Source organism: Gorilla gorilla, chromosome 23 (genome assembly GCF_029281585.2).
Source record: "Gorilla gorilla gorilla isolate KB3781 chromosome 23, NHGRI_mGorGor1-v2.1_pri, whole genome shotgun sequence".
NCBI classification, from domain to species: Eukaryota; Metazoa; Chordata; class Mammalia; order Primates; family Hominidae; genus Gorilla; species Gorilla gorilla.
This window is the reverse complement of record NC_086018.1, coordinates 24,919,470-24,991,558: the sequence shown is the minus strand read 5'-3', so window position 1 is coordinate 24,991,558 and position 72,089 is coordinate 24,919,470. Positions and strand designations below refer to the sequence as shown.

At 45.0% G+C, this 72,089-nt stretch overlaps 1 long non-coding RNA gene across 1 annotated transcript; it reads right to left on the bottom strand.

Annotated features, from left to right (window-relative positions):
- Positions 1-54,281: 54,281 nt before the first annotated feature.
- LOC109024562 (uncharacterized) lies at positions 54,282-71,845 on the bottom strand. Its single transcript, XR_010133097.1, has 3 exons — positions 71,708-71,845; positions 68,412-68,601; positions 54,282-54,799 (listed from the first exon to the last, which is right to left on the bottom strand). It is a non-coding gene; the product is annotated as an uncharacterized lncRNA (long non-coding RNA).
- Between the last annotated feature and the right edge of the window lie 244 nt (positions 71,846-72,089).

Sequence of the window (72,089 nt, the reverse complement as noted above, 5' to 3'; positions counted from 1 at the left end):
ATGTCAATGGATGGAAGTAGAACCAAGCTTTTAATCCAGGTCTCCTGCCCATGCCCCCCAATTCTTCCCAGGCCTCCACCCTGTCTTCCACCTCAGAGAACTCTTCCCAGACATAAGACAGGCAAGCTTGCCCCATCTCCTCCAAAGCTCTGAGGGCTGATGGATAAAGGATTGACCTGTGATCCTCTGATGCATCTGCTTGTTCTCTGAGCTTCTACATAACAGCAGAAAAACAGCTCTATACTAAGTCAGGGCCAGAGAGGGCTGTGACATTATCCTTAAGGATACATCATCCATAAATATGTCCCCACCTCCACCCCCTGGCTATCCTCCTGTGGGGAGAAAGAATGCCAAGCCCTCTCTATCAGGCTGTCCCCAACTCCACTTTACTCTATCAGGCATTCACTGTGGGATTAACATTCCTAACCTCAGCTGTGGTCTTGCCAACCCCTGCTCAAAACTTCAGTCTTCTCTCGATTTCAGGAAGGAAGTCCAACTTCACAGCATGGCTTTAAGGAAGCCTCCATGATTGGTCCCCCAAAACTTCTGCAGCCTTCCCCACCTCCCAGATTTTTACACATCTCTGAGGGTCAGGTCACACCTATGTCCTCCAAGACCCTGACTTTCCCACCTTCCCACCCCTCCCTCCACTGGAAAAGACTGCTTTCTGCATTTAAACATCCTTGAGAAAATTCTATTCTGCTGTAAGAAAAAAGAGAGATAAAGTGTACTATATTAAAAGTGAGAATATCTATCCATCAAATGTCTTCATTAGGAGAATGAGAGAGAAACCCACAGAGCAGAGAAGATATTTGCAATAGGATCTTCAACCAAGGACTTGTATCCAGAATGTATAATCAATCACCCATAACCAATAAGAAAATGGTAGAGCACCCAATAGAATAAAAATAGGCAAAAGACTTGAACAGGTACTGCACCAAAAGAAAATTATCAAATGGCCAGTAACCATGAAAACATGTTCAGCTGCATTAGTCATCAAGGCAATGCAAATTAAAACTACAATGTAATACCATCTCACTCCCAAAAGAATAAAAATGAAGTAAAATGAAAATGACAGAAAATACCAAATGTTATTGAGGATACGCTGCTCAAATGCTCATACACTTCTGGTGGGAGTGTTAATTGGTAGAACCATTTTGGAAAATTGCTTGGCAGAGTCTACTAAAGCTCAGCATATGCACAGCGCATGACCCAGAAAGCTTACTCTTAGGTCATATCCAACAGAAATGTGTACATATGTTCCTCCAAAGACATGCACTAGAATGTCATAGCAGCACAACCCACCATGGCCAAAAACGGAAACAACTCAATTCTCCAGCAACAGCATAATGGGCAAATAAATTATGGTGTATCCACACACTGAGGTGCTGGATAGTAATGAGAATGCATGAGGTACAGCTACACACAACATGGATGGATCTCACGAACATAGTCTTAAGCAAGAGAAACCAGACATAAAAGGCAGGAAAAAATAATCTGTGGTGCTAGGAGTCGGGCTAGGGATTACCTGGGAGTCACTGGAAGGAGTCTTCAGGAACTTCTGGGGAGCCTGCCATACTCTGTTTCATGATGAGGATGCTGCGGGCATTCATCTTGTGAAATGTATCAAGCCGTGCACTTGTTTGGTGTATTTATACTACTAAGAGGAGCTTTAAAAAAAAAATCCACCTGCCTTTGAACTCCAGGGCAAGTTCTTCCTTGTCCAGACAAGCTCCCATTCCTATTTTATTTCACCTATTCTGTATCTGCCTGGGGTCCTCACAGAATGTCTACTGGATGTGTGCATCTCCCCTGTTACTTTGTGAAAAACACTGAGGGCAGGAATTGGGTCTGGCAGAATTCATTATCTTATCCAGCCTCTGATTCAGGCTGCCACATAGCACATGCTCAGAAAAGTACATGTTGAATTGAATACAGCGAGTGGGGGAAAAGGTGTTAACCGCAGATAGACCTGAGTTTCAGTCCCACCCCAAGACCTTTGTACTTGTTGTTCCCATTGCTGAAGCATCTCTACGTGGCTTACCCTATCCTCACTTGATCCAGGTTTCTGCTCAAAGTCACTTTATTAATTTTTTATGTTTATTGTTTTTTTTTTTTGAGACAGAGTCTTGCTCTGTTACCCAGGCTGGAGTGCAGTGGCATGATCTCAGCTCACTGCAACCTCTGCCTCCTGGGTTCAAGCGATTCTCCTGCCTCAGCTTCCCAAGTAGCTGGGATTACAGGCATATGCCACCATGCCCAGATAATTTTTTTGTGTGTGTTTTTTTTTTTTTAAGTAGAGATGAGGTTTCGCCATCTGGCCAGGCTGGTCTCAAATTCCTGACCTCAAGTGATCTGCCCACCTCGGCCTCCCAAACTACTGTGATTACAGGCCTGAGCCACTGCGCCCAGCCAAAATCACTTTATTAAGGAGTCCTTTGTGGCCATCTTCTGTGAAACAGCACCACCCCTTTATTTCTCAACCTCTTTTATGTTTGTTGTTCTTCTTTTCAGAACTTGAAGTTATCTGATACATTACTTATTTACTTATTTATTTATTTATTTACCTTTCCTCCCCCCACTACTAGAAACCAAACCCCAGGAGAGCAGTAACTTGATCAATTTTCTTTCTTGCTATAAATCTAGATGCTAGAATGGCATTTGTCACTTAGTAGGTTCTCAATAAGTATTTATTGAATGGATGTGTGAATTCATGAATGAGCAACTCTGGCAATTTTCTTGCTGTGTGACCTTTGACTAGAGATGGCATCTCTGAACCTAACTTTTTCTCATTCTCAGAGTGAGGCTAGTAGTAACACCTACCTTTGTGCTGTGAGAACTGACTATGATTATACATAAAAAGCACTTCTCTCAGCCCATGGTGAGATATGCTCAGGAAATAGTAGCTGCTCTTAATCACCATAGCTCATTTTCCTAAGATGCACATCTGGCAAGTCTCCACATCTCTGAAATCGGGTGCCTCTTACAGTTGGCGTGTCATCATTCACTTGGTAGTGACTATGTGTGTTTGGCTTTCCCCTGTAACCCTATGCCTGGCAGCGGACCTGGCATGTGGATGTCTGTGAAGGAGGGAAGTCAGTACGAGACCCAGAGTCAGGATGCCTGGACTTTGCCAACACCCCTCTGTGCGACTTTGGAAGACCTTGTTATCATTTCTAAGCCTCAGCCTTTTTAGGGATACCATGGGGAAATGGCTGAGTGATAGTTAGAGCCTTTTCTAGCTCAAACTCTGGTGCTAGCATCACCTTACCAAGCAGTGGGCTCTATCCCATTCATACACGCTATGTCACTTCTCCAAATCCTCCCCTGAAAGCCAACCGCCTCCCAGACCCATTGGGACTCACAGATACCTCAACCATCATATAAACAAAACTGAGTTCAGTTTTCCCAACCTGCTCCCCTGTCCCCTGCAGTCACCTCATTAGCCTGGGAGTCATTTCTGGTTCTTCCATCACTTCTTCCTCCAGACAGACACCAGATTTGCCCACTGAGTTCCCCAGTGTCTCTGGACTCCACTCACTTCTCTCCTCCTCATCAACTCTGCCCTAGTTCAGATCACTCCATCTTCCATCTGCCCCAATTCAACAGACTCAATAACTATTTGATGAATGCTTAAGTATAGAACTGAGCTGCCTCCACAACAGAGAACCGAACATCTACATCTAAAACTAGAGAAGTTTATTTTCCCTCATTTATCACTCTTGATGTAAATGGGCTGTTAAAGTAGGTAGGTGTCTCTGCTCCACAAAGCCATCCCGGGACCCAGGTTTCTACCACCTTGTAGCTCTGCCATCCCCTAAAACAGGATTGACAAACTCTCTGTAAAGCATCAAATAGTCAATATTTTATTTTTTGAGACAGGGTCTCACTCTGTCACCCGGGCGGGAATGCAGTGGCATAATCACAGCTCACTGCAGCCTCAACCTCCCAGGCTCAGGTGATCCTCCAACCTCAGCCTCCTGAGTAGCTGGGACTATAGGTGTATGCCACCATGCCTGGTTGAATTTTCATATGGACGAAGTTTTGCTATGTTGCCCAGGTTGGTCTCAAACTACTACAGTCAAGTGAGCCACCACCTTAACCTCCCAAAGTGCTGGGATTATAGGCATGAGCCACCACAGTGGGTCCAAATAGTCAATATTTTAGACTTAGAGAGCCATAAACATTTCTGTCACAACCATTCAACTCTGCCTCTGTAGCAAAAAGCAACCATGGACAATAGGTAAATGAATGCATGTGGCTGTGTTTCAATCAAACTTTATTTACAGAAACAAATGGCCAGGAGGTACAGGTTCACAAGCAAAGTTTGCCAATCCCTGCCCTAGAGAATGATCCTTATCTCCGTGGTTGAAACTATGCCCCATCATTCTGACTATATCCAAGACAGGAAAAAACGAGGGAAATGGGACAGGTAGCTCCCTTTCAAGGAGGAAGTGTGAAAGTTAAACACACACCTATCACATCCACTCACATTTCATTGGCTAGAACCTAGTCACATGGCCACACCTCGTTGCAAGGGAGGCTGGGAAATGCAGTCTCTAGCTAGGCAGTTCTGTGCCCTGTGCTTCAGGGGATTCTATCACCAAAAGGAAGACAAGGAGATTAAATAGTTGTGACCATTAATAGTCTTGCCTACAGTCTCCAAGCCTAGGGCCCTGGCCAGCTCCTCTCTTCCTCCTCCAAGTCATTTTCACCCATTGTCCATCCAGACGGATCTTTCAAGGGTTCAGACATGATTATGTTGCTCCTGTGCTCAAGATTCTTCAATGGCTCCCTATGACTTCTGAAATAATAAAGTCAGTCAACAAACACTCGTTGAGTCCTGTTTTGTGCCAGATCATATGCCAGGGAATGGGTTGTCACTGGCCAAAGAATAGAAAAGACATAGTCCCTGCCTTCAAGGAACCTTTCGATCTAGTGGGAGCTAAGTAGAAGCTTCTTAATCTAGCCACAAGGTTCTTAATGACCTGAGCCCTGCCTCACTCTAACCCCATCTCCACCCAGCCCAATCTTCACCCTCCACACAAACACACCATATTTTATCCTGCCTTTGGGCCTCTGCACATGTTGTTCACTCCTACACAGAATGCCATCCCTCACCCTATCCCCTATCCATCACCCAGCTAATACTCATGCCTTCTTTAAGGACCAAATCAAGGGCTAGAAGCAGTGGCTCACACCTGTAATCCCAGCACTTTGGGAGGCCAAGGGGGGCAGATCATGAGGTCAGGAGATCGAGACCATCCTGGCTAACACAGTGAAACCCCGTCTCTACTAAAAATACAAAAAAATTATCCAGGCGTGGTGGCAGCACCTGTAGTCCCAGCTACTTGGGAGGCTGAGGCAGGAAAATGGCATGAACCCAGGAGGCGGAGCTTGCAGTGAGCCGAGATGGCGCCACTGCACTCCAGCCTGGGCAACAGAGCAAGACTCTGTCTAAAAAAAAAGAGGAACCATTCAAGCATTGCTTTCTCTTAGAAGCTTCCCTGGCCATTCCCTGGCTGGATCAGCCATCCCTTTTGGGCTCCCACAACCTGTCTGCCTCCCCTATATCATCACTAATCACTCTGGGCTAGAATTGTGTTTTCTCCAAACAACCTGCAGGTCCCTCGTCAATATAGGATTCTGATTCATTCACTTTATATCCTTAGGGCTTTGCAGTATGGCTGGTAAAGAATAGGGGCTTAAATAAAATTTTGGAAAAGAGGAATGAAGAGAGGGAGAAAGAAGAGAGACAAAGGGAAGGAGGGAAGGAGAGAGAGAGGGAGGGAGGATTAGAAAACCCGCCTCCCAAAGCTTCTCACTTCCCATCCTGCCACAGTCCCTGAATTTTGACCATTAGGAAGAAGGAATTAATGAAGTCTCTACTGACATTCTTAATCTGAGAATGACAAGTTACCAACAAGGTTTACTTTTTTCCATTGTCTCTCCCTTGCCCCCTTTTCCACATTTCCTCTTCCAGTGCTTTATTTATATATGTCTATTTAATGATGATACAACTCACATTCTCCTTTTTTCCTGCCCTTAAACTTCTGAATTTTTAATTGAGCAATGTAAGCTTAATTTTTTTTGTCTATCAGATATGAAAGGTCTTAAGCCATGACAAGAAAATGAGTGATGAATTATGCAAGCAGCGAGCGCCAATCTGACTTCTGTGATGTGTTGGGTTATAATTGCACAAACTATTGCATCCCTGGATCCAGGAAATCTGGTTTTGCACTTTCTCAGACATCCTTACAAAAGGGTGACAGCAGATTTCACAAGTGGATAGAAACAAGAAAACTGGACTTTTTTTTGAAACAGCATGGACTAGAGTGCCCATCTCCTCCTGGCCCTTCCGGTTGTGGACTCAGCTTACCTCGCCCACATTTGGCAGGAGGTACTGGTGTCAGCTCCAGCTGAGAAATAAGATGTGGTGCCTTCCCACAATGATGGCTATTTATCAGGCATGACACTCGATGACTCAGGGGACTGGAAATGGGATGTGGCATCTCCTGAGATTGAGGGAGTCAGAATCTATCCACAACACAGGCATGCCCAAGTAACATGGGATAAAATTCATTTATTCAGTACTTTATTACACTAATATTTATTAAATGCTTATTTTTTTGCTGGTCACTTATTCAGGCATTGGGGATACCAGTCCCACTTTTGTGAGACACATGTTTTCATGCTGGAGACAGAGAAGAGAATAGAATATACTGACTAGGTAATTCCAGCTGGTTTGGTGAATGCTGAAAAAACAACAGAACAATGGGTTGGGAAAGAGTGGTGATAGGGGATGGAATGGGTAGCACTTCTTTAGATAGCGGTGGGTAAGAAGGCTTCTCTGTGGAGACGATGTCTGAGCTGACATCCTACTGAATCGAATGGGGAGCTTGTTCCAGGCAAGAAAACACCCAGAGCAAAGGCCTTGTGATGATACTGAAAATGAAATGTTTTCTGGATGGGAAGATGAGCCAGGTGACTAGAACATAGTGAGTAAGGGGCCTTTTCTTATCAATATTACCAACATTGAAGTCTGGCATTTGGACATCATGTCTCTTTTCCATTTTTTGAATAAAGCATTTTATGTTACTACTGGGTGCCATAGAATGTCAGAGCCAGAAGGATTTTAGAGGTGACTAATTTTAGCAGAGGAACTGACTACTCAAAAATGTCACTGGACTGTCAAAGGCATGGATATGTTGACTTATCAAGGCATTGGAATTGACAATATTGAAAGCATAGAGCTCTTTGTCTTAGAAATTATTCCCATACCTATGATCTCAGTAAAATCCTCTTAAAATGGCTCCTATTTTATGGATGAGAAAATTGAGTTTCAATGATATGCCCAAGTTCATATGGCTAGTAAGAGGCAATGCCAGAATTAGGATCCAAGTATCTTGCCTCTGTGTTATCTTCTGTTTTCAGATCCCCCAAATCTCCTGCGTTTTGTCCTGTAGTAAAAAAAGCTCCACGTTGGAAATCAGAAAAATAGGATTCCAGTCATCACCCTGGCCCTCTTGATCTGTGTGACCTTAGCCAGGTCTCTTCTCACTCTGAAGTTCTTCCTCGTCTGCAAAAATGTGACAGTGGTGACTGTCTTATTATATGCTTGACAGGATTAATTGAGATCATGGTCAAAGAAAGGCATTAGAGTTTCATGGTTGAGAGCAAAGTTAGACAAGTGTGAGTTTGGGTCTCAACTCTGCCCCTTATCTGCTGGATTGCTTTGAGCAAACACTTTGAGTCTTGTTTCTTTGTAACTGAAATGGAAAAATAAACACAGAGTTATTGTGATAATTATGTGATGATGATGCATATAAAATACCTGGTACATAACAAAATTCAAGAAATGGTATCATCATTATCATCATCACCATTGTCATCATCAGCCATCATCATCACCACCATCATCGTCATCATCACTATCATCATGATGTCATCATCATCATCATTACCATCATCACCATTATCACCATTATTGTCATCATCACCATCATCACCATTGCCATCAGCACCTTCATTGTCATCACCATTATTATCAACACTATCATCATCATCATTATTCTAACCATTATCATCCTAACTATTATCACCACCATTATCACCACCATCATCATCACCATCATTATCACCATCACCACTATTATTGTCATCATTGCTATTGTCACCAATACCATTGCCATCATTACCATCCTTATCATCACCATCATCACCATCGCCATCATCAAACATCACCATTATCTCCATCACCATCATCATTTTCATCATCAGCACACATTGGTATTGAGTGTTATCTAAACTATGAAACACAGCCCAAATACAAAGAATCATTATTATGACTGACTTTCCTTGCTAACTGCCAACCCCTCTCTTGAACTTAGTATAATGCCTGGGAGACACTGAACCATGAGCCCCTATATCCGCCCACTTCTTTATTCAACCAACATTTATTGAGAGCCTTCTGAGTACCAGGCACTGGGGAAGGCACTAGGGACCCAGCTGTGAATAAAAAATGGATGTAATTTTTGCCCTCATGGAGCTCACAGGCTAGAGGGGAGCCCAAGAGTACACAATTAAACCAACAACTCAATGCCCTAATTACAGGTTGCTGTGTTATTTAATTACAGAGGATGATTAATGGCTCCCAGACTTGGAGGAACTTTTCAGAACGTGTAGTGCTTTAAAGGTGACAGGCACACTGCATTCTTAAATTAACAAAGCATTGGCCTGTAGTCAAACAGCCTCTCTTAGGGGTAAGGAAGAGGCCAAATTGGAAGCTGGTGAACCCAGCTTTGGCTTTGGAGCCAAATATCCCACACTTAAGAAACACAAATTAGAAGTGCCCCAATAACCTTACTGCGGAGCTGTGGGGGAAGAAGGAAGGGAGAGAAAGAATAGGGTGCATCCTTGATCCTGGGCTTGTGCTGCTTCATTTAACTTTCATGAAGAAGTATTAATCCCATTTAACACAGAAGGAAACAGGTGCCAGGTGAAGAAGTCATCATGGTCACATAGCTAGGACAGGCAGAGGAGGGAGAATACCCATGTCTGCTGACTCAAATGTGTCTGATTGTGACCACCATGCAACTCAGCTTCCCTTTCCTAAGGATCATGAGTGTTTAAAGTCTGGTGATCAGCTGCCATGACTCCCTCCCCAACCCCAACACACACACACAAATGTGCATCCTCTGGGGCCGTCACTAACCACCTCCTCCAGCTGGGAAAGAAGGAAGCCCTTGGACCTCCATAGATAATGTAGTGGAAAAGAGCATGGATTCTGGCCTCACATCTGGGCTTCAATGCAGCTCTGAGTCTCAGTTTCTGCATCTGTACAGTGGAGCCAATAGTTGTACCTGCCTTATAGGGTGGCTGTCAGGATTCAAGGAATAAATACATTCAGGTTCTTAGCACATAGAAGTAATAGCATTTGGTAGTGATTATTGTCAATGCTACAGCCAAAAGAGATGCACCAATATCTAATCAGAGAATGTGACAGCTCATTTTTGATAAAGAAATTGTGCCTTCAATCCTCTCTTAAAAATTTTCCCTGAAGCAGGACTTTTCCCAAGAGGCTCTGATAGAGAAATCACTTACTTGAGAATTTCTAAAATAGATGTTCCCTCCCAACCTAGTTTTTTTTTTTTCCTTTTCTCATAGCAACCTATTATCATCCTTCCTTTTTCATACCACACTGTGGTATCTCACAGTTACAGTTGTGTTTACTTGTTTATTCATTTCTTTGCTCCTATTTGTCTAATATTTCTCTGTAACCTCAGCTTCTAGCATCCTACCTAAAGAATACTGATGGAGTACATAGACGACAGTAAGGCTGAGAAGAGGCCCCAATGAAGACACTGGATCATACTTTGTGAGTTAGTGTCTAGCTGAAAAGTCACCACTTCTCAGAAGTCTTCTAGGATTCCTTCCCTCTGCAGAGGGGTACTAAGGACCGTGGAAAGAGTACAAAACTAGATCTTTCAGATCTAGTTTGAACATGCTCTACCACTTTTCAGCCTGAGATCATCTCTGAGCCTCAGTTTATTTATCTAGAAAATTGAACCTCCCCCTGAGGAGGACTCCCACCTTTACCAAACATTAGTCAGTCTCTTCCGAGACCTCTTCCCAACTAGGCCTTTTCCTTGACCTGCCATCCTTGGCCTGTAAAACTCAGGTTTAGCAAAAAAAAATCCTGCTAAGCAAGTTTAACAAGAATATCCCCACTCTTATGTCTAATCAAGTTCCTTTTTGTCATTTTCCATCCACTTATTCTCTCATCCTGCCCATTGGCTATAAATCCCCAGATGCCCTTACTAGATTCAGAGTTGAGCTCAGTTATATGCTTAAGTCACTCTCCTCTATTGCAGTAGCTTGAATAAAATGTATCTTGCTGTTTTCACCAAATGTCCAGAGTAATTTCTCTTTGATATCTCTCAAGATTAAATAGGAAGTTAAGTAAACTACCAAGTCCAGAGCTGGACACTCAGCTTATGTTAATAAATGTTAGATGACTGAATGGATAGATGAATAGATGGGTGGATGGATGGATGGATAGATGGATTAATGGATAGATGGACAAATGGATGGATGGATGGATGGATGGATGGATGGATGGATGGATGGATGGATGGATAGATGGATAGATAGATTAGGGGATAGAAGGATGGGTGGATGGAGGGATGGATGGATGGATGGATGGACAGATGGATGAATGGATAGATAGATTAGGGGATAGATGGATGGATGGATGGATGGATAGATAGATTAGTGGATAGACGGGCAGATGGACTGATGGATGGATGAATGGATGGGTGGATGGATGGATTAACAAACAATGCCCTCTGTTAATACTTGCTCTGTGGGTTTGAGGGTCCACTGATGAACAAAATCACTTATGGTCCTGGTACACAGGAAGCTCGTAGTGTGGGTGGGAGTCAGATATCATTAGTGAAAGTACCAGATAGACAAATGTAAACTTTCAACCACAATAAGTGCATCGAAGGAGAGGCACATGGCCAGAGGGCTCAGAGACCACTTCCTGGAGGAGGCGAAAGTTGTGATGAACTCTGAAACACAAGAAGGAGCTTACTTAGGAGGGGAAGAGAGACTGCTCAAGCCAAGGAAAAGGCATGTGTGGGTTTTTTAACAACCTTGTGTAAATATCAGGCTGACATGAAGCTGCCATCTTTATAGGTTAAACATTGTCAAATATCATCAACTTCATACGGTTTAACTTTCTGGTCTCAGGACCCTCTTATCCTCTTAAGAATTGTTAAGCACTCCTCAAAGCATTTGTGTAGGTGGGGTATAGCTCTAGATATTTACCATATTAGAAATTAAAATTAAGAAATATTTAAAACATGAAAATATACAAGATATACAAGCCCATCTTCCATTAATTGTAAAAGCGATGACATCATTCCATGTCACATAGCCTCTAGAAAGTAATTGGCACATAGCAAATAATAGCATTTGTTGGAAAACTCTGTTGTGTACTCATAGGAGAATGAGAGACAGAACAAATGATATCTTAACATTATAATAAAAATAGTTTTTCACTACGGTATCTCCTGAAAGCATCTCAAGTTTACCCAGGAGTCTCATTTTAAGAAATGCTGGTTTAACCTAATAAATTCTGAGAACTTCTGCACGTGTCCAGTGTCAGAGTTAAAAGTGACCCATCCATACAGATAGTTGCTGGGCTTCTCCTACCCTCTGCCTTTCTGCAACAGCATATTAAAGCATAAGGGGGCCATTGGGCACTCTCCAAGTGCACCTGGAGAGAAGGATTCTAGTTGTAGTAGTTCTCAAGAAGAGGAGGGAAGACCTGGTGGGAAGGGAACATGAGGCAATGGTGGGGAACCTTCCAAAGTGCTCATGGGAAATTCTGAGCATGGTTATGTAAACAAGCTCAGTGCTGCTGTATGCCAGGATCACCATGTTGAATGTGGTAATGAGAAGGTCAAGAATAATGTTCCCTCAGGGATGGGTTTCAAAGATCAAAGACATTGACACAGAAATGGCCAAACAAGGGGGGCTTAAGCATTAAGTCTTATCGCTTCCATTGATATGTTCTTTTTCAATTCCCATAAAAACAAGCATCGTTGCCTTTTTAATGCGGAAAAAAAGAGAAATGGAAGAAATGTTCCTGTTTTCAACATGATACTGTAATGCAGACGCTACTCAACTCATGGGAAGTTCATTGTCTCCTTGATTCTATGGGTTCAGTGGCTAAGAGCTTTCTATTGACTGAAGCTAGGCTCAATTCCCTGCTGTGCCATTTTTCCAGATGGGTCAATTCACCTTCAGAGCCTCAGTTTTCTTTCTTCAAAAAATGGGAAAGATAAAGGTGCCTACCTCATAGATACGGTACAGAGTTGACCAAAGTGTGAGCCATAAACTGCCAAAGATATACAATCAAATTTTAAATAGGAAGACAATTAAACATTTTATGCTTAATTTAAGTCTTTAGTTTAAAAATTAGCTTGTACTTACAGAAAGTGATTTCACTTTGCTATTCACAGAGGAAAACTAATATTCCCATGAAAAGTAATTTTGTTTATTTAAAAAGTAACTGGATTGATTTGGAGAATTTTATTAAAAAGGTCATACGAACAGGTGGTAGGCGAGCACATTGGGACTGAAGGTATTGTGCTTATGACCAAGTTGGACAAACCTTGAGGTAAAGTATGTACAGTGCTCAGTTCTGTATCTGATATACCCTGAGCACTTGATACAGGATGGCTACTATTTTCTAAATGGTTTCATGGAGATTAAAATGAGTACTTGGGTGAAGAAGCAATACTAGACAGAGGGCAGGCATTGGTGCAAGGCACAAGTTCAAATCTTCATTCAGCTTCCCACCTGCTGTGGACACAGGAGCACTTCTCTACCTCTCTGAGCCCCTCTTGTGGTTCGGCTTCCACTAGAAGTGCACTTGGAGAGAAGGATTCTAGTTGTAGTAGTTGACATGAGTGATGATCCCAAGAAACACAGATATATGAGTAGGGAAGTGAGACAGGGAAGGGAAGAAAGTCAATGCAGAGTAGATGACCAAGCAAATAACCACAGTGGGCAACTGTAGCTCAATCCCACTGGAGGACTCTGGGAGACAGCATAGAGCATGTGGTTCAGTTTTCCTGCCTGGGAGACTGGGATATTAGTACACCAACTCCCACCTGTGATTGAGAACTGCCCCAAGGCCATTAACTCTCAAGCACTTCTGACATGTTTCATGAAGGGGCTAAGCATGGCCCTGTGGCCAGTAGAAAGCTCCCACGCTGAGAGTCAAAGGTGTTTGTGTCAACGAGAGTGTCAAAGGGGGAGGGGCAGATCCCTGGCAGCATCTATTACAGCCTCTGCTGCTACATCCCTGCCTTCCTCCTCTCAGAAATGAGGATAATACCTATCCCCAAAGAGTGCTTTGAAAAAAATAACTAATGTATGCATGTGTCTATATCGTCCCTGGTACCTGGTTCATTCATTTATTTAACAAATAATTATTGATCCCCTACTACATGATACATCTGACATCCCAACATGAGACTGCACCTCTCTCCAACCCTCTTGTTTTTGGTACATTTCAAATAGAATGTTTTGCAGAAACCTTCAGTATCATTGGGAATCGCAAGGGCAAAGAGAAGGGAAGAGAGTTCTTATAAGAGGTTTTCTCAGCCACCCCTTCAGGTAGACCTCACGCCTCATGTGATTGGAGATATTCCATTGCCCCCCCGACTCCATCCTTCCTGATGTCACTGACACCCCACGAGGTAAATGGCTGTCAGAAACCCAGAGTTTCCCTAGATAAGGATGCCATGAAGCTGTGTGTTTCCTCTGCAATTTAATCTGGGAATATTTTGCATGTCAGGGAAGGGAGATAAACAAAATAAAGCAAGTCTTCATCACAAAGACAGGTGGGTCAAGCTGCAGAGCATCTCTAATGATGCTCTACTGGCCCAGTGTGAGCATCCGTTGGACTATCCCACTAGCTGCCACTCCCCTGATGAGCACTTGATCATCACTGGTTGGAACTGGGTCTGAGGAACAATGACTATATCCACAGAAAGCCACTTTGTGGTTGCGGGATCTGTATGACCTCCCCCAGGGATGAATTACAACATGTCTGAAAATCTACAGGCACTTTAACTTAAAGTTCCAAAACCAAACTCTTAATGCTGAACTCATGGGTAGGGAAGGTTGCTTTGAGGTCTTTCTGTCTTCCTTATTCTCTGCTTACCACCGCTGAGACCTGGGGCATGCCATTTTAATTCTCAGAGTCTTTGTGTCCCCACCTGTAAACTGGGCATACATTAGTGCTGTCTCCCAGGGTTGTTGTGAGGATTCAATGAGAAAAGGAATACCAGAGAAGATGGATGAGGGTGAAAAGAAAAGAAAAAAAGAGAAAGAGGAGGAGAGAGAGGAGGAGGAGGAACAAGCAAAGAAGGAGAAGAAGGCAGCCCTTATCACAAGGAGCCTGGCACATGGTGGATTTAAAATAATTATTAGTTGTCCTCCCCTTTCCATAAGGTGTGACATAGTAGAGCAAGCACTGTGATAAGAGTCTTGGAAGTTTGAGCTCTAGTCATGCCTATGAAATGGCAATCCTCCCACTTGTTCTGATCACAGTTCAGCATTGTCTTGCCTTTGTCCTTTAGTTGACAATGGTCATTGCCCAGACCAGATACCTACCAGCCATTATCTTCTCCTCCAATCTCCCAAATCAGTGGTTTGTGATCTTTTGTATAATAGGGGCAGGTGTGCCTTGTATTGTTACTGTAAGGTGAGTCCATTGATGTAGTAAACAAATACCCAGGTTTCAGAAACCAGGGTTAACTCTCGGGTCTGTCACTTAGAAGCTGAGGGACACAGGGACCCACTATCCCTCTAGTTACTATAGCAATCCACCTATACAGATACCCTCTTCAGGGCTGGCACACGCACCCTGCTATCCTCAGCTGCTGAGAATTTTGGCTCCTGATGGCTTATAGCTGCATCCCTCACTGTGATGCCCTTGGTGGTGAGGAATTGCACCACCCAAGGTCATATCTCTTCCCAGGGACTAAGATGGATACACAAGGACTCAGCCCTCATCTCTCAACTTGAGATGACTCTGAAGTTCTATTCCCACTCCAGAGCTCTCTGTATGATCCAATAAGATCTCAGTAGCAACCGCATGGTGGATCAACCCTCTGCCCAATCCTTCCCTCCTTCCCTTCCTCCTTCTTTCTCTCCCTCCCTCCCTCTCTCCTTTTCTTCCTTCTTTCCTTCCTTGCCTCCTTTTTTCCAGGTATATCTCCAAGCGCACTCCCCAATAAACATTCCACACACAAATTTCCATCTCAGAATCTGTTTCCTGGGAACCCAATCTAAGTCACCCCCTGTGAGTTTCCATTCACTTATTTTAAAAATGCAGATGACGGGAACATGTCCTAATTATAACTGGCCCTCAGGAAACGTAACTTGAATGACAACACTGCGCTTGGATGCAAAGTGGCCATTCTTTTGGGGCTGAATGGGGTGGGATACATACATTTCAGTTTAACCCCAAATATTAAGCTCTGATACATACCAGGCTCAGGGCTGGGTGCTGGGATATGCAAGAGTACCAGGTCTCAGTCTAAAACCCTAGTCTGTTCTGCTGCAGAAACATTTCCTGTGGCTCACTGAGATCTCATCCAACTCAACATGACAAGCGTTTATTGAACACCTACTGTAGGTCTGACCCTGTGCTGGGGATCAGAAATATGAAGGTGAAAAAAAACACTCCTCCTTCACTTAAGCAACTCATGGCCCAGGAAAGGAGATGAACAAATGGCCTGACAATGACAGCACCATGTGGTACGTGCAGAACAAGAAAGACTGTGTCAGGTAGGAAGCACATATCTTCTAGTCTAAGGTTGCCTAAATTCAAATCCCACAATTGCTACATGCCAGCATCATGGCTTTAGGGCAAGTTACAAATATTCATTAAGCACCCACCATGGGTGAAGCCCTGTGCTAGTGCTGGATAGGTAACATAAGCAAAATAAACAATACAATGCGGATCTTGCCCTCATGGAGTCTGCCCTGTAAGCTGACGCTACCTTTTGTAATTTGCCCAGTGCCATTGCTATTAGCCTCAGAGCACCCAGGAGATGTGTGATTTCCTCATGGTGACCTGTTTGCCCACAGATGACTTCTAGCCAGTAGACCCTTCCTCTAAGACCCAGCTGTAGGAGTCTCCCTCCCCTAGGCCTGATCGCTGAACTCAGAGAGCAAGTGCAGTGGATTCCCCAGAACGCCAAGCTCTTCTCTCCGCCGCTATTGACCATGTAGCTCTTCAAATCACTGCTGACAGTGGTGGGGCTGCCATGCTAGCATGTTCATTAATTTCTAATTAGATCCTGCTCACCAATAGCAAACAGGGCACCATTTTAACAGAAATAAACACAGACATCCTTAATTTGTCAAAATATGTCTCAATGAGGAGCTACCAATGAGAAAATCCAGATACTGGGCGCTTGCAGATACCACATTGGAATTCAATAGAACCTTTACCTGGAGTGCAGGTGACCAGGCTGTTGGCAGAGGGTCCTGTGCATGGAAGTTGATGTTTTAAAACCAAGTTTGAGTAATTGCAGTCCCACCAGCGCACTGATCAGGAGGAGCTGCAGAAATGCCAGCTCCATTGCAGTGAGTGTGTAATTCACAGATGCGTAAAGCTGAAGCCTGGGTCCACACTTCCCTCCTGATTTTACAAACGGAAACACTGACTCCCCTTTGCCTATGTCACCCCTAGGCCTGATATGTGAATCAGGAATATGACAAAACAGCCTTCTGATATCCCTAATAAGAGTTTCTCTCCAGGTATTTGCACCCTGTTGGAAACTCAAGAGACAACTAAAATCATGGGATGTTGGAGCAGAAAGTAATCCGAAAATCATCTTGACCCAGTTCCATTTTACAGGTGGGAAGACTGAGGCCCAGAGAGGGGAAAGGAGATTCTCAAAGTCACACAGCAAACTCAGAAACAAAGTCCCGGTCTCCCGACTTCTAGTCCAGAGTTCCACAAACCACACCCCACCATCTGGTGTTAATTTTTAAACCCTAACTCTAGTGTGGTTTCTACAAATGGATTTGAGTAAAGCTTCACCCTTTAGCCAAAGGAGAGAAGTGAGTGCCTTGGATAATTCCATTGGAGAATGTACTGAGTGATGAATGGATAAATAAAATGTGCCATATCCATACAATGGAATATTATTGAAACACATAAAGGAATGAAGTTCTGATACACGCTACAACATTGATGAGCCTTAGAAAACATTATGCTAAGAAGCCAGACACAAAAGACTGTATATTGTACAATTCCATTGATATAAAATATTCAAAATGGGCAAATCTACAGAGACAGAAAGCAGCTTGGTGGTTGCCAGGCACTGGGGGAGAGACGTGGTGACTGATACTGCCGGGATTTCCTTTAGGGTTGATGAAAAAGTCAGAACTGGATAGAGATGATGGTTGCACAGCATTGTGAATGCACTAAATGCTACTGAATTGCAGACTGTAAATGGTTAATTTTATATTACATAAAATTTATCTCAGTAAACAAACACACATACCAGAATGCACCGAGCTCCTCCCAGGAGCCCCACATTTCATTTGCGTTATCTCAATAAACTCTCCCGGACTCTGGGGATATGGTATGATTATCCTATTTGACAGGCAAGCAAACTAAGTCATAGAGAATTTTAGTGACAGGCCAGGGAAGCTCAGCCACCAAGTGGTGGATCTGGGATTGGAACTTGTGTCTGACTGCCAGGCCATCTTCTCCCCCATAGCATCTGCCTTTAAGGAATGCAGAACCACAGACAAGCTCTGAGGAAAAGATGTCCATGACAGTTCTCCAACAGAGTCTCAAACTCATCTCTTCTGGGTACACAGGAGAGGTCATTAGTTCTTCCTTGAGGAACTGGGGCATCTGAAAAGTGTCTTTTCTTAAAACATAAACTTTTCATTGGCAAAGAAGGAAGAGTAGGGAAGGAACATTGTTAGATGAAGCTGATACTTCCCAAGTGAGTAAGTTCCATGCCACACTTAAAAAAGTTATTAAGTTCAGAAATCTTTGGATGAAACAAGATTCAATAGGTTTCATTACTGCGGGCCTTCTCAGGGCCTTTAATTACCCAGTGAGTTTGATTGTTCATGAGTTCCCTACATTGCACAGCATTCCTCAGTGTATTTGATCAGAGGCCCTTCTCTTCCCCTCCCATGACCACAGGTGCCTGGAGTTTACATTCAGTGTCACGTATTTGAGGAAAACCCTAAATTAATGGTTCCGGCGGAGGAAATAAAGCAGGACAGGCAGGCCATGGTGGGGACAGTTAGAGTGCACCTAGATCCCAGCTGGGCTCTCTGGGTTCTCATGGAATCATCTCTTTTCCTACCAGGTTCTCATGTCGAAGCTAGTCTGAAAGTCTGAATTCTCCTTCCAGGAAAGGAGGAGAAGCTGTGAGAAGGGAGGTGAAAGGAGGAAGAAGGGAAAGAGGCAGAGAGAAAGGCAGAGGAGAAGGGGAGAGACAGATAACCAGGGAGGGTGAGAGAGAGAAGAACCCAAGAGAGCCCCAATGTGACTGGATCCCCTCCAACCCAGCATCATCAGCTGCAGGAAAAAAAAAGAAAGAAAGAAAGAAAAAAGAAAAAAAAAGAAAAGGAAAAAAGAAACCCTGAAGGCTATGGCTGTTCTGGAAGAGGCAGGCAGGCAGCCGCGAAATTAACGAGGTATTACCCAAGATGAAGGAAACAATTAGGACATTTAGCAGCAGAGATAAAGCAAATACTCTTTCCATCAAAAAAATATTAAAGCTAATTCAATTGGAAAAGAAGAGATGGGGAGAGAGCCTTAGAAGCCCAGGAAGCAGGAAGAAGGGCTGGCTGAGCAGTCTGCAGAAGAGAGAGATTTATCCAAAGTCAAATATGTGCTGGGGGAGGGAGGGGCTCTGAAGGGCTCCCCAGCTGGGCTTGAATAAACAAGTCGATGTCGGCTTCTGTAAGTGAGAGGATGATGGGCAAACCACACTTCCCCTGGTTGGCAGACTTGAAATGAGTGATCGATAGGGCAATATCACCAAGCTAATTAAATGAGAACTCCATGGGGCTGATTCCTTCTTTATAGCCAGGGACCAGCCTCTGATAGGCAGGACCAGACTGCACTTGAAGGCCTGGTCTCATCTCTCACCCCAGCTAGTTAGGTGAAGCCCTCCTGCCACACCTGCCCCTTTCCATTTCTGCCCTTACCCACCCAAGGCAGCATATTCTGCTATTTGGAACACTAATAATAATAATAATAATATTAAACAGCCTAACACTGAGAAGCTCCAAGCATTGGACTTTGAATTCAGTTTTTTTTGTTGTTTTTTGTTTGTTTGTCTGTTTGTTTTTTGAGACGGAGTCCCCCTCTGTCACCCAGGCTGGAGTGCAATGGTGTAATATCGGCTCACTGCAACCTCCAGCTCCCAGGTTCAGGAGATTCTCCTGCCTCCACCTCCCAAGCAGCTGGGATTACAGGCACCTGCCACCACACCCGGCTAATTTTTGTATTTTTAGTAAAGACAGGGTTTCACCGTGTTGGCCAGGCTGATCTCGAACTCCTGACTTCAGGTGATCCGCCTGCCTCGGCCTCTCAAAGTGCTGGGATTACAGGCATGAGCCACCGCGCCCAGCCAAGTTCAGTCATTTTTTAATCTCATTTTGTCCTCAAGACAACACTCTGGTGGGTACACTGATTACCACCATTTTACAGAGGAAGACACCGAAGATCAGAGAGGTGAAGAAATTTCCCAGAGTCACACCTGCTGAGTGTTTGAGTCAGAATAAGAATCCAGGTCTCCTGGCATCCCAGTGAGAAGGTCTTGATCACTGATTCTGAGAAAGTCCAGCCAAATTGGCCATTTATTCATTCACTCTTGCCCATGCGTATAACTATGAGCCAACCACTGGGCATGGCAATGGGAACAAAATGGGAAACTTGTTCTCAAACTAGAGGGAAAAACACAAGGTAACCAAGCAGCAAGTGGACACTTAAAAGGTGTAGTAGGTGTTCCGCGGAGCAAAAGAGGACTGTGACCCAGAACAAAGGGATGATCCTACAGAGGACGTCAGGGAAGGATTCCTGGAAGAGGTGGCACTTACAGGGCGGCCCAAAGGATATGCAGAAGCCAGCCAGGTGGAAGGTGGAGGAGGCATTTGTGAAGACCCTAGGGTGGGAATGAGCTCAGAGTTTAGGGAATTAGCAGAATGGACCCCTGAGCAGAATGACAGGCAGTGGTAAGCAGGGTTGGATCCCAGACGTGCAGGAGCAACAAGGGGAGCCTCAGACTAGGCAAGTGATATTCTCAGAATAACAATGCAAATTCGTGACTGCAAGAGACCAGAGCCCAGGCCTCCTGATGCCCAGCCCAGAGCTCATGCCTCTGGCCATGCAGCCTCTCCTGCCAGGTGGTTAAGTGTCACAGGAATGGACACCTTGTCTTTTTTATTTGTTACTGTTTCCCAGCACTCAGTCCTAGATCTGGTACATACTAAGCACTCACTAACTGTTTGTTGAATTAATGAATGACACCGAAAGGATGTCATGAATGAATGAATGACTGGAGAAGGACTTAATACCTATTGAGTACCTAGTGTGTACACGGCACCATGATCACTACAAGGGGACCAGAGCAATGAAAGATCCTCCTTTTTTAAGGGATTCTTAGTTTTCTCCCCGTCACTTCCTAAACACACAGCCTCCATTCTAATGAAGCCAGCCTCTTCCTTGACTCTGTCACACACACAATTTTCCTCCAACTCTCTGCCTTTGCCCTTGTTGTGCCTCCCACCTGAGCTATCCTCCCTCAATCTTTTCGGCTGCCCAAATTAATTTGTTCAGTCCTCCAAGATCCTCCTCCTGAGTGATGCCCTCCCTTCACTATTTCTCTGGACTGTCTCTGCACACACTATTGATCTACATCTGGCCCCTCTCAGTAATATGTCATCTCCTCAAGAGTCCAAGCCACGGTTCCTGTTTTCCCTGCAGGACTGGACCTATGGGAACAGGTGAGTTAATCGTTGCCAAAGGGACTCCCAAGAGGCTTGGGCAAGTCACTTCCACTCTTTGAGAGTCTTGGCTGCATATCTGCAAGAGAAGGAGATGAAATTTTATCAAGGATGGCAAATTTGTGCATCCACGTCACTGTACCTTCTCCTTTAGTCAAAGCAGAGATTACTGATTGATCACTGATTTTTCCCCACCGTGACCAAATGTACCTTTCAAATCCTTTCCCTACGCAACATTCCAAGCAGCCTTTACAAAAAAATACAAAAAAAAAAAGAAAAAAAATGCAAAATTTGTGAGCAAGATGAAATCTACTTGCCACTCTTCAATGCAATAGACTCTAAGGGATTTTTCTCTGGTCTTTGGGGACCTATCGCAAGCCTGATGCAAAGAATATGAGATTAGAAGCCTGAAACCTAATTTACAGATTATGCAACCTTGGGTAATCCCAGCCTCCATAAGCCTGAATTCCCTTCTCTGTCAGGTGGCACGTATCTTCTGAGATGTGCTCTGTATAGATATCACTGCTTTTTACCTGTTGTGGAAAAAAAATGTAATCATCAGGCTTGTTATAATTGTGTGTAAATATAAAGTTATTAGGCCCGGAGTGAGGCAGCCTGAGGGTGAGTTCCAGCAGTGCAGGAACTGAATGTGCAGACTCGGAAGATCTTTTTTCAGCCTGCTTTCCTTCTGCTTGTTGGCCGTGCTGCACTTATACAGTCGTCCTATTAAACACTTCCAAGTGAGTGGGAACCTACTCAATTCGCTGTTCCCCCATCGTCCTCTCTCTGGACAACACTGTAAATTCCCAGGCATTCTCTATAATTGTGGATTGGCTCAGTTGTCTTGGCACAAATACAGCGGATAAGGGAATTCCATTCCTCAGTGTTCCCCAGCTCACCAGGCTTGAGGGCAGGGGCTCTGCCTCATTCACAGCTGTGTCCCCAGTAGCCAGCACTGGGCCAGGAGCTCCACAGACTCTCAATCAAGATTTGTTTAATGGATGGAGGGAGGAAGGAAAGGCACAGATACCATTTAATGCCCCATGCAGCGCATTCTGCATGCCAAACCCGTGCGCACAGCGCTGTAGCTTGCTCGGACACAATTATGTTAAAAGAGCAATTAGCAACCTTTTAAGCCTGATTTCCAGCTCCCCCATTAATCACTTGCAATTATAAACCCCAAATCTTCAAAACAATTGGTCCCAGACGCCCACTAGAGAGAAACGTTAATAACCTTCCTTTTTCATCGGAAATCTCTGCTCAGTTGGAGTCTCTGGGTCACAGAGGGGTGGAGCAGCCACAAAGGGCTGAACAGGCTGACATGGGAGTGGCAACCCTGGAGAAAGGGGTAAAAGAGTCACCCCGCAAGGGCCAAAGGACACTCTAGGAGACTGCCTCATCTCCCCTCTGCCAGCTTCTCCCCCATTACCACAGCCAGCCTGGGCCATATATCTCCCCATGCTTTCACCAAACCACTCTAATTCCACACTATGAAGACACTGTCTCTAATTACTGCGGCTAATTAGCTCCTCGCAGCCACCCCAGTTGAGGCACGTGAGAGACAGAGCTGCCCCCAAGGCCTTGGATGTGGCTGGCCGCCTCCGGCCGCCAGCCGCCACTTTCCCACCGCAAGGACACCCTGTGAGCTGACCCTCTTGTTTCAGGGGAAAGGGAGGAGGAGAATGAGGGATGGTAGAAGCCTGCTCGGTCAATCTGAACCCCCTCTCTTCGCCAGTCCCCTGCTGCGGGCAGCAGGCAATTCAGACCTGAGTGCAACAGCTAATTAAATCAATACGAGATAATGAACGGCAATTAGAGGTCCGGCTAGGCACATCTTCTCTTGTAAATACTGTTTCTCTCCCAACGGGGAGCTCTTTTTTAATAATCTGTTTGTGTTTCATTTCCAGGAGCCGTAATTCCCCCAAGAAGCACTTTGGGAAAGTGATTTGTTTGTCTGTATAATCGCCAAAGCATTCCGTTAGACTTGTTTGTTTTGCTGAGTGCCTGCTACTACTGGAGGGAAACAATTTTTCTTCTCTCTTTTATTTTTTTTTTTAAATGTCTGCTCCCTTCCTAAACATCCTAATGTTCGAACAGTCCAGGGCCATGCATCTCAGAGGTGTAATGAACTGCACTCTGCCCCTAGCTCCCTCGTTGCCATTCTGGGGGATGAACAAATCTAAAATCCTTAGGAGATCACAGAATGACAGGAGGAAGTCTAGTGGCTCCCATTCTACAGATGAGAAAACTGAGGTCCAGAGCAGCCATAAATGACTAACAACCTAAATTCTCCCATCCTCCATTCAGATAGCTCACAAATTTCATGTGGTGCCCAGGGGGACTCTTGGGGAGGGCATTATAAGGAGCCCTGTACCCTCAAGAAACTTGCAAATTTATCTGGTGAGACAGGCTAAGGCACATATCAATTAGAAAGCAATTAAGTGCCTAATTGTGTGGCACCAACAAGCTCAAAGAGTTCAGGAAAGGAAAAGATCCTTCAGGGAATAGAGTGGAAGGAGAGAACGTCAGAGCCATTTGCATCTTAGTTTTGTCTCTAACTCCCATCAAGACCGGTTTTCTGAGCTCTAAACTTTTATATCTTCATTGGGATGCCCCATGGCACCATAAAGTCAATTTGTCCAAAACGGAAAGCATCACACACACACCCAGCCATGTTTTCATTCTGCTCCTCCTTGTTCAATAAATGGCTGTGCAGACATCCAGTTTTCCCGCTAGAGAACTCAATTTCTTTTCTCACACTGTCTACAGCCAGTCAACAGGACCTTGTAAATGTCTCTCAATTGTACCCACTTTTCTCCTTCCCTACCATCACTGCCCTAGTACCAGCCACCACCTGGATGCACCCTAGCAGTCTGCTGAATCTAACCCTTCCTCCCCTCCAATCTAATACTGCAACCAGAGATGCTTTCTGCAATGTAATCTGACCAGATTATTCTCCTGATTAAACTCCTTAGTGCTTTCCTCCAGATAAAGGTAACTTTAATGTGACCTATGAGACCTCTGGTCCTTGCTTACATTTTTAGGCTAGCCTCTTGACATCTACACTCCCCTTTTTTTTATTTTATATTATTTTATTTTATTTTATTTTATTTTATTTTATTTTATTTTTGAGATGGAGTTTCGCTCTTGTTGCCCAGGCTGGAGTGCAATGGAGCAATCTCGGCTCACTGCAACCTCCGTCTCCCGAGCTCAAGAGATTCTCCTACCTCAGCCTCCCAACTAGCTGGGATTACAGGTGCCCACCACCTTATCCAGATAATTTTTTGTATTTTTAGTAGAGACGGGGTTTCACCATGTTGTCCAGGCTGGTCTCGAACTCCTGACCTCAGGTGATCCACCCGCCTCGGCCTCCCTAAGTGCCGGGATTACAGGCGTGAGCCACCGCACCCGGCTGTTACTCCCCCTTTTATACACACACAGCTCATGCTTCAGCTGTGGCCTCACAAATATTCAATACCCCTTAGATACCCAAGCCTCTTCAAGTGATTTTTTTTTCCACTGAAAACTCCTTACATTTCTCCCTAGATCTCTGTAGTAAGCAACTCTTACTCTTCTCTTAGGCATTATCTTAGAGAGCTCCTCCCCCAGGAAGCACCGCTGTTCTTCACCACCCCAGCTGGGTTACCTACCTCTCTTCTGAGCTGCAGTCACCACCTGTGCTGATACCAGTTATAGTCTTAGAACTTAACAAATCATGTGCCATGTTAATTATCTGATCATTGTCCTCCTTGCCTCACTGGAATAAGAGTATTTTGAGGCCAGGGTCTTGTTTTGTCCTTCATCAGAACTTCTACTACTTAGCACACAATAGTTGCTTGATAAGTACCCATTGAATGTGTATTAAATAAAAGACTGGAACTACCCTTAACACTTATTTAATACCACCTGTTGCCTTTTAGATGGCAAAAACTGACACCTCAGAAAGGAGCAGAGGGTTTCTCCGGGCCATGCAGAAAAATGACAGCAGAATCAGAGTAGATCCAAGTTGTCCTGACTGGTGATTCAGTGTTCGATCTGCCATATTTATTTGATTTTAATCAAATCCATATAATCCATAAATATATTTGACTAAATAAATATGGGGTGAATATGTACCTTGGGAACTTAGAAATGGCTAAGACAAAAATAGATATAGCGTGACCCCAGCAGAGGGATTTAGTGGGGATTAGAGGTGGCACTAAAGGCTTCCCAGAGGCCAGGTGCAGTGGCTCATGCCTATAATCCCAGTACTTTGGGAGGGTGAGGTGGGAGGATCACCTGAGGTTGGGAGTTCAAGGCCAGCCTGGCCAACATGGTGAAACCCCATCTCTACTAAAAATACAAAAATTAGCCAGGCATGGGGGCAGGTGCCTGTAATCCCAATGACTTGGGAGGCTGAGGCAGGAGAATTGCCTGAACCCAGGAGGTGAAGGGAGGTGGCATTTGCAGTGAGCTGAGATTGTGCCACTGCACTCCAGCTTGGGCAACAGAGCAAGACTCTGTCTCAAAGAAAAAAGGCTTCCCAGAAGGTGGTGGGCAGTGTGTTTGAAAAAAAGTGAACCTTTGATGGACCAGAGAGATTAAAAAAAAAATTGTTCAAGCCACATACCTGGTCAATGAAGCAGTCATGATTCAAACCAGGTCTTTCTACTACCCTGTGCCTTTCTTTTGTGATGAACACAGTTGTCTTTAAAGATGGTTTAAAATCTTCCCAATACATGTTGCTAGAGCATAGCTGGAATAAAAGTTGGGATCTAAGTCAGAGATTCAAGTTTTCCTTCTGTTTTCCAGCTAGAGTTTAACTACAGGAGTTGTTGGTCATTAAAAGAGACTAGAATAGAATCAGGGCTATTAGGTGCTTGAAGGTTATTTTTTTAACATATAGGATGTGTGTCAGAACTTGCAGATTGTATCATGCGGAAGTGAACTCAGAAGGATCTCTCAGAGTAGGGACCATGAACCAGAGCCAGAGATCGGTTCCCCTCCACAATGCCAACACAAAGGTTTCAGAACCACGGACAGCTCCTGGGTGGCAGGCTCCCTGGGGCCTGGCCTTCCTGGTGTGGCCTGCATTATTGCATGGCTTCCTGGTGTGCAGTAAATGGTCACTCAATTAATTTAAAAAAAAAAAAAACAAGAATTAAGGTCTTACTGTATACTTTTCTCCCCAGAGGATCATGATCTCTTTCTTCGGTGGAATGAGATATACAAAGGCCTGAACTTCCCATAAGCCACACCAAAACTCCCATAACTCCAACTCTTCCACAGAGCTCCACCTAAGGTAAGAGCTGCTCATGAAATGCTTGACCTGACCTCCTCTGAGGCATCCCCGTCCACATTTGAGGAAAGGTGAACCACAGAAAATCTGTCTTTCTGGGGATTCAGTCTTGCCAAGGTTCAGGCCAGGATTTTTCCAAGCCCAAGTTCGTGAAAGACAATGCAGACTTCAAGAACCAGATATGGAGAAAATACACCACCTCTGTCAGTTTTCCCATGGACAAAAGCAAGGTGCTGAGAGAGACATCGATTTAGCTTGCATTAGGAAATTGGGGAAAATTCTAAGTCGTGACTATATTAATGATAGTTCATATCTGCTATCAGGACTTTCTATACTTCCGGCACACTTATAAACATGATGTCATTTCATCTGCCCAACCACCTGTAAGAAAAGTACTATTAACCCTCTTTTATAGATGAGGAATCTAAAGCTCAGAGAAGGAAATTGACTAGGCCCAAGTCACAAGGCCAGGGGTTGGCAGATCCCCCCTTCAAGCCCAAAATGTCTGACTCGAAGTTTTTGATGTTTCTACCATGCTACATTGCCTTTGGTGTTCTTCCTTGATCTTTGAGCCAACAAGACTTGCAGCTTTTGACCTAGGAGCAGGACACTGATGACCTATCACACAGATAAGTTGAGCTATCTCCCCTAGTCCTTGAAGGCTCCTGCATGAGTCTTTTATGGGCCATGATTCTATTATGGGCCACGATGCCCATAAAGACCAGGCCAGATTTTACTGCTCCTTAAACCTCCCATCCTTCCTCCCATGCTCACCAGCTTAAAAACATGAAACAGAATTTTCTCAGGTCAGCAAAAATCCCTGAACAGGAACCTCTCACCCGCAATTCACTGTTGCCAAAATGCCAAATTCACTTCTCCTCCTCCCTTCTTGTTTGTGTAGTAAGGTCCAGGGCAAATCTGTAAATCTGGCCTTTTGATCACACTCTCTACAACACCAGACACACCTGCTGTCCACTTAACTCTCTCTCATCTTCAATTCTTCTTCTTCTCCTCTCCCTTCAAACTATCACAAGCCACTTATGACTTGATAAAACCCTGCCCAAGCTGCTGCAATGGAAGAAAATGGGCCTTGAAATCACACAGAGAAGAATTCAAATGCAAACTGTACTCTTTCGAGTTCTGTGACCTTGGACACATTTCTTAGCATCATTGATCTCATCTATAAATTGGAGATTGTGACTACCTTTGGCTGCTATAGGTCACAGATGCTATGACCTATATATACATCATTGCTAATTTCTATTACTGCTAATTATAGCAGTAATAATATTGACATTAATAATAAAAATAGTAATCACTAATTTATCAAGGGCTTACCTTGTACTAGGCACTGTTCTAAATGTTCTACAGATAGTAACTAATTATATATAAATTACTAATAACTAATATATGTAACAACGAACATGCAACTAATTATATGTGATAGGCACAAGATTACACAACTAGTAATGTTCAGGCTTGCACACAATAGGTGTTCAATAAATGAGAATTCCATATCTCACTCTCCTCCTTCAGTCTCCAGCGTGTGTCTCCTTTCTTCCACTGCTGATGATCCAACTTGTCACCTGAACCACTGTGAGCTCCATATTCCTCATCCATGAAATGGGTATCATGCCCTGATTTCTAGAAATGCACTGAGAACTCAATGATATAAATGTGAAGGTACTCCACTCATAAAATAGGCTTAATAAATATTTATCAGAAATTAATAGTGCTTACTATATTTTGCTCCACCTTCTTCAGCTTCTGGATATAGAGTTCTGATCCCATCACTCTTACCAAGATTACCCTCCAAATAATCATTAATCACAAAATTGCTAAATCTAAGACCTGATTCCAGCTCTCATACTTGACCTGTGGGTCAAGTATGAGACCTTGCCACTGCTGATCAATATCCCCAAGCCAATTTCCTTCTTGGATTCCAGAATTCTAGGCTTTCCTGTTTTCTGCTTACCCCTCAACTCTCTTCCTTATTTCACCTATTACATGTATCTGTACCTCCAAAGAATGATTCTGATTTCTCTACTTAGTCTATTGTCCAGTTCAGTGGAGAGAATTCCCATTTGAATTTCGGCTCCACCACAAGGAGAGATCCTCAGCCAAAGTTCTGAGGACAAGTAGTTTATTTGTGGTCCCAGGAAACACCAGAAAGGAGGATGCAGAAGTGAACAGGAAGGAAAGACAGCCAACCAAGGGTACATAATCAACTCAGAAACTCCCGTGGGCAGCTGGAGCCTAATCCTGCTGGAGAATGCTGGGAAGCAATGCAGAACATGCTTGTTGAAGTTATCCCACTCGAGGAGCCAGGGTTCTGAGCCATTTATTTACCAACTCCTGTCAATCCTTAGTTGAGGGTTGCTCCTGGAGGATGGTAATTCTCAGGCACTTCTAACTTGCATGCAGGTAAGCAGAATAGGCCACAGACAACAGCAAAGCCCTTAGACTATTGGAAGTCATCCCAGCAAGCCCTACGAAGGCAAGGCTGCAGGGATATGGGTGAGGACACCAACAGTCTCTGCGGCAACTCCCAGATCTGGATCTCCATCTACAGCTCTTCTCCTAAGTTCCAGCCAGACACAAATTTCAACTTAAGGTGATTTTCTCCCTTGGACCTTCCTAGGCTCCCCATATCAGCAGTCCTAGCCTGTCATGCTCATCATATGTCATCTATATGCCCAGAGTGGAATTCAGGGTTCCCTCCCCATTATCTAAGGTGGGGAATATGTTCCAAGACCCTCACTGGATGTCTGAAACGTGCAGATAGTAACTAACCCTATATACACTACATTTTCTCCTATACATAAATACCCATGATGAACTTTAAAGTTTATATAATATAAATTAAACATAATATTTATGTTTCTCCTATACATAAATACCTATAATAAAGTTTGTAAATTAGACACAGTAAGAAGAGATTAACAACAGAACAATACTTAATAACAAAATAGAACAATTATAACAATATACTGTAATAAAAATAAAATAAGGTGTTCTTTCAAAGCTAGCACTGTGATATCTCAACAGCCAATGTGGTAACCAAGACAGCCACTAGTGGGTAAGGGGCAAGTTGGGCAGACAGATTGGATACCTAGACAACGGGAAGATTCACATCCCAGGCGGGATGGAGCTGGACAGCGTGAGATTTGATCATGCTACTCAGAACAATATGCCATCTAAAACTTATGAATTGTTTATTTCTGAAATCTTCCATTTACCATTTTCAGACCATGGTTGACCATGGGTAACTGAAACCACAGAAATTGAAATTGTGGATAAGGGAGAACCACTGTCATTTTACCTATTGTATATCCTTGACCAATCACTCTCAGCATTACCCCAGAGACAAGATGTCACCAGGGCAAATACCAGTTCAGCTGTGGAGGTGCAAGAGTTTGAATGCTGGCTCTGCCACTTCCCAACTGTACCCACATAGGTGAATCACCTCACCCCTCACTTTCAGTTGCATCACCTGCAAAGGAGAATTTTAAAATCATATTTAGGGAGGGTGGGTAAGAATATGTATGGGAAGGTGCCGGTACCTAGTCCAGTTTATAACACATGGTGGGTATCTAGTGCTTTAGAGCTGTGACTATTCCTATCAGTGGTCAAGGTATACTTCTCTTTTAGTTTTGACAATTCAGTTGCATATCTCATACTAGCCTCTCTTGTTTATATTTTCTTGGCTATTTCAAGAGTTTGCAAGCTTGGCAAAATGCTGAATGCTCCAGTGAGTTGTTCCTAACCTTTCTACAGCCCCCAGTCTCTTTTCCCTGGAGTCCTCCTTGCACATCAATGCCAAACTCATCTCCTTGAAATACCACATTCCTATCAGGTATCACCAGTGGCTCACAGTTGTATTATGGTGATGTTTAACCTCCTTGTTCTGGCATTTAAGGCCCTTCACAATCTGACACCCTGATTATATTCTTTACTTTATCACTGCTTTTCTTTGGTAAAATGCCTCATGTTCTCTTCCTTATGTTGATTTATTCGTCAAATGCTTATTAAGCATCTCCATGTCCCAGGCTCTGTACTAAGCCCTGACGAGGTTTTTATAAACAAGAAAAGGATACATCCTTTTCTCTCCTGGAATCCTCCATGATAAAGCCTTTATCCATGATGTTCTCCAGTTGACCACCCCCACTCCAACACCATCAACTCCTGTCCAGAGAGGCATGTCATTGTATTGAGAGCAGGGAAAGGTCAAGGTTCAAACCCCAGGGTGACCATTTATGACCAGTGGTCACATTCCTCTCTGGGCCTCTGTTTCCAAATGATAAGAAGTCCTGCCTGCAAGTGTTGATGTGGTCTTCTGAATAATGGTCCCCCAAAGGTATGCATGTCCTAATCCCTGGAACCTGTGAATGTTACCTTACATGGCAAAAGGGACTGCTCAGACGTGACTAAGTTAAGGATCTTGAGATGGGGGGATTATCCTGCAATCACAAGCGTCCTTCTAAGAGGGAGGCAAGAAGAGCAGAGTTAGCAGGAGACGTGACTGTGGAGGCAGAGGTTGGAGTCATGAGCCAAGGGATGCAGGTGACCTCTAGGTGCTGAAAAAGGCAAGAAAACGAGGTCTCCTTTGCAGCCTCCAGAAGGAACCTAGCGCTGCCAACACCTTGATTTTGAATTTCTGACCTCCAAAACTTTAAGATGATAAACGTGGGTGTTGTTTTAACCGCTAAGTTAAAACAACAATAAGAAACTAATACAGTTGTTTCTTAGTTGAAACTAAGAAAATAATACAGTTGTCATGGAGAATACAGACTAATGTATGACCTTGGCCTCCCCAAGGTCACGTGCCATAAATGGCCAGACTGGAGTTTCACCTGGGACTGTTCCTGCTCACAGAGCATTGAGATGTTTTTCTGGGGAGGACTTGATGGAGTATGGAAAGTCTACCACATAGTGACAGGCCTTCAGATGGAATCTCAGGGAGGGTGAGGGGCAAGGGAGACCAGCTCAGGTTCCCTCTTCTCCTGGGAGACTTCACTAATCATTGTAGCATGTATTATCTGTAAAATACAGACAATGTTTCTATGAGGGATGTTTACATATAACAATATCTTCACGTAAGGTGACCTAGGCGTATTCTTGAATGTGATGTGCATAGCAGGTGAACATCATTTCATGGGCGAGACTACAGAGGCCCAAAGGGATTAAGTGATGCCCAAGATCATTCAAAAGAGCATAGCAGATCAGAGATGCAAACCAAGTTGTCCTGCCTACCAGTCCAGCACTGTGTGGGTTTCTAGCTGGGCTGTCTCTGCATTCATCTTGTCAGCATCCCCATCTACACACTGGCAGCCACCAGCCCCAGAGAAGTCAGCTCCCCAGCCAGAACACAGGAGTCCCATGGAGGGCCCATCCCCAGTCCCTCTCTCAAGAGAAATGACAAAGGGAGAATGCCAGCTGGGAAGAAATGATAATTTCCTGTAAGTCAATAACAGGATGAGAAATGGTCCCAGGATAAAATATGCCCCATCTCCTACTTGGCTTGGATGCATGCCCAGGAGATGCCGTGTGCTGGGACTGGATTGAGAGGCAAGGGGAGAGAAGGAAGGCCTAGTGGGAAGGGTGGAGAAAGTCCTCTATATCACCAGGACATTGGGAAGTGAGAGCCAGGACCCTTGCAATATGTTGAAGAGTCTTGGTGTCTGCTCTTAACTCTGGGGGGCCAGGGCTGAGCCTGTCTTAGCCACTGCAGGATCCCCAGGGACTACAACGGTGCCTCATGCAATATCTATGCTCAGTAAATGCTGGTTGTATGAATGGAAAACTTGGAATTAGGAAAACTCCCTACAATCCATAAGCTGGGAATCATAAATTCCACTTCCTGTCTCTGAGCCCTTGCTTCACCATCTGCAAATCTACTCACCAGGTAGTTTGCAAAAAAAAAAATTAAATCAAGTATGCATAAGTCAAGTTTATGCACCCAGACTCTGGAGTAAGACAGTTTCCTGCTCAAATTCCCTCTTCATCCCCTTTCACCATTTGCTTCACCTCTCCGAGTATCGTTTCCTCCTCTGAAAAACAGAGCTATATAAGAATGATTATCATGTTGATTATTAGTTGGCCGTATCAGTCATTTACACTTAGCCCTAAATAAAGGGCCTGTGTGCAGACTTTTGGCAGGAGCTAAAAGACACTGCTATTTTCTGTGTTTACTCTTTGCCATGTACTCTTTTAAGCACTTTGCATGTAAAAATGTATTTGATTTGCACCACAACCCTGTGAGGTTCAAAGCAGGGAAGGAAATCCCACACAGCCACATAGCTGGTAAGTCGCCACATCAGGATTGTCTCAAAGTCTGCCTAGTTCCAGACCCTGGACTCTTAATACTGTGTTACCTCTTCAGATCAAATTTGCCTATAGGCCATGAAAATTAGCTTAGAATGTATCCTCTAGTCCAGGGCTTTAAAAACTACTGTGAACAGGAATCAGATTCCAGATAAGCAGATCTGGAGTGAGGATCAGGAGTCTGCATTCCAACCCGCTCCCAAGAGTGGCTGAAGCTGCAGGTCCACTTTGAGTAGTAAGATTCCAGACAACAGGATTCCACAGATGGTATTTCAGCAGGACGTGATAGAGTCAGATCTGGCCTTTAGTAGCTTGTGGGGCTACCATAAAGAGCCTGGATTGGAGGAGGTGAAGCTGGAGGTGGGTGTTTATGCCTTGAGGCTCCTTCCAGCTGAAACACTTCATGGTTTGATTCTTAGAGGCGCTCTAAGCCTCTTTAGAAAACGGGTGGAAAGAAAGAATGTAGGAGTCATTCAGCTCCACCCCTTCTCCAGGCCTAAAAAGAATATCAGCTCTGAGACCGCTTCAGCTTAAAAACGACTGCTCTGAGCAGTCGCTCAGTATTCCAGGGACCACGCTGGATTCAATACATCAAAGGCTGAAGGATCATATAGCCCCATTAGCTGCAAAGTTTAATTTCCCTTCGGGGCTGGTGGTTACAATGAAACTACAGCAGCAATTACAACTTCCCCTTCACTGACAACCTGCTCAGATCAATAAAGGCTGCGTCACCAGGATCAGCCTCATTCGTCAGGAACTCTGGGCCACACAAGGCCCCATACTGCACACCACACACCCTTCTTGCCGGGTGGCAGGGGGGAAAGCGTGGGGACACACACGTTTTAGGAAGCTGTTTCCCTCTCTGAGTTTGTAGAGGGGAAGCCTGAGGCCAAGAGAGCCAGAAACCTCATTCATTCATTAATTCACCATATAGTTCATTCATTCATTGACCATATAGTTAATCAAGTGTCAACTCTTCTAGGTCTCAGGGATATGGCTTTTGAAGGAGGCAGATGACATACTTATCTTTGTGGGGAAACAGAGGTAAACTAAACAAACATGTCAGAAAACCTAGGAAGGCCACATGTGCCTCTTTAGTAGAGGGGCCGGGGATGGTGACTTAGTGACATTTGAGCAGGGCCTGAAGGAAGCAAAGGAGTGAACCATCTGAAGATCTGAGGAAGAGCCCTCCAAGAAGGGGAGACTGCAAGTGAAAAGGCTGTGAACTGGGAACAAACTTAAGAAAGAAACAGAAGGGAACTGGGCATCGTGCTTCCTGAGCGAGAGCAACAGGGGTCGAAAATGAGGTCATAAGGCTGCTAGAGACCAGGCCAGGGCTTTGGATTTCACTCTGAGTGCCCTAGGGGCCCAGGGAGAGTTTTCTGGGGGAAAATGGCTTCCCAAATATCACATATGAAATCAGGAGCCAATCTGAGTTAGAACTAATGTCCCCATAGACCCCATTTTGGGACTTTCTTCCCCAATACCAGGCTCTATTTCATAGGAGTGTTGGTTAAACCAAAGGGTCCTCTGCTTGCTGATTTATAGTCAGATGATTGGAATCAGTGGTTATCATTCCAGCATCCAGATGAGCAAATGGAGATCCAGAGCTCCCATGATGTCTGCAAGATCTGATCCCAAGTTGTTGGACTTCATGCTCCCTGTTTTTTTGTGTGTGTGGCCATTGTTTTTCAAGGATGTCCATTTTCTTGTCAGAACTTCACAGCAAGCCTTGCATGCCCACGTCTGGGGTTCGTGTTTTATTTTGAAAAGTGTAGACGCCAAAGGCTGGAGCAGCAGCAGAAGCAGCGCCACCCACCCTACGGCCAATCTTAAACAGTCCTCTTTCAACCTGCTTCTTCTTCTAGGTCCACACCCAGCTAAAGTCCTACCCACATCACACCTGCAGGCACTGATGGCAAAAGCTGGAGTCTTCTCTTTCTAGACTTCTACGAGACTGGAACCAGCTTCTTCCCTCTCCTCCCTCCCTCTGTGCCCCCACATTCATTCAATCTTCTTTTCATTCTTTTTTTCAATACTGTCATTCTTCCTTTGATTTATTAATGAAACCACGATTAAATCCTGCTCCAAACTAGATAGTGTGAAACCTATAAACAGAGCCACAGAAAAGATGAAGTGGGAAGAAGGAAAGTACAGGGGCCAGAGAAAGAAAGGCAGAGAGGCAAATTTCAAATCACATGATGTTCTGTTGGTGCCAAGTATTATTCCACCTGGGCTTAATTAGCTATGCTTTTCCTGTATCTATATCTTCAACCTAGATTGATGGTGGTCTTCTTGATGGCAAGCCACCTATCTCCACCTTTTTTGCAGTGTATAGCACAAATCAGTGGGTCACATGCAGCACAGCGTGAATGCTGAGAGCATGCACTCTGGGGCAGGATCACCTGGATATGACTCCCAGTTTCACCATGTGCCAGCGGCGTGACCTTGGACAAGTGGCTTCACTTCTCTGAGCATCAGTGTCTTCACCTGAAAAATGGGGATGAGCATGGTGTCTCTCTTGCAGGGTTTCTGTAAGATACAGTGACATGGTGTGATGAAGTCGCCTGCACAGAGGACTATCTGAATCGCGGTGAATGAATCACTTATTGTCTGGTTCCTGGGCTGCCCTGGGCAATCCATGTCAACTCCTCTAAGCTTCAGCTTCTGCTTTTGTATGTCCTCATGTTACAAAAGCCAGATGGGGTACAGTGGCAAGAAACAAGGGCGGATCCAGCCTCCCACAAGACTTGGGAGGAAGGTGAGAGATGCAGGAGATGTAAGGTGGTCCCTCTGCACAGCTGGTCCTCAACCAATAGAGCCCTCTGTTGTCAAGATGGGTGGGCTCTGAGAACCGCCCAGCAGAGGGTTTGGGGGGCAGTAGGGGGGCTGGGGAGAGGGACTAGTCAGGGCATGCACCACAGGACAAGCACAGATGGTTATGATAAGACAGGAGAGAGCCATTCTCTGGTCATGAAATATGCCCTCCAGCCGATATAAACGCCTTGGAAGAATTAATGCACAGAACTTTGTTTTTTGGTTTTTTGTTTTTTCTTTTGAGACAGAGTCTCACTCTTTCACCCAGGCTGGAATACAGTGGCTCGATCTCGGCTCACTGCAACCCCCACCACCCCTCCCCAGGTTCAAGTGATTCTCCTGCCTCAGCCTCTCAAGAAGCTGGGATCACAGGCACCTGCCACCATGCCCAGCTAATTTTTGTAGTTTTAGTAAAGACGGGGTTTTGCCATGTTGGCCAGGCTGGTCTCCAACTCCTGACCTCAGGTGATCTGCCTGTCTCAGCCTCCCAAAGTGCTGGGATTACAGGTGTGAGCCACCGCGCCACACCGAGGACTTTGATTTGTAGCTTCTCTGCCAGGTAGAAGCGGAAGCACGTGTGTGAGGCAGGCAGGGTCTAGGAATGGATTCCCAACACCTGCCAAATTCCCGGGAAACCAAGGGCATGCCTCCTACTCCATGCAGGACGGAGTCGCTCATGTAGAGAAACCAAAGTGGAAAGAATGTTTCTGTCCTTATATAGCTCAGTGGGGAAGATGTGGGATGGGAGCCAGAAGGGCACTCCCTGCTGTGCTGGTGCCTTCACATGACACCTCAAATGATCCTCCCCACAACTCAGAGAAAGGCGTCCATTGTGCAGATGGGAAAACCGAGGTTCAGGGAACAGAAATAACAATGTCACATAGCAGAACAGCATTTTTACTCAGGCTTTCTTCCCCCAAAACACTCCTCTTCTAATAAGAAAGTCAAGGGAAGAAGAGACAATTAGGGGTATGTAACCCAACTCCCTACACCACAGTTAGAATCTCTGCAAGCAAGTACCCTCTTGCAAAGCGCTGATACATCTCTGCTGAACACATGAAGTGATGGCTGGTCTCCTCTCTCCAGCACAGCCCTAGGACATCAAAGACAGCTCCTTTCCTAGTCCTGGTGGTGCTTACCTGTTTATTTATCAAGTTTTTATTGAGAGAGGGAAGGAGGAAATGAAGTTCTGTGGAGGAAGTATATTCTTTTTTTTTTTTTTTTTTTTTTTTTTGAGACAGAGTCTTGCTCTATCACCAGCCTGGAGTGCAATGGCGCAATCTTGGCTCACTGCAACCTCCGCCTCCTGGGTTCAAGCTATTCTCCTGCCTCAGTCTCCCAAGTAGCTGGGACTACAGGCTCACCCCACCACGACCAGCTAATTTTTGTATTTTTAGTAGAGACAGGGTTTCACCATGAAGGCCAGGATGGTCTCGATCTCTTGACCTCGTGATCCGCCCATCTCAGCCTCCCAAAGTGCTGGGATTACAGGTGTGAGCCACCGTGCCCAGCCAGAAGTATATTCTTGATCCAATGAGGTTATTCAGCAGAATAAGCAGAACGAGAAATGTTAATATTACAACCACTCCAAGAATTCGAGTTCAAGTCTGTGCCAAATCCTGTGGCAGCCCCCTGCTAGCTGAGTGACATTAGGTACTTTACTTCACTTCTTTGAACCTCAGTTTTTTCTTTAAAATGGATGTATTAACTCAAAAGATGATTGTGAGTTCAGCAGAAAAGTGAATCAACAAACTATGATGTTTCCATACAATGAAATACTACACAGCAATGAAATCAATTATTGATACATTCAGCAATATACAAGAATCACAAAATCACCGTGCAAAATGAAAGAAGGCAAATATAAAAGGCGGCAAACTGTGTGATTCCATTATATGACATTCCGGAAGAGGCAAAATTGTAAGGACAGAAATCGAATTAGGCCTTGCCAGACATGAGGTTGGGAGTAGGAGAATGAATTCAATGTGGTATGAGGGAATTTTTGGAGGAGGTGAAAATGCTCTATATTTTCATAGTGTTGCTGTTTATACTATAGTACACATTCGTCAAAGCTCATCAAACTGTATACTTGAAAAAGGGTAAATGTCATATAAATCATACCTCAATAAACTTGACTCTTTTTTTAAAAAAATGTGAGGATTCCATAAATATTCGATGCACGACAATTAACTTTGCACATTGTAGCCACTCAATAAGTGTTTATTTCTTCCACCTCTCAAAGGTGATAAAATAGATAGAGCTAGGTTGCTATAACCAGTTTAACCAGTAGTTGTCGCTAACAGACTCCCGGCCATCTTTGTTTGACAGTCCCATTTATTCATATCTTAAGCATTGGATAAAACAAATCTTGGCTAAAATTGTAATTTTAAAACATCCTGTTGAAAGCAAAGGCTATTTTATGCGTCTAAAAAACTGACTAGGTGGTAAGTTTGGCCCTCTCCACCATCCAGATGAATGATATAATGGACTTGGCCCCACTCCACACACCAAGCAGTGGAGGTGTGACCCACTACGTCACTGGGCTGCATGTGACATCTAAAGTCCTTTTGTAGCTACCTGCACTAGGCATGGCTGGGACATTTCTTGAAATCTTCTTGCCCATGGAAGAACGCATGATATGCTGAGGTCTTACCAGGGCCAGGCCTGTGGGCAGCAGCAAACTTTGAGCTTAGGTGGACACGCTCCTCCCCAAACCCTCACAGCTGTGCCTCTTCCAACAACAATATTTTCTCTGCTCCCTCTGAAGAGAAAGTCATGTGTTAAATGGAAGATTTGCTTGAGTGAGTTACTGGGAACCTAAGCGAAATCATATTAAGGAAGTAATATTTATTATATCCATAAAGCAACCCGCACAGGCAAAGTGCGGGGGCCAGATGGGAGGCCCAGATGTGCAGGGAGCCAAATCGAGCCTGTCAAAAGGGGGGCCTGGGCCTATGAGTTAAAGCCCTTCACCCAGGGCGGAATTGGAGATGGATTTGGGCAGTGGCAGGGTTCTTCGGCAGCCTCAGAGGTGCAGGCTCTCAGGGCAAGAAAAACAAAGGGCAAGGGTTGCCTGCAGTAACAGAGGCTGCTGAAATGGTCCTGGGTAATGCAGGGTACAGGTTAGCTGGATGGCCAAAGATGAAAGGGGACACATTTTCAGGACATGCATAATAAGAACTGGGAGGAATGGAGGAGGATGAGGGGAGGAAAAAACGGAAGGAAAAGGGATAAGGAAGGAAGAGGACTGCAGGGTACAGTTGTCTGACTCATTGCTTGTTCAAGATGTCCAGTCAATGGGACAGGTAGGGGCTAAAAACCAATTCACGCTGTACTTTGAAGCTATATATCCTGGACAAGATTGGGTTCTTTCCAGAGGAGGAGCCTACCACCAATTTTCACACAGGTGCCAAATGGGCTAGCCACAGTCCTAGATAAAAGGATGAAAGGAAGATAGAGAAAGGGAATGGAGGGGAAGAAAATAACCAGCATCTTTGATCCTTCTTCACACATTGCTAGACTGCCCACTTTATCTCATGGTTAATATATTCTTCCCTTCAAATGCATTCCCCTCGGTCCATGCCAATCTCACCTATACTTCCAAGCCCAGATCAATCATCACCAACTCCAGGAAGCCTTTCCAATTGCCCACATCCCCCAAAGGGAGATCCTGGTTCTGTTGAGCAATCGGAAGCTTAATCTACAAGCCAACTCCTGCCCTGAACACAGCTATGATGCCTTCCCTGCCATTGGTCAGTGACCCTTTCGATGGCATTCCTCTCTCCATCCACACCTCTCTGTGCTCAGAGCTCTCAGTTACGCTGAATCCTCCTTTATAGTCATGAATGCAAGCAACTGATAGTCCTCCTTTTATTACCCTTAAAATTCTTGTTGTTGATGAAGACCACAATGCTGGCAATTCTGACCCTGTGCCAGACAAGTGGGCAGGGTCATCGTAAGCAGAGACCCAGACAATGTACAGTAAACATTTGTTGTGCTTGCCACTCAGCATCTATTTCCCCATCTTCTGGGAACAGGGTGCTTCTATTCCTTTAGAGACCCTTCTTTCATCCTCAGTCCACGGGACTCTTGCTGCACTAATCCTTGCCCCTGGCACCACAGGCAAGTCTTATTCCTCCAGATCACTGTGATTGGTCCACAGTCCAAGCCATTCAATGAGAGCCAGTCCTGTGACTTTTGCTACAACTCTCAGAAAAGAGACTCCTTTTCTGCTGGCAATGAGGGACAAACAATTCCAATAGAGTTGCCACTGCTAATGGCCGTCTTAACACAGTGAAGAGAAATTCTTGCCCCAAGAACAGAGCCAGCTCAGAGAAAAGCAGAGCTAAAGGTGGAAAGACAGATATTCCCGATGACATGGTTTGAGCATCTGGAGCTAGCTAGCCATACCTGAAGCTGTCACCCATTTCACTCATGTAAGCCAATACATTCCCTGTCTAAGCGAAGACAATTTCATTTGGGCTTCTGGTATTTGTCACTGAAAGGAACCTAATCAATAAGTAAAACTGTCAAAAAGTCTAGTTATTTTAAAATCATTAAAATGCAGGACAAAAAATGGAACTAAGAGTTAAAAGACATGAGATTTTACTCTAGTTCATAGATGAAGCAGGTAGGTGAGCCTAAGATACTCATTCCCTCTCACCAGGCCTGCTTTTCTATTATGTAAAATAAAGATTGCCTTTGGTTTGGCTAAGTTTTTATTTTTATTTTTAAAATAAAATGTTCTGGCTGGGCACAGTGGCTCACGCCTGTAATCCCACAGCACTTTGGGAGGCTGAGGTGGGCGGATCACCTGAGGTTAGGAGTTCCAGACCAGTCTGGCCAACATGGTGAAACCCCACCTCTACTGAAAATACAATCATTAGCTGTGTGTGGTGGCGCGTGCCTGTAATCCCAGCTACTTGGGAGGCTGAGGCAGAAGAATCACTTGAACCTGGGAGGTGGAAGTTGCAGTGAGCTGAGATCATGGTAAGACCTCAGCATATCATGCGTTCTTCCATGGGAAGGAAGAGTTCAAGAAATGTCCCAGCCATGCCTAGTGCAGGTAGCTACAAAAGGACTTTTATTAAATAAATAAAAATAAAATAAAATGTTCTTTTCAAATTTTTGTGAGAACCGTGACTTCTTTGGTTAGTGAGGAGGACTGCTATGTCATGGACACACCTCTTCAGCCACTCCCTGTCTTCCCTGGATTACCTGCAGTTCTGGGCACTGCAGTCTTCCCTGTCTTGTCAAAGGAAAGGCTTTAAGAGACAGGCGTCCACAGTTACAAAAAGCTCCCACACTTTGGCACCAGGCAGACTCTGGCTCATATCCCAGGGGACCTGCTCACTGGCGTGAGAACCTTGACAAGTCCCATCACTTCTCTGAATGTGTTTCCTTACTGTAGGATGAGGATCATTATCTTTCATCTTCGCAGCCAGAGACTTCACTAAATGCTTTCTGTGCATCACCACCTTTAATCTTCACAACAGCCTTATGAGTTAGGTCCTGTTATTATCCCCATTGTGCAGAAAAGGAAACCCAGGCTCTGATAGGCTAAGCTTTGTACCTAAAGTCAAGTCCTGAGCTAGGATTAGAAACCAAGTCTGTGTGATTCCAGAGCTCAAGCATGTTCCAGCACTACATACACAAATATCTAAGTCATGACCCAAAACACGATTGTATCTACTCAAGAGTAGATACAAACACAGTACTCTGCAGTAGAATTTTTCTCTATTAATGATGGAATATTTTAGAGCTGTGCTGTTCAATACAATAGATCACACATGGTTTAATGATGGAGGATCTGATTTTAAATTTTATTTGATTTTAATTAATTTACATTTAAAAAATCATATGTAGCTGGCGGTTAGTATATTGGCCAGTGTGAAACTAGACACTCTGCTCCCTAAAGGAAAGATCGAAGATGTCTGTAAAATACATATAATGAGAGTCAGGCTGACCTATATTCAAATCCCAGTTGGCTATTTCCTAGCATTTGGCCTTAGAAAGCAATTTCAATAATGTGGCAAAAGCCTCTACTTCACAGGGTAGTCACGATACTCATTCATACATTGATTTAACAATGTTGAGCACCTCCTGCATCCAGGGCTTTGTGTTAGATTTTGGGAGTATGGTGAATAGGAAAGAAAAGAACTCAGCCCTCAAGAAATGTCCAGCAAAGAGATGCTTGTCTGTAAATGTAAATACTGCACATGAGGTAGGGAACACAGAGCCTGGCACGTAACACATGCTTGCAAAATGGAAGCTTATTTCAAGAAGCAGACGTCTTCTGGAAGAGACTTGGCAATGTCTCCAGAGCATTTTGTATTAACTCGAGAAAGTTGGGAGGGTTATGCAAATGGGCCTGCTGAATAAAGAATATTCCTAGTAAAATCATTATGCAGAACGGTTTCCCCTCTGCATAAGGTGGCAAAAATTATCTCCCCGGTGCCAATTATGTGCTTGTTAGCACTGACATTCTCAGAGTCATTACACCGAATGGGTGCCGTTTATGTAAGATCTACACTGGGTTCCATTGTAATTTTTTCTCTGTTTACAACCTGGTGTAATCAAATGTCATTTTTTCAAATGTTAAGGTATTTGGTATTTAATCTATCATTAAGGCTTAGAATATGTTTGCCCCTAAAAGGCACTCACTCCCATCCAAACACCTCAGGTGCCATGGAATAGAACAAACATTCAGGGCTGCTTGATGAGGATGGGGGTCAGGAGACAGGAATTCCATTTCTGACATGATGTCCTTGACCCGGGAGCTTTCCTCCCTGAGACTAATCATGCCATGTGTGATGCAACGGGATCAGATCAGGTAATTTCTAACGTGCCTTTGTAGACGTGATTTCCGATAAGCCCATTGAGAGTCTCAGCTTTTGCAGTTGTTTATTTAAACCATATTAATAGCATATTTTAAAAACAGACAAGTGGAGCAAAATGGTGATAGATTAGATAGATAGATAGATAGATAGATAGATAGATAGATAGATAGATAGATAGATAGATAATTGATATAAGATAGATAAATAAATGATAGACGAATGATAGATAACAGGTAAATAGGTAGATGATAGATAGATGATAGACAGATACATATATACATACATACATACGTAGAGCATCACAAATCTCAAAGAGTGAGGAAATGATGGATTATTCAATAAAGTGTATTGAAAAATTAAATCACTCTTTGTGGAACAATCAGGTGGATTCCAACCTCACACCACACACAAAAATAAACTCCAGATATATTAAATACCCGAACATGAAAAGTGAAAGCAAAATGGAGGAGAATATTTTTGTCATCTGGAATGGGAAGAGTAAGGACTTCTTGAAAATATTCAAATAGCAGAGGTCATGGAAGTGGTAAAAGGACACATGTAGTTACGTCAAAATTAAAGAGATCTGACCCATGGACCCCAGAGACAAAGCTAGCATGAGGCTAATAGAGTGGAACAAGAGATTTGCAAAGAATAGCTATCTAGAAAACACAGAGATATAAAATCTAGCGGCAAAAAACACTTTAAAAATCTGGTAGTGAAGTGAGCAAAATATATAAGTAAACAATTCACAGCAAGTGAAAGAAAATTACTAAGTATATTAAAGATTTGTTCAAAATTACTAATGGTGAGTGACAATAACTTAAAATCACCATGAAGTAGCACGTTATTCCCCATTTGACTAGCAAAAGTCAGAGAGAAAGGCAGTATCGTATCTTGACAAAAAAATGTGGTGAAAGAGGAATTCACACGTACAGCTGGAGAGAGTGTGAACAATGCAGCCATCTGAGATCTGAGTCTGGCTAGACTCAGTGAAATTAAGTGTACAGATACCAAGAGCCAGTAATCCCATCTTTGGTGACAGAGCTTGAAGAAATCCTTTCCTGGGGCCACAAGAAGATATGCACAAGGATGTTTGTTACATCCCAGTTCTATTGACACAAAGTTGGACTCCCCCTTCATCAGAGCAGCCACAAGGAATCCATGGTGGGAGGCGCACTAGGAACATACTCTGTAACTATCAAAAGAAACTAGCCAGATCTAAATGCAGCAACACAGGCAGATCTCAAAACCATGCTGAGCAAGGAGAGTGAGAGCCAGGAGGACTGGAAACCATGTCTGTACTTTGCAGAAGCACACACACACACCATATATATATATACTTTTCCAGAGTGAAAATAGATACCAATGGCCAGTCAGTGGGCTGGAGGAAACATAAACCAGGATGGTGGCCAGGGTGGGAAGAGGAGAGGTATTAGGATGGAAAGATGAAGGCCAGGTGCAGTGACTCGCACCTGTAATTCCAGCACTTTGGAAGGCCCAGAAAGATCACTTGAGCCCAGGAGTTTGAGACCAGCCTGGGCAACATATTGAGACCATGTCTCTACAAAAAAATTAAAAATTAAGGCCGGGTGTGGTGGCTCATGCCTGTAATCCCAGCACTTTGGGAGGCCGAGGCAGGTGGGTCACTTGAGGTCAGGAGCTCAAGACCAGCCTGGCCAACATGGTGAAACCCCATCTCTACTAATAATACAAAAATTAGCCAGGCATGATGGCACATGCCTGTAGTCCCAGCTACTCAGGAGGCTGAGGCAGGAGAATCACTTGAACCCAGGAGACGGAGGCTGCAGTAAGCTGAGATCGCGCCATTGCACTCCAGTCTGGGCGAAAAGAGTGAAATTCTGTCTCAAAAAATAAAAAATAAAAATTATCCGGGTGTGATGACACATGCCTATAGTCCCTGCTACTCAGGAAGCTGAGGCAGGAGGATCCCTTGAGCCAGGTTGGAGGCTGCAGTGAGCTATGATCGTGCTACTGCACTCCAACCTGGGCAATGAAGTGAGACCTTGTCTCTAAAAAACAAAACAAAACAAAACAAAAAAGGGTGGAAGATGAAAGACGGAGTAACTTAAAACAAAAGAAGAACCTTTGCAGAGGGTGTCTACTCAACTCTGTGCACCTGAGTCCCCCTTCCAAAAAAATAGATACTATCCTTTTTTGGTTGTTCCCAGGCACTATGCTAAGGGACATATAGATTATATATAGATTGAATTAGATATATGTGGATATATCTTTATCTAATCTATATTTAATATAAATCATTTAATCTGCACAATAAATCAAGACTATAGGCATCACTATTAGAGTTTACAAATGAGGAAATTGAGTCTGAGTTAAACAAAATCCTTGTTCAAGCTCACCAAGCTCAAAGGTGGCTGAGTTGGGACTTGAACCCAGGTTTTCCCACGCCAAAGGCAATGCAGTGAAACCACTCCATCTGTTAGGGCCTGTTCAAGTAGCTCCCATCTTGCTCTTTCCCTATAGACACCTTCAGCATCATTTGGAACTGAGCACAATTGTCTGTCTCAGGCCAGATCCAAGCCTGTGTCGCCAGGGTGGGGACCACATCTGATGCACCACTGGGCACCCAACCCCTAGCAGATGGCAACAACATGTGGTCAAGGAAAGGATGTTCACCTGTTGTTCTGAAGCACAAAGCATGCTGTGAACTCACCTACTATAAAAAAGAGGTGCTTGTCTCACAAGCATTAGGATGGCTAGTATAAAAATGTAAGAAAAAGAGAAAGTAACAAGTGTGGGAAAGGGGGTGGAGAAATTGGAGCCCTTGTGCACTGTTGGTGGGAATGTAAAATGGTGCAGCTGCTTTGCAAAATGTATGGTGATTCCTCAAAAAGCTACAAATATAATGATCATATCACTCAGAAATTCCATATTTCATATCTGGGAATATGTCCTGGGGAATGGGAAAAAAGGGAGCTTGAACAGATATTTGTACACCCAAGTTCAAAGCAGCACTATTCACAACAGCCAAGAGCATTGTGAAGCCAACCAAAGTGTCCATCAGTGGATCAATGGATAAGCAAAATGTGGCATATACATATGGTAGAATATTATTTAGCCTCTAAAAAGAAGGAAATTCTGACTCATGCTGCAACATGGATGAATCTTGAGGATATTATACACTTAGTGAAATAAGCCAATCACAGAAAGTCAAATACTGAATGTTTCCACTTATATGAGACATCTAGAGTAGTTAAATTCTTAGAGACAGAAAGTAGAATGGTGGCTGCCAGAGGCTGGGGGAAGGAGCCAAGGGGGAGCTGTTTAATGGGTAAATAATTTCAGTTTTGCACCATAAAAAACTTCTAGACTTGGTTGTATAACAATTTGAATACACTTAACATTACTGAACTGTACATTTTTTAAATGGCTAAGACGGAACATTTTATACGTATTTTAACACAATTAAATATATATATATATATCTCCATATATATATGTTAGAAATCGATAGAACTGACATTCCAGAAAAAACTCCCATGCTGAAACAGCATATTCAAAGTGAATGTGATGGGGATGGGGGTGGAAATGATGCCTTAGAAAAGAAATATTTCTTCCTAGATAGATCCTCTTTCTAAAAAAGATTTGCTGTCAAACTTCCCAGTTAAGCCAATATCGTATATATCTCAAGAGTAGTATTCTTCCTATACTTTTCTAAAAATTAGTTCCAAATGGTCATGAGAGTTTGTAGTTGAAAGAGCTCTGGATTGTTTTAGCATTGTATGCATATTTGACCACATTTTCTGTAAAACCTCCCAAGCCCCCAAAAGCAAGGGATCATGTCTGGGTTTGCTGTTGTTCTTGTTGTTGTTGTTTAGAGACAGGGTCTCACTCTGTTGTCCAGGTTGAAGTGCAGTGACATGATCGTAGCTCACTGTAGTCTCAAACCCCTGGGCTCAAACCATCTTCCCACCTCAGCCTCCTGAGTAGCTGGAACTACTGGCACACCCGCTGAGTCTGGCTAATTTTTTTTGTAGAGGTGGGGTCTTGCTGTGTTGCCCAGGCTGGTCTTGAACCCCTGTCCTCAAGCAATCCTCCCTCTTGGGCCTCACAAAGTGTTGATACTACAGGCATGAGCCACCACAATCGGCCTGTTCTTACTCATGAATTTATCCCTAGCTTCTAGCACATAAAAAGGGCTCAATAAACGTTAGCTGAATGATATAAAAACAAGCACATCACACTTCGCATTCTTATCTTAAAAAAAAAAGAGATTAAAGCAGAAACAAAGAAGGGGGGGCGGAATTTGTCCTGACTCTTGACATCAATAATAAAAGGGACCTCCTTCATTCCTCTCTCTTCTCCTCCCTTGACATCACTACCCAAGTCAGAATCTATCAAGATAAATCCCCCTCAGGACTGAGCCTTATAATTTACAGCTGTGCTCCGGGAAAAACCTTCACCTAGAAGTTGGGATCGTTCTTAACTTGCTGTGTGACCTTGGGCTTTTTGAATGTGTTTCTTTATGCCCTTCGCCATGAGCCCAGAGCTTGCTAAGTGCTAGGAACTGTGCTAAGTAAAGTTAAACCTCTTGCCCAAGGTCCCAGAGTTTCAACCTACAGATTCAGCATTTGAACCCAGCCCAGGAAATCAATTCAAAGCCTGTGATCCAATACAAAGACCGCTTGTCCACCGCCTCCAAGCACACAATATGATTCAGACATTGCAAACCCCATTCCTCAGAGTCCCTGACTTTTCCCTGGCCTCACAGGGAGCCTGGGATCTTGTGGAGCTCTTGGACTGCTCCTGCCCCAGAGAAGCATGCAAGGAATGTTTTGCCAAACTTGCTGCTGGCAGGCGACACTATGCCACAATAAACCCCATGACAGATCTGGATCTGCAAGCGGCCAACTGTCCCCAGCCTGGCTCATGATGGCTGTCAAGTCAGAACAAAGTGCCTCCAATAGCCGGGTTATTAATCTTGAATCACTCTCTCCCCAGCCTCTCCCGTGTGCCATGTCTCTGGCCAAGAACAGGCTGGCCCCATAACGCCTCTCTGTCGGGCACTCCTGCTGCAATCCTGGTAGATCCCACAACCCAAGTGTGCCACAATCATTTGTGAAATGGGAGCTTGCTCATTTCAGGTTTCCTCTCAATCCAGAGAAACATTCAGGTTTTAAGGGGATTCAGAAAATAGCCACCTGGAAACATTGGTGTGCATACTCCCAATTTCAAACAAGTAAACTGAGGCTCAGGGAATTGTGGATGAACTGAGCTGAGATCCTAAGATTTTTAAGCTGTTAAGGGACAGAAAAACCAATATAGTCAATAAGGCTCAGCTTTACTTTCTAGGCAAAAAAAAAGGTAACACCACTAAGGTTTCTGAGGAATGAGGCATGATATAATTCATATATTTGCTGTGCCTCGGGCTGTTGGCATCAGGGTGTGGACAATGGCTTCAACACTTGATTCTTCCATCCAGTAGTTATTCATCCCATGCCAAATTTGAGCCAAGCCCCAAACTAAATGATGGGAAATAGAAGATAGTGGGCACAGACTCTTCCCCAAAAACACCAGACCCAGAAACTTCATGATCTCATGATGCCATATCTGAGGGCTTCAGAGGTCGGAGGGGAGAATCCTTCCAGCTCAGGAAGGTAGATGGCCCATGACATCTTCATGCAAGGGGCTGTACTTGAGGTTTGACTTTCAAGGATGGGATAGAGGTGGGGAAGAATCTCAGCAAAGAATTCTTCATTCTTCTTGAATCCAACTTCTCCCCATCCCCCACAGTCACTTCGCATGTCCTCACAAATTTGGACAGGCCAACATCATCTCGCAACCTGCAATGCCTGTTGTAGCTTCTTCACTGGTTGTTTCCACACTTCCCCCCCAAATCCCCCTGACACATTTGAATTCTAAAATTCAAATCTGGTCTTGCCACTCCCCTGCTCCAAACCCTCCCATGGCCCCCTATTGCCTTAAAAACAAAGGCCACTCACCTTACCATGCCCTGCAAGATCCTGCACAATCTGGTCCCTGCCACCCTCCCCTGGCATTCTCTGCCATGAAGTTTACACTCAGCATATTACCAAGGTGCTCAGGGTGCCTGGGACACACCGTGCTGGGTTTGCCTACATGTCTCTGTGTATAGCATCACCTCTGCCCAGAATGTCTTTCCCACCACATCCTCAACAGTGTCCCTAGCTAATTCCTACTCATCTGTCCTCTGCCTTGGTACCACCTCCTGAAAGCAGCTCTTTAATGCCCACCACCACCCCTCCTTACTCCTGGCTGGGGCATGAGCACCGACATTCAGTCTTCACAGTAACCCATGGACTAGGATTCAAACCAAGGTCTGTGTGACCCTGGGGCTCCAACTCTCAAAGATGTCCTGCTGCTGCAGTGAACTGGGTTTGGGACACAGGAGACAGTGGAGGGATGATGTTTCCATTCAATTCCATCCTGGTCTTTAAGAGCAGAAAGAGGAGAGAATGGGAGGAAGCACTCCCACACAGATGTGGGATGCAGGGCAGTGGGCAATGGAGTTGACTGGGTAGTGTCAGCAGGAAGATCAGTGGTTGCTACACTTCACGCAGTGCCAGTGTTAGTGTGGATCACAGCTCCAGAGTGGACCCCAGCACTCAAATGTTTCCCCAGCTCAGCTCCCCCCAGTGATTCTGCAGTGAGGCCATCTGAAGGGCCCCTTGCCCAGAGGGGAATAGACATTGAGCCAGGATGTGGGTGCCAGAGACAAGACCAGGTCCCAGAAAGAAACAGACTCTGACCTTCCCTGAGGGGGAACCCATGTTCTCGATCCAAATGTTTGCTTTTCATTTCACCTTTTTTGGATGAATAAGAGACACCTCAAAGGCTGGGCCAGAGAAAAAGCCAAGCCACAAAAGGGGAGACTATTAAGGTATGCAAAGGCCACTCGTCAAAGGTCCAGTAGGTTTAACTCTTGGGTCTGACTCAGCCACTAGTCAGCTGTGTGACTGTGGGTAGGGCAGATGTCCTCTCTGGGCTTCAACCTCCAACTCCATAAAATGAACGGGGGTGGGCAGACAGTTTATTTATTCATTAATTCAACAAGTATTCATTGAGTGCTCTGCTAAACCCCAGAGACCAAGTATTGACCAAGACAAGGTTGCTGCTCTCAAGGAGCTTACAACATGGAAGGACAGATGTCAACTAGAAAAACACATATGCAGGCAGAGTGAGCAATAGGGAAAGGGGAAGGAGAAGACACTGGAGGGCAACACAGAGCCAGAACTTGGAGGAATTTGCTCCTAAAGTCTGTGAACCTCTGCCATTTGTCACTCCTAAACCACCTTTGTTCCTGCATGAATGAAGGAAGCATCATTCAACGGTCATACCCCTAGGTTCCGGGGCCAGGTGCTGCCCTGCCCAGTGCTTTGCATTCAAGATGGCAGCTCCATTCCATCAAGCCTTCCAGCCCAAACAGCCCCCTCCATCCCTTCCCCCACTCCGCTGGATCCTCATCCCCTAGATTTCCACTTTCCCCCATTTTTCTCTGCGCACTTCTCGCCTTTCATTTCTGACCAAACTTCAGATGACGGGAACACTGATAAATTAATGATTGTAATTAATAAAAATTGACTCTGTGCTAATAAATTATTATGAAATGGCCTGTCAGGTTTTTTAATGAAATGCAAAAAGCTGCAGTAATGAAATGAGTGTGTGCACTTTCCCAGCCAAGACGTGAGAAAATACATCCATGGGGTGCTCAGGGGTCTACAAAGAAAGAATCTGGGAGAAGAAAAACAGGATTGGATCAGTGCGTTAGGAGGAGTTACTGCTGTGTGAGTACCTACTATGTTAGACACTTAGCCAGTGTTATTTTATATTATCTGATCAACCCATGAGGTAGAGGCTATTATTACCTCTCGATTTTACAGATAAAGAAACTGAGGCCCAGAAAGGGTAAGAAACAACCCTAGGTCCAAAGCAATTATGCTGTAGATGTGTGATCAAACCAGATATTTTGAACTCCAGACCCCCCTCCCACTTAGTTAACCACTTAATTATATAGCATTGATTCAATGCTGTTTTGTAGATCCAACCCTGTTTTGTAGACCTGCGATCAAACCAGATATCTGGACTCCAGACCCCTCTCCCAATTAGTTAACCACTTAATCATACAGCCTTTTAAGAACTCGGGACTTGAGGCCAGGCACGGTGGCTCACGCCTGTAATCTCAGCACTTTGGGAGGCCGAGGCAGGCAGATCACCTGAGGTCAGGAGTTTGAGACCAGACTGGCCAAGATGGTGAAACCCCATCTCTACTAAAAACAGGAAAAACTTAGCCAGGCATCGTGGTGCATGCCTATAATCCCAGCTACTTGAGAGGCTAAGGAGAATTGCTTGAACCCGGGAGGCAGAGGTTGCAGTGAGCCAAGATTGCACCACTGCACTCCAGCCTGGGCAACAGAGTGAGACTGTCTCAAAAACAAAAACAAGAATAAAAAAAGAAAGAAAAAAGAAAAACTTGGGACTTGGAAGAAAGAGGCATGAGTTCAAAGTCTGATTCAGTCATTTGACATTGTGATTTGGGTCAGTTTGCTTAACCTCTCTAACCCTCAATTTACCCACCTACACAATGGAGATAGCAATACCTCTTTCCCATGCTTTTGTGCATGGACATGTGAGAATGAAGCAAGATGATGTGTGTGAACACATGAGGCCCTAACAGCATCCTTCCTCTCCTTTTCTAAGTGTTTGGCATAAGAAATTCTGTCTGTGAAAAGAAGCATTGCAAAGAAAAGGGTTCAATGTCATGGAGAGGAGGCATGGTGGTACCCTCATTTACGCCCCATCCCAGCTCTATGGAGTGTTTAATATTACAAGGTTGTCCCAGCTCTTTGTAAACTATAGCCATGAATGTAAAACAACCGATTTTTACAACAGAATTGTTTAACCCTGCACCAATTAAAAGTACCTGTTATTAAAAAAGGTAATTATGCTGTAATTAGTTTGACACAAGACATTAAGCAGATTATTATCAAAGCCAGGGAAATAGTAACTTCAAAGCAATTTCCTCTCTTGAAAGAGGCATTTACATGCCGCCATCAGAACATGATCCTTACTCCAGGCACTTTCGAATGTAGGGAAATGTGAAGCCTAACTCTTCCAAGCAGCTTGGAGCTTTATGGCAGGGAATGCCTGCATTGCAAATGAACTTGGGTGGCTGGGCTGCAGAAATTCTTCCCAGGAAACCCACATTCTGGGTCAGGGACTGGCTACACATTATCAGCATGGCCTGAGCAAATATAGGCAGGGGCTACTGACAAGACCAGGAGAAGGGCTAAAGGACATGTGCTCAACACCCCCATGCGCGAGCACCAGGCTTGGATTTTCCAGTATTCTTTCCTGGATTCCCCAAAACCAACCTGTAAGGTAGGAATAATGAGACACTATTTGCAAGAGACAGAAAACAGGTTTCCAACCACTAGTGTGGCAAGAAGGGGGAAAACTGAATGTCCCTCTTCCAACTAACGAGAAGAAAACCACTTTCCCTAGCAACAGTGTTGCTCAAAACATATATCAAATCAAGTCCCCTTTTTCTCCCAGAGCAATCGTTCAGGAGCTGGATCCTTCTAGAAGACTCTGATCCTCTCTCTCACTGTCTCTCTGCATCTCACCTTCCATGCCCTTTCCCTACTTTATCTTCTCTCACTTTTCAGATTTCTGGGGGAGGCAGGATGGGTATCATCATTGGAGAACCAGCATTCCAAAGAGTAGCTCAGCCCCAGTGCCCACCGATGTTTCAGGACCAAGGTCAGCGGCACAGGTGCTCTCCTTCCCATCCCCATCCTCGACAATAAAGTCCACCAGTGACTGAGGTCCCGTCTCTGCCCCTTACCAGCCCTGTGTGACCTTGGATGACTTATACAACCTCTCTGAGCCTCAGTTTTCTCTCCTGCAAAATGGGATAACAAGAGCATTTAACTTTAAGGGCTATTGTAAATCAAATAGTTGTAATATCAAATGGGCAACCGGAAGCCTGGCACATTGTAAGTTCTCAATAAATGAGAACAATTATTATTTTTAACCTATGTTCTCTGACTGCTGACCAGTGTGCTCCCATGAACACACAGAGCTCTGTTCTCTAAAAGACAGAAAGAAAAATACATACATATAAAAATGTAAGGCAGGAAAAGGGGTGAAAACAGATGGTTCAAGAAGTAAACTAGATCCCTCTTCTCCCAAAGCTATACAAACACTGTCTATTTTATTTAGCCATCAAGATGCAAATTTCTCTTTCTCTGGGTAGGTTTGTAATATTAATTATTATATATGACATTTATGCTTTGCCAAGCATGCACTAAGCATGCTACATAAATTACATCATTCAAAATCTCAACCACTCTGTGAGGAAGGTAATATATAACATCAACTTTACTCATTCTGCAGATGAAGAAACTGAGGCCCAGAGAGGGGAGATCACGTGCACTGCCATCCTGAGGATAAGTGGCAGAGCTAGCATTTGGACTCAGGTGTCTCTACATCTAGCCTCACCCAAGATGACCCCCTGCTCTGGCAGATCACACAGTCTGGTGAAGAGACATGTTATTAAAAGCTAGCAGTAAGTACCAGGTACATAGTAGGTGCTCAGGAAATGTGTTCTCTCCACTCTCCTCCTTAGTGCTCAGTTCCCCATGACTCAACTGAGGGGTTTGGACAGGTCTTCTCTAAGTTCCCATGCATTCAGTACATGTTGTCAGAAGGGCATCCCAGGTCCCAGTGCCTGCCCTCTCACTGGCTGTCACCCTGAGGCCCCACCTGTTTTTCTCAGGGCCCCTATCTGAGCTTCTTGCCTACCCTCAAAGGCTCTAGAATCTGAGAAGAACTACAGAAGCTGATCCCAGCAGTGGGGCCTCTAGCTCATCTTGGTGTTGCCATGACAACAATGCCAGTATCAATCTTCTTCAAGCCCTCTTCCCAGTTCTGCCTTTCCCTGTCTCCTGTCATGTCTGTCTCTGCTGGCTGCCCCAGCAGTAGAATGCAGGGTGAGGGGCCAGGACCAAGAGTGAATGCAGCGATGAGGAATGAGGAATAAGCAGGAAGAGAAGAAGGGTGAGGACTGGGGTGGATCAGGTTCAGTAGGGGGCAAGGAGGGATCCTAGGTCCCCCACTAACCTCAGAGAACCCAATTTCTTCCTCTCTCCCTTTTAATTTCTGAGCACACAATTCACATCAGGAATTGTGCTAAACTGTTTACATCCATTTCACCCATTGAAGTTCAGCTCAAGTATAACCTCCTATGGGAATTTTTCTGTAATTATTATGCCCTCCTTCGCCTACTAGCGAGGTAATACTTCCCACACTTCTTCATTCCTCCTGCATCATAACAAGTATCTTAGTCCATCTAGTGTTGTTATAAAGGCTGCGTAATTTATAAAGAAAAGAGTTATTTGGAACACAACTCTGAGAGCTGAGAAGTTCAAGACTGGGCATGTGATGAGGGCCTCAGGCTGCTTCCACCCATGGTGGAAGGCGAAGGGAAGCTGGTGTGTATACAGACCACATGGAGACAGAAAACAAAAGAGGCAGAGGGAGATACCCGGCTTTTTTCAACAAGCAGCTCTTGCAGGAGCTAGTAGAGTAAGAACTCACTCACTCCCGAGGGAAGGTATTGACCTATTCATGAGGGATCTTCCCCATGACCCAAACACTTCTCAGGAGGCCCACCCTCCAACACTGGGGACTTAATGTCAACATGAGTCTTGGAGTAGACAATCATCCAAATGATAGCACCATTTTACTTGAACTAACATCTCAATTCTCGTAATGGCCTTATGAGTTAGGCTCTATGGTTATCTAATGTTGACTGTTAGTATCTTCATTTATCAGGTGGATAAACCAAGGCTCATGCAGGCTAACCATTTTGCTCACAAGCAAGTGGCTTAACCACCATTTATGTATTTTTATTTATTTATTTATTTAGATGGAATCTCACTCTGTCACCCAGGCTGGGGTGCAGTGGCACGATCTTGGCTTACTGCAACCTCTGCCTCCTGGGTTCAAGCAATACTCCTGTCTCAGCCTCCCAGGTAGCTGGGATTACCACGTCCGGCTAATTTTTGTATTTTTAGTAGAGACGGGATTTCACCATGTTGTCCAGGCTGCTCTAGAACTCCTGACCTCAGATGATCCACCCACCTATGCCTCCCAAAGTGCTGGGATTATAGGTGTGAGCCGCTTAGCCACCATTTAAACCTCACTCTATTTGGCTGCAAAACTCAAATCTTTCCACTGCACCAGGAGGACTCAGGGATCCACTTAGCTGAGAGAAACAAAAAATATCAACATGTTTAGCTGTTGATTTGCATCATGAGTTTGAAGAGGAGCTGATGTGGCCAACAACGTGGACTGGATGTCAGCAGGGACCAGTCAACTGGATCTGTGGTCTCTGAATGCTCCCTTAGTTCCAGCCAACTTCTCAGGAATCCATGAGCGTTCCCTGGAGAAAGAAGCAGGTGGGTCAGGGGTGAATACCCTCAGCTCTGAAGCCTGAGAAAATCTCTTCCCAAGGAGTTGGTGCAAGGTACCACATTTACAGAAAACCTCTCTGAGGGCCTTGAGTGGGCTACAAAAGCCCACCCACTCTGAATCTTCACAGGAGGCTCACTGCTGGTAGATGTGATAGATCATCCCTCCCACACCCATAAGACAGACTGGAAAACTTCTTCCAGGGTAGGAACAAGTCCAAGGCCATTAGAAAGAGGCAGAGCCAGGACTTGAACCCAGGTCTGTCAGATTCCTAATTTAGGTCTCTTTCTTCTAGTCCCACATTAAAGCAGCCAGAGGACTAAGCCAGGAGGACCACTGGTCATTCCACCTGTGGCATCAATAAAAAAGGTACCATTGTCCAGGGGCTGTGCTAAACACTCGGTGTAGTACATTGACTCAATTTTCAATACACTACAAAATGAAATGATTATTAAACCCATTTATTAGATTAAAGAACTAAGGGCCTTTTCTATTGCTGCTTAAACAAATTAGCATATATTAAGTGACTTTAAAATATTAGGAGCTTATTATATTACAGTTCTGAGGGTCAGAGGTCTGAAATGGGTCTCACTGGGCTGGAGTGAAGGTGTCAGCAAGGCTGTTCTTCCTCTGGAGAACAGGGGAAAATCAGTTCCCTTGCCTTTTCCAGCTTCTAGAGGCTGCCCTCATTCCTTAGCTCTTGGCCCCCTTCTCCATCTTCAAAGCCAGCATTCTCAGGCTGAGTCCTCCTCAAGCTGCCATCTCCATAGTTCTCTCTCTCTTCTGCCCCCCTCTTCCACTGTTGAGGACCCTTGTGGTTCCACTGGGCTTATACATATAATCCAGGATAATCTCCCCCATTTTAAGGTCAACTGCTCTGCAGACTTAATTTCACCTGCAATCTTAATACTCCTTTGCCACAAAACCGAACATAGTCACAGGTCCACACAGGGCATCTAGGGTGAGCCTCTGATGGTAATGAGTTTTCTGTCCTCCATGGAGTCAGTGAAGATGGAGCTCAGGAAGACAGGCATCCAAGCCAGTCCTTGGAGACAGGGTGGGTTGGGGGTTAAAGCCTGCCTCTGTTGGGTGTCAGGGAAAAAGCAAACTGTAGGATAAGTGTGCCCTAACCTTCCCCAACTAATCACATCTCTTGACCTCCCCATGCCATATACTTCTTGCTCCCACCACTTAGAAATTTTTCCAGACCCCCAGTACAGCTGGGTATTTTATGCTCTGTGGCTTTTCATGTGCTGTTCCAGTCTCCATGACTTTCCCATTATTTCACACTAGGGAGCATTGGTGGTTCAATGACAGAATTCTCACCACCCATTATTTCAGACTGATTAACTCCATCTTCTCTTCCAGGTCTCCTCTGCCATGCAAGTGGGATTTGGCTCCTTCTAGCCCCATTTTTCCCTTCCCTCTCACTTCCGAGGTTGCTGGTTATTAACACAGATATTTTAACACACACACACAGTTATACTTGGGTTGAGAAATGCTGTCGTTACACTAGAAATTTCTGGTGTGATTCTAAAAAAGAGAACTTTCTTTAAACGTAATCTTCTAGCTAGTATCCACTTTAGACTCAGAAAATGTAAGTTACCTACAGCCTGACAAAGACTAGTACAACCTATTCCTGTCTCAAAATGTTTCTAAAATTAGAGTGAACATTGTGTTAACTGCCACAGTTAAAATCAAAATGATGGATTTCTCTTCTGAAATCAATCCTAAAATGCTTCCTCTCCTGGCAGTCAGAAAACTCATTCACCATTCGTACTATTATGATCCTCGTAATCACTTTTCAAAATGGCATTGTGACTACCCTTCACTCCATAAGGATTATGGTGGCCTTGGAGAAAAGAGGAGAAATGCTGACCTCACACAGAGTCACTTCCTGTCTCGCCTCTAAGATCTTTAGATGCTTCCTGTAAGGTGTGAGCCAATCAGAGCCAAGCTGGGCTGAAACCTCCCAATTAAAGGAGGACTTTGTTAGCAGAGGGATGATGATAGCTCTGATCAATCAACATAGAAAATGTCTAATGTTTTCAGTCATAGGAATGCCAAAGAGACACATACAACTGGTGGATGCTTCCATTCAGAGCTGTTAAATAATTCTGAGCACTGGAATGCTGCAAAAAAAAAAAAAAAAAAAAAGGAGTGCCTCTCATTTAACAGCTGAGAAATTTAAAATATTAATCCATTTATAATGCTCTTCCCCCACCCCGATTTTGAGATCACGGCACCTCCCCTTGATAATGGATGCATGACTTTAGGCAAATTGCTTCCTTTGTCTAGGCCTCAGCATTCTCCTCCCCAAAAGGGGGAATCATAGGCATTGCTGCCCCGGGACTTTGGGACTATTCGAGGAGATAATATAAGTGCAAGACTTGGCATAAAGAAAGCAGCCATGAATGTTTCCTTCTTGGCCAGGGCATTCATGTCCCATTCCCAACCCCACTGTGCTCAGCCAGCACTTGGCTAAGGGATAGGAGGAAACATGTCAGAGTGGGCCAGTCACTAGAAGTTAGTGATTGTCCTGAGTTTTGCTTTAATCTGTGCTGCCAACAGCTGTGTGAGCTTCAGAAAATTGTTTAAAACTCTCTGAACATCATTTTTCCATAAAACGTGCAAAGAAATCCACCTCACCTAGGAGAGCTGTGAGGAGCAAATGATTTAGCATGTCAAACCATCTTGAGACCCAGCACTGTCTCCACCCTGAAGAGGTCATCAAGGACCAAAAGCAATGTCATGATCTGCCTTCCAGAAGAACTTAAAAGAGGACAACTCAAAACACAGCACTCTGAACTTTCTGCAAGAACTCATATCTAAGAACTCATATACAGTCCAGGTTTGGACTGTATACCAAGGTGGGGGAAAGGGAATATTTAAGAGTAGGGCCAGGTGTGGTGGCTTACGCCTGTAATTCCAGCACTTTGGGAGGCTGAGGAGGGTGGATCACAAGGTCAAGAGATCAAAACCATCCTGGCCAATATGGTGAAGCCTCGTCTCTACTGAAAAAATAAAATCAGCTGGGTGTGGCGGCACGCGCCTGAAGTCCCAGCTACTTGGGAGACTGAGGCAGGAGAATCACTTGAAACCGGGGGGCAGAGGGTTGCAGTGAGCCGAGGTTGCACCACTGCACTCCAGCCTGGCGACAGAGCGAGACTGCATCTCAAAAATAAATACATAAATACATAAATAAAGAGAATAGGAATTCAGCACCTCTCTTATCATGTGAAGTCTTTGCCCACAGCCTCTTCTATATAGTCATTCTGGACCCAACCCCAAGTCAGCTCCAGCCCCTTCTAAAGTTCTCCTTGGATGTCAGCACCATCCACATTGGCAGTGAGGTTGGTCTTAGCCAAATGCTATATATAGTCAGCTGGTGGCAGGGAACTTAATGTGAAACACCAAAGCTTAATTTCTATTCTGCCCCCAGATTCTTAAATTAGCCTGGGGCAGTTGTTCTCCACTGGGGGTGATTTTTGCCCTGCAGGGGACATTGAGCAATGTCTGGAGACATTTTTGGTTGTCATGTGACTGGGACATGGCTTCTGGCATCTTCAGGATAGAATCCAAGGGTGCTATTCAACATCTACAATGCACACAACAGTTCCACTCCCCACTACCTGCCCCAGCAAAAATTATCCAGCCTGATACGTCAATAGTGTCAAGGCAGAGAAACCCTAGTTAGGGGTGAGGCTCAGTCATTGGTATGTTTAGAAAGCTCTTCAGGTGATTCTAATGAGAGCCACTGGGTTAATCAAACGCTCAACAATTAGCCTTGGGCAATTAGAGTCTTTCAGATGAAGCCTCCATAATCAGCCAGCTGTTATTAAATCATCAATAGCTGTAGCCAAATTAAACCCAGAGTTAAGAGTGCTTCAAGCATTGACTTGTCCATTCCTGCAAGGGCAATCAACCATCCAGTTTTTCCAGGACTAACGGAGTTCCCCGGATGTAGGACTTTCCTGTTTTAAGAATGGAGCAGGTCTAAGAAAACTGGGACAGGTTAGTCACCCTTGCTTCTGCCTCTCTCTTGTTTTCCTCCTCCACTCTCCATCTGTCCTTGGTTTATTGTGTTTATATAATGCGCCATATCTACGCACACACTTTACCCATATTAGCTCAGGAAATGCTCAGAGCCCTGAAAGGTGGGTATTAAGATCTCCAATTCCCAAGAACCCAGGGCTTCAATTACTTGGCCACAGAGGCTACTCAGATAGTTAAGTGTTTGAGTTAGAACTCAAACCCAGGGCTGCCAACTCCGTGGTCCTTACCACTAGATCACACTGCCTATTTCCTTCAGTAACATGATTCACAGCAGTCTATGATGGGGTGACTCAGGGATGCTAAACCCCTATGGGCAGGAATGTCACATCCCAGTTCTGCAGAATCTCCCGTTTCCATTGATCCCATGCCACTGCCTTTGAGTTCGGGGCCCAGACAATTACAAAGAAAAGAACGGGGGCTCTGTAGATAACCTTCAGCCAAAACTAATTAACAAAGTCATCTCAGCATACTGCAATGCTGAAAACTCACAGGTAAATGAGAGAGAAATGAAAGGAGGCTGGGTGCGGTGGCTCATGCCTGTAATCCCAGCACCTTGGGAGGCCGAGGCGGGCAGATCACCTGAGGTCAGGTGTTCAAGACCAGTCTGGCCAACATGGTGAAACCCCATCTCTACTAAAAATACAAAAATTCGCCAGGCGTGGTGATGCACCTGTAGTTCCAGCTACTCAGGAGGCTGAGGCAGGAGAATTGTTTAAACCCAGGAGGCAGAGGTTGTAGTGAGCCAAGATCTCGCCACTGCACTCCAGCCTGGGCGACAGAGTGAGATTCCATCTCAAAAAAAGAAAAAAAGAGAAAAAAAGCAAACTTACTGCTCCATTCTAGTCTCTCTGCATATCACATCTGTATTCCATAAAGTACAGATGATCATCCCCATGGTACAGAGAAGGGAATCAAGGCCACAGAGGTGAATGCCAAGGCCATCTTCCCAGTAGGTGGCAAATCTGGTGTTAGAAGCCATGTCCGTTTACTCCAATGCCCATGCTTTTAGCATTTCATTCCATGCCATGTGGGGAAGCCTGGCTTCTTGTTGGTTTAACAGCCCAATGTGGGTAAAGCGCCCCTAACAAATCCCAGAAGATTGTCTCGAGGAGGTGTTCATGTAGTGCAAACAGCATTACACGTGTCCTGGGCTTTGTAGCACCGTTTCAAATATTGACGAGGCCCATTAAAGAATTCTGAGAGAACAGGCTGCCTTAAGTGGAGCAGGTACTGAGTTCAGAATGCCTGGTGCAGTAATAAACGGCATGGCGCCCTGCGATTCCAGCCAGAGGCCACGTGGAAGTCTGCCTGCACGCCCGTGCACACACACCCCCACCCTCGGCAGACCTCCACCACCCACCCCTCTCCACGCGTGCCCACTGAGTGTGAACCCCACAGTGCCCTGTGCACTTCTACGAAATGATATTTTATTAAATAAACAAACTGGAGCCGTTCCCATAGATTTATGAACAGTTCCTCAAGTCTCACTTGTTCGACCCACTGCGGATTTACGGCCCTGCATTAACCTCGTGAGCGCTCATAACGTTTACTAAGATAATGTTGGCAGGAGGGAGAAGGGATTTTTACAGCTGAGTAATAATTAGGAAATGCAGGGAGGACTGGGGAACCTGTTTATTGGTTATGCTGGGTGCATGGACAACGATGGGATTGTACATTCTGCGCAGGTTTCTCTGGCGGAAATCAATTCCTTCCCTCTCGAGCTGGTTTTACCTCCGTGGCTTGTCTGAAACCTGGTTTCTACTTCTAGAGAATGTGTTATCAGCGTGGTCAGGCCTCAATCTTAAAAAGAGAAGGGGGGCAGCTGCCCAGGTGACCCCTGGTGCAAACTTGCCCCAGGTGCACTATTCAGATAGCGGGACCCGAAGTGCACCATTAGAACCTGGAGGGAGGTGACATCCCCTGGAAACAGGTCAGTTCCCAGGGGTGAAGCATTCCTTCCTCCTCCGAGTCGGAGCAATTGGTTCTTCAGCCTCTTTCTTGACAACGGGTTTGCTCGGGGAAAAGAGAGAAAGCATTGTAGCATTGACGTTTAAGAGGAGTTGAAGAAAACGAAGCTTGCAAAATGGTCATAAAATATGAGAGGGGCCAGGCACAGTGGCTCACGCCTGTAATCCCAGCACTTTGGGAGCCCAAGGTGGGCAGATCACTTGAACTCAGGAGTTCAAGATTGGCCTGGGCAACACAGCAAGATCTCGTCTCTACATTCTTTTTGCCAGGCATGGTGGCATGTGCCTGTGGTCCCAGCTACTGGGGAGGCTGAGGTGGGAGAATCACTTGAGTGCACCACTGCACTCCAGCCTGGGCAACAGAGTGAGCCCCGTCTTGAAAAAGAAAAAAGAAACTACGAGGGGCATAAACAATAAAGACATATTAGTAAGAAGACCTACAAAAATCTGGCTGCATATAGGGGCCATGGTGGGCGGTGTCAGGGGCAGAATTAAGAAGTACAAGTGCCTTGACCTAACCAATTAAAGCAAACCCTGGGGGGATGGGGAAGGGCATCGTGTTTTTACAAACTCCTCAGTAATGCTGATGCACAGAGAGGCTTAGACCAGCGAGTGGTCGCTATAAAGTGCTTTCCTATCTGTATGGCCCCGCTGCTCACAGGGTGGGCTGCAAGCCAGCAACATGGGCCTCACCTGGGAGCTGGTTGGAATGCAGAATCTCAGGCCCTGCCCCAGCCTTACTGAATCAGCACCAGGATCCCAACAAGCTCCTCCGGGATTCACCTGAGCGCTCAAACTTGAGAAGCATGACGATGCGGCATTTGACTCTCAGAAATGCTACCTCTCCCCAGAGTAGGTAGAGGAGCCGCTCCTTCTGCTTTCCCATTTTACAAGGGGAACAAAAAATCAAGGTTCAGGGAGGTTTAGTCGCTTGCCCGAGATCACACAGAGCCAGGACCGCCCAGACGCCATGTCTTCCTCTGCATCTCACACTCACACATCCACTGCTGGGGGAAATCTGGGCACCGTGGCAGGTGCAAGGGAGGTGCTTGTGGGCCGGAGCTAAAAATGAGAGATGGAAGAGGGGCGCCCTAGGGAAGGGGATCAGTGAGTAGTTGTCAATTAGTCACCCAGCCTTCCACAGCTGGCAGAGTGGGGCCCTGTCTAGGCTGCCACCCCCGCCTCCCGCCGCCTCTGCCCTCTCTGCCTTCCCCTTCCAGAGCCTCCTTGAGATCTGAAACTCAAACAAGAGGGCATGAATAATGTAGCGCGATTGCTCCTCTCGTCTCTCTTCAATCCTCAGAGGGTGAGCAAGGCTCCTTGTCTGCCTCATTAGTGGCCGTTCAACCATTTGATTTCAGTAACAGTGTGCCTTCCTCGGAATTTTCATACTTATTTGCGTCACCGGAGTCAACACTGAATTTTTGAATCCACATGAAATTTTAATGGGGTGATCTGCATACAGCATGGTCCCGGCTGGGGCTCCAACGAAGGGCTAGGAGAAGGACAGCCTGATCTGAAGATGGGCTGATCACAGAGACGTGGGTAGGAGCCTAGTCCACTCCCAGTTTGGAGCCCAGATTGGGGCACGGGGTGATAGGGAGGTCCCCAAGGGCTGAGAGGGTCCTGCCAGTTAAACTCCCTGCAGCCAACATTAGTAGCTTCCAATTTCAGGTGAAGGGTTAAGGACTCCACTCTGGAGCCTGTAAGCCCTGAAGTCAGAATCCAGCTTTACCACTTCCTGGCTGTGTGACCTAGGATAAATTGCTTTACCACTCTGAGCCTGTTTGCTTATCTGTGAAATGAGGATAATAACAGAGTTGTTATGCAGAGCTTGAATGAGGTAATCCATGTAAATCCCTTAGCCCAGTGTTTGGCACGTGATAAGCAGTTAATGCTTAGTAGATATGATGATGATATCTAATGTTTAATAGATATGACAATGTGATGATCATGATGATGATGATGATGATGATGATGATGTTTTCCTCCATCTTTCACCCTACACATGACTAGAACTATGTAGTTTGCAAAACTTATTCACATCTGATTTTTTGTTTTTTTCATCTGTACTTTGGATTTGGTAGCAGACTGATCTCAGTCGATTCCAGCTTTACCTCTTACACACTATAGGAGTTAGAAGAAGTAACTTCATCTCCTTGATCCTCAGTTTTCTCACCTATGTAATGGGGAGACTACACCCTACCCTGTAGGACTCTTCATCGGGATTCAGTAGGAAAACGTCTGTAAAATGTTTCACCTTGTGCCTCACATGGGGCAGGCACCATATACAGGATGATGTTCTTAATTCTAAGCACACGTTTCGTTCATATTCTGCATCTCTGAATTCAGGGTCCATCTGCCATTGTGAGAGCATGTTAAATCCTTGAACTATAATATTATTATTTCCATCCAGGGTATTTATTTATCCAGTGCTTGTTCATGTTCCAGGCATGTGCTAAAAGCTGCATGAGAGCTGTAATAGTTCACGCAATTCTTGCAACAACACAGAAAGAAGATGTTTTTTCTAAATATGCTTTGAGAATAGGGAAATGGTACCTCCAAGAGATGGTGGGTCCTCCCCTGGGTTCCACAGCTGGTTTGCATTACCGAATTCCTTGTTCTTAGGTGTTGTACTCTGGCAGGTCTGTCCCATCCCCCCCATCCCGTGTGAACAGCTAAGGAGAGGAAGGGCCAGAAGGATGGGGCAATTTGCCCAGAGTGGCACGGCCAGTAAGTGGCAGAGCTGGGACTGGACCCCAAGTCCATAGGATCACAAATGTTTGGCTCTTTCTGCTAGAACCCACCATGGCTGGCAGGTGGATGGGCAGCATGATCCTTTTATTACGTGACTCTGGTATAGTCCAGGACAACCTTGCCTGAGCCTGGAGACCGGCTCTCATTCCCAGGTGTCTTGCAAGTATCTCTGAGCCTCACTTTCTTCTCCTGTAACATGAAGGAGGTGACAATGCCAATCTCTCAGAAATGTTGTGAAGATTAAACTGAGCAATGCATAGAAATAGGTTCTGCCAGCCATGGAAGCCCCTCAAATGTGAGCGATTGTTGAGGATAGAGAAAGGCAGGGGCCCTGGGAGCTGAGATGAGCCACAGCACAGGACCTTGAAGCTGAAAAGAGCCACCAAGGGGTCTCCATCCCTTCCCAGCACTGGCCTTCCTCCTGTGGGATACTCAGTGTGGAGATTCCTCCCTCCCCACCTGACACAGAGATGGGAGTGAAATGAAACACAGCCCCTACCCCACCCCCTGCTGCCCAGGATTTCTCACCCGGTGTAATGAAATGGAAGGAATTTCTGCTGAGAATGGTGATTACTAACCTGCCAAGATGAGTGAGAAAAATCAATTCAGAGAATGCAGGAGAGAAGGGACTCTACTGAATGGGGGAGGTATGGGAGAGAGGAGAGGGTGGGAGGGACAGAAAGAGAGTGACCTGGGAGAAAAGAGAGAAAGGGGGAAAAAAGAGAGACAGAGAGAGAGGGAGAAGGTGAGCCGCACATCTATTCATCGAGGACGAACTTCAGGGAGATTTAGCCTCAATCCCTCTCTTACAGTTTCTCTCTTCAGTGATTAGACAAGGACAGCAGGAAAGTGGGTTGCAGAGGCAAACGCATGCCATACAGCAGAGATTCAGTAGGTCTAGGTTTGGGGTTGCCACCAATTCTGTATTTCCAACCAGCTCCTGAGGATGCTGAGCCACTGGTCTGGGAACTTGACTGGGAGTATCAAGGCTGAAGACAGAAACATCAACTTGCCCATTGGTGAATTGATATCACAAATGTTTCCCAAGTGTGTGCTATGTGTTTTAAACTGGAGAACCAAACACTTACTAGACACACAGAAGGCTTTGTTGAATGTTACTGGAGAGAAGTCTTTAGTCATTCATTGTTTGATTGAGGTGAAATTCACATTACATAAAATTAACAACTTTAAGGTATCCAATTCAATAGCATTAGTTCATTCACAGTGTTGTGCAACCATAGCTCTGTCTAGCTCCAAAACATTGTCATTACCTCCAAAGAACACCTCATACCATCAGTAGCCTTTCCCTTTTCTTTTCTTTTTTTTTTTTTTTTTGAGACAAAGTCTCACTCTGTTGCCAGGCTGGAGTGCAGTGGCGTGATCTTGGTTCACTGCAAGCTCCGCCTCCTGGGTTCAAGCAATTCTCCTGCCTCAGCCTCCTGAGTAGCTGCGACTACAGGCACACACAACCACGCCCAGCTAATTTTTGTATTTTTCAGTAGAGATGGGGTTTCACCATGTTGGCCAGGATGATCCTGATCTCCTGACCTTGTGATCCGCCTGCCTTGGCCTCCCAAAGTGCTGGGATTACAGGTGTGAGCCACTGCGCCTGGCTGCCATTCCCTTTTCACTCTTTCTCCCAGCTCCAGCAACCACTAACCTACATTCTGTCTCTATGGATTTACCTCTTCTAGATATTTCATACAAATAGAACTGTATATAGTTGTGACCTTTTGTGTTGAGCTTCTTTCACCTAGAGTCAGACATGTACCTGCACATGAATGTTCAGAGCAGCATTGTTCACAGTAGCCAAAAGGTAAAAACAACTCAAATGCCCATTAGCAGATGGATAAGCAAAATGTGGTATACAATGGAATATCATTCAGCCATAAAGAATGAAGAAGTACCGATCCACGTTGTGGCATGGAATAGCTCTGAAAATCTCACACTAAGTAAATAATTTTTAAAATGCTGTTTCTTGCCCTCATGGCTGTCGCCATGATCCTGACTACCCCAGCTCAAGTGTGGTCACCTTTCATTCCAAACAAATATCAGCTGAGCAGCCACCATGGGCAGGATGCTGGACACTCCAGGAATGTAGGTCAGTTAGACCACGACTGCCAGCTTGGGTCCTTACTGACTTGCTCCGTGGCCTTAGGTGAGTCCCCTCCCCTCTCTAAACCTCAGATTTCCAATCTGTGGAATGGGATTCCAGATTTCTCACCAGGTTGGCACAAGCATTAGGTCAAAGTGAGGTCTCTGAGTAAGCCACTGAACTGGGCAAGTGTCAGTCACTGCTACGGACTGAACGCGTTCTCCCAAAAATCATATATTGAAATCCTTACCCCCAGCACAGTGCTGTTAGAAGGTTGGACCTGTGGGGGTGATGAGGTCATGAGGGTGGAGCCCTCATGAACAGAATTAGTGCCCTCATTAAAGAAACCGCATGGGGCTCCCCAGCACCCTTTCCACCATGTGAGGATACAGCAAGAAGTCAATAGTCTGCGACCTGGAAGAAAACCCCCATCAGAATCAATTCTGCTGGCCCTGATGTAGGACTTTCAGCCTTCTGCTTCCCAGACAGGGAGTGGACTTGTGATGTTTGGGGTAGCATGCCTCAAATAAATTCCTGTTGTTTATGAGCCACCCAGTCCATGCTCCTTTGTTATAAGCAGCCCGAACAGGCTGAGACAGTTACTGTCACTGTGAGTTGTACAAGATGGGAGGGACCTCAGAACCTGCCATCGTCCTCAGAGTTTGGGAGTCAGAACCTGAATGTGTGGAAAGAGAATTAGCAGTCCAAGGGGAGCACTGGCCAGAGTAGGGATCCCAGAGAGTGACTGCTGTTATGTAAAATCCATGCCCATGGTCCACCAGACATCTCTAATCCAGCGCTGACCCCCTCGCAGACTTTGGCTGGACCCTAGAACTCATCCAGCCCAACTTCCTCATGCCACAGGTGAAGAATCAGAGACCGTACGGAGAGAAGTGACTTGCCCACAATCTATCAGATACATTTCCTTTCATTTGTTACTGACTTCCAGGAAAGATGGTGGATTGAACACACTCCTCTAATATATTTCCTTCCCTAAAAGACAATACTATTATAATAAAGGATTTGTTTTAAAGGCATAAACTCATAAGGACAAGGAGAATGGAGGAAAAGGTAACAGTCATGAGGTTTGGAAACGGGGAAGTGAGAAGGCAATGGTGGTAATTGACTTGGCAGATCCAACATGGCTAAGAAGTGGAGATGGTGAGGGACCAACCCAATTTACACCCATTCATTATGTCATTCAATTATCTTTCATTTGTCAGTTTCTCTGTTCAGGCCCAGATGAAGATGAATGGGACTCTCCAGACCATGCCGCCCAGTGGTGCATGATCTTCTGGTGGCAACAGGGAAGCAAATGAGGCAACATGTGGAGCCCTCTAAGTCAGACATACAGTTGGCCCTCCATATTCTTGGATTCTGCATTTGTGGATTCAACCAACAACACATCGAAAATAATCAGGGGGAAAAAAGGACAGTTGCAGGCCAGGTGCAGTATATCATGCCTGTAATCCCAGCACTTTGGAAGGCTGGAGGGGGAGGATCACTTGAGGCCAGGAGTTGGAGACCAGCCTGGCCTAACATAGTGAGACACCACTTCTGTTAAAAAAAAAAAATTTTAAATATACTTGAGAGCTTATTGGAAGAGTCAAAAAGCAATTCACCTGAATCTTGTAAAGCAACACAATCTACAGGCCCCTAGTTTTCTGTTTCTCTGTTATATTTAAGGATTCTCACTCACCCACTCAACGTAACATAAGAAGATGTAACATAATAAGTATTTTCAGCCAGGCGCAGTGGTTCACACCTATAATCCCAGCACTTTGGGAGGCCGAGGCAGGAGAATTGCTTGAGCTCAGGAATTTGAGATCAGCCTAGGCAACAAAGCAAGATCCTGCCTCTCCAAAAAAATCAAAAAATAAGCTGGGTGTGGTGGTGCATGCCTACAGTTCTAGCAACTCAGGAGGCTGAGTGGGAGAACCCCTTGAGCCCAGGAGGTGGAGGATGTAGTGAGCTATAGTGGAGCCACTGAACCCCAGCCTGAGTGACAGAGACAGACACTGTCTCAAAAAAAAAAGAATGGTTGTACTCAACATGTACAGACTTCTTTTCTTGTCATTATTCCCTAAACAATAGAGTATAACAAGTATTTACATAGCATTTACATTATATTAGGTATTATAAGTCTTCTAGAAATGATTTAAAGCGTACAGGTGGATTGTGTAGGTTATATGCAAATACCATGTCATTTTGTATCAGTGACTTGAGGATTCATGGATTTTGGCATCCACAGGGGGTCCTGGAACCAATCCTTCATGGGTACCCAGGGATGACTGTATATAAGGTACCAACAGGAAACACCAAACTCTCATTGGAGGGATAAAAGGTAAAGGGTGCAAGGACAGAGGAGTTTGAGTTTGAGTTTGAGTTGGTTACTGAAGAAGGGTCAAGAAAGAGGAGGGAGCACTCCCAAGAACAGGAGGAGCTCATGGGAAGGCAAGGAGCAGAGATATGAAACTTTCAGAGCATTCCAAGTCCCTCAGAGACACCCTCAGGTGCAGATCTTGAAGGACCCTGTAAGTCAGAACATAGGGGTACTAGGGAGCCATTGAAAGGTTTTGAGCAGTTAAGTGACAAGGTCTGGAAATATCACTCTGACGGGGGTTGAACAGAAGAGTCTTTAGAATTCCCACTTACGTCTCTTGCCCTTTCTCCATCCCTTCTTCCATAAGCTTTAACTGAGCACCTACCGTGTGCATAGCCCCATACTAGGTGCCCGAGACCAGGAGCCAGGTATCCGCACACAAGTGCATGGCGTGATCAGCCGTCAGCAGCAGTAATTGGACCCCGTCTGCATCTGCTGTCTCCTGTTGCTTGGAAAACACTTCCCACTGAGCTTCAAATGTGCACCTGCTGGCCCTCACACTCGCATAAAAGTCTCTGAAAAAAAAATTGATTATATTCATTCTCTTAACCTCACCCCAACCCGAACATAAATCGTCTCTGTTTATAACACTTCTGGCATTTTGTGCATTTTGCCGAGTGACATAAAATGACAATAAATTTAGGCCCCACCAGCAGAAAAGTACCTAAAATGCCACATGTCACTAATATTGACAGGTTCTAAAAGTAAAACTTGGAAATGGTTCAGGCGACATAAATTAAAATAAAAATATATACTTTGTCCTTGAGAGAGAATCGGCTAAAATTAAACCTCAGTGTGGGTAGGATGTCCAGGAATATGAGGGAAGGAAACATCAGGGATGCATGGTTCAGAACAGAGTCCCAGAAGGGGAGGCCAAGAAGGACCCAGAGAAAATTCAAGCCAGGACCTTGATGGAAAAAAGAAGGACTGCTCTTAAAGCTGCACCATCCAATACTGTAGCTGCTACCTTTATGTGAGCATTTAAATATAAATCTAAATACAATAAAAATTCAGCTTCTCAGTTGCACTAATCACTTTTCAAGTGCTCAGTAGCTACCTGAGGCTACTGAGCACTTGAGTTGGAGGGCAGATTAGAGATCACAGAAAGTTCTATTGGACAGCTCTGTCTAGGAGCAGGAGCATCCCTGCCGCCGTGCAGGGTGACTGACACCTGAGTCTCCTCTCCTTCCTCCCAGCCTTCTCTCCTCCACTTCCTCCTCTCTTCCTCTCTTTCCCTCACTCCTCTTTTCTCTCTCCTTCCCTCTCCCTTCTCTTCTTTCTCCCTTCTCTTCTTTCTCTCCCCTCCCCTCTCTCACTTTCTCGCTCTCCTCTCTTTCTCCTCTTTCTTCTCTCCCCTCTCTTCTCTCTCTGTTTTGCCTTCCCCTCTTGTCTTTTTTTTTTAAGTTTTACTCTAAGTTCAGGGGTACATGTGCAGTTTTACTATATAGGTATACCTGTGTCATAGGGATTTGTTGTACAGATTATTTTATCACCCAGGTATGAAGCCCACTACCCATTAGTTATTTTTCCTGATCCACTCCCTCCTCCCATCCTCAACCCTCCGATAAGCTCCAGTGAGTGTTGTTCCCCTCTACGTGTCCATGTATCCTTGTCATTTAGCTCCCACTTATAAATGAGAATATGCAGTGTTCAGTTTTCCATTCCCGTGTTAGTTTGCTAAGGATAATGGCCTCCAGCTCCATCCATGTTCCTGCAAAGGACATGATCTTTTTTCTTTCTTCTCCTTTTTCTTTTCTCTTCTTTCCCTCTTCTCTCTCCTCTGTTCTTCCTTTCTCTTCTCTTTCCCTCTTCTCTCTCCTCTGTTTTTCTTCCCTCTCCTCTTTTCCCTCCTTTTCTTCCCCCATCTTTCTCCTCTCTTCTCTATCTCCCTTTTTCTCTCTCTCTTTCTAAATGACTGCTTGCCTCCCCCCAACTCTTTCTCTTTGCCTCTTTCTCTCTTCTATTTCCCTTCCATTTCATATGCTTTTCTAAAACATAAATACATTGAATTCAGAAGGCAGCGTGGGATTTGGAAACCAGGGGTCCAAAGCCCTGCTTGACCATTTTGCAGCTGTGAGGTTTCAGGCAAGTGACTCCAGCAGGCTCGTCATCCTCCACACTGGTAATTATGCAGAGAATAATCCCTACTGTGCTTGGCCATTGAATTACATCACCTGTTCAGTGGCACGCAGTAGGTGCTCAGTGGTTGCAACTTTCTTCTCCTTGATCACAAAGCTTCAGAGGCTCAAAAAAATCTACCAGAACTTTTTCAGCCTCTTAAGCTCAGAATAGGAGCCTCGCCATATTTTCCATCTTTCATCTCTGGCTTTAACCCACTCAATCCTCTTCCACATTCCAAACATTCCATGCACTTTCCGGCCACCAGGCCTTTGCACATGCTGTGTGCCCAGCCTGGGGTGGGCTTAGCCCTTTTGCTTGCCTTAGCCTGCTTCCCTCAGTGGAGAATTCGGCTCAGAGGTCACCACAGCTTCTTCATCCTCTGCAGCTACTAACACAGGACAGGCTGAGGAACCCAATAAGGAAAGAAGGTGTAGATAGAACCCCAGAGAAATTAGAGAGCTGATCAGGCTCACTTCAGGCAGACTGAAACCTGGTCTCAATCTCTGGCTGAGATGACATATTTCATTCATTCAATCAACAGTTTTGGGCATCTACTGTTTGCATACTCCTGCCCCAGCTGGATGCAGAGATGCATCAGGCAAGTTCCTTTCTGAAGCAGTCACAGCCCAGTGGGGAAAGAGACCCTCCCCAGTGCAGTTACTAGACAGCGTGGTAAGTTCTGGAATACAGGTGGGTGAAGGTTCCCTGGTCGCACAAAAGGGGGCTAGCAGTCCACTTGAGAAAGTTATGGGAACTTCAGAAAATGCCCCAAGAGCAAAGTATTTGGTGCAGGAGGTGAGGTTGCCACAAAGAAGCTAGCTTTTGTGGTAGGGACATTCCAGGACAGGTGACAAGTCAGGACTGGAGAAGGCATGTGAGAGCCAAAGGAGTCCAGGGCCACGAGCTTTTCAGTGGGACTGAGCTTAGCTAGGAAGAGGGGACTAGAAGGAAGCCAGGTCAGGAGGGTGAAAGGGGCAAGACCACGAGGAGTCACATAGGTTGGCTAGGGAGCCGGGACTTGACCCTGAGTGCAGCCAGGAGTCCAGGAAAGGGTTAAAGCAAGGGAGACCCGTGACCATAGAGGCAGTTTAGAAATCTGACTGCTCTGGGCCGGCCCTATGATGGGAGACAGTGTGGGGTCCGGCTCAGAATGGAGGTGAGGGCCGAGATAGGCAGGGGTGGCCCTGGTGCAGACAAGAGCAGGGGAGAGGTGAAGCGGCGAAGAAGGAGCGGGTCCCATCTCGGGCCTCGCCCTTCCCCCCTTTGGCGGCGGCTGCCTCGGGCGTCTAACCACCTCCCCCTCCCCAGCCCTTTCCGTCCCCACCCCCTCCCTGCCTTCTGGCTGCACAATTTGTGAAGAACATTATGTAAATGGACTTTATGCAAATCCAGCCTCTCCCCCTGCTCGCTCGCTGGACTCCTGAACCCTAATTAACTTGCCAAAGCCTAATGTTGCCGTCCCCTTTACACCGGCCCAGCCCCCCAGCCCGCTCCCCCTACCAGAAAATCCGTCTTCAGAAGCAAGCGCGGTGTAATCGCTCCCTTATTTGAATGTGCGAGCTGTCGCCCACACCCTTAGCCCGCAGGAGAAGGCGGCCTTTCAGCCCCTGACACTTGTGCTTCCGATACGGCTCCAAATTAAATGCCTCTTTTTCTTCCCCCCACCCCCTCCCGCCTTATTTTTGCTTGCTTCTAGACCCAGAAACAGCCTGGGTAAAGTTGATGCAATTTCTCATTATCTTCAAGTCTTTCGTCCACCACTAGCATCACCCTCCCCTCCCCGACCTCAAGGTCAGGAATCTAATACCCTCTCCCCTCCATCGCTCTCAAAATAGCCGCTCAGGAAAGGAGCAAGGGCCGGCGCGGTGGCTCATGCCTGCAA